The 72,089-nt window shown below is 37.4% G+C and overlaps 4 protein-coding genes across 7 annotated transcripts in view; 3 read left to right on the top strand and 1 right to left on the bottom strand.

Annotated features, from left to right (window-relative positions):
• Positions 1-9,814, top strand: part of zgc:101663 (alpha-1,3-mannosyl-glycoprotein 4-beta-N-acetylglucosaminyltransferase C) — a 12,583-nt gene extending 2,769 nt beyond the window's left edge. For 2 of the 3 annotated variants that reach the window (XM_058764367.1, XM_058764366.1), the window contains exons 3-4: positions 858-972; positions 6,601-9,812. In XM_058764367.1, the coding sequence (XP_058620350.1) occupies positions 858-972; positions 6,601-7,748 (1,263 nt within the window). In that variant the 3' untranslated portion in view covers positions 7,749-9,812. Of the gene's footprint in view, positions 1-857; positions 973-6,600 lie in introns of all 3 variants that reach the window. The other variant, XM_058764368.1, reaches the window with a different exon arrangement.
• A 7,813-nt stretch (positions 9,815-17,627) lies between these two features.
• LOC131532584 (thyrotropin subunit beta) lies at positions 17,628-20,855 on the top strand. The gene is made up of 3 exons (XM_058764369.1): positions 17,628-17,717; positions 18,478-18,964; positions 19,770-20,855. The coding sequence occupies exons 2-3, from the start codon at positions 18,803-18,805 to the stop codon at positions 20,007-20,009; spliced, it is 402 nt and encodes a 133-aa protein (XP_058620352.1). The 5' UTR covers positions 17,628-17,717; positions 18,478-18,802; the 3' UTR covers positions 20,010-20,855.
• A 1,799-nt stretch (positions 20,856-22,654) lies between these two features.
• On the top strand, positions 22,655-27,121 carry slc25a55b (solute carrier family 25 member 55b). Its single transcript, XM_058763766.1, has 9 exons — positions 22,655-22,723; positions 23,039-23,164; positions 23,458-23,513; positions 23,879-23,969; positions 24,058-24,176; positions 24,591-24,783; positions 25,359-25,513; positions 25,602-25,677; positions 25,793-27,121. The coding sequence occupies exons 1-9, from the start codon at positions 22,704-22,706 to the stop codon at positions 25,950-25,952; spliced, it is 996 nt and encodes a 331-aa protein (XP_058619749.1). The 5' UTR covers positions 22,655-22,703; the 3' UTR covers positions 25,953-27,121.
• A 1,101-nt stretch (positions 27,122-28,222) lies between these two features.
• tspan2b (tetraspanin 2b) lies at positions 28,223-56,311 on the bottom strand. Of its 2 annotated transcripts, none has more exons than XM_058764261.1 (8): positions 56,118-56,311; positions 41,205-41,304; positions 33,426-33,523; positions 33,160-33,234; positions 32,987-33,070; positions 32,171-32,221; positions 31,884-31,976; positions 28,223-31,581 (listed from the first exon to the last, which is right to left on the bottom strand). In XM_058764261.1, exons 1-8 carry the CDS (start codon positions 56,184-56,186, stop codon positions 31,516-31,518), a joined length of 636 nt encoding a protein of 211 aa, XP_058620244.1. In that variant the 5' UTR covers positions 56,187-56,311; the 3' UTR covers positions 28,223-31,515. The 2 variants fall into 2 exon arrangements, with proteins under 2 accessions (XP_058620244.1, XP_058620245.1); XM_058764262.1 differs by having other exon boundaries at positions 31,884-31,967.
• Between the last annotated feature and the right edge of the window lie 15,778 nt (positions 56,312-72,089).

Here is a 72,089-nt window from a genome sequence, read left to right as displayed (position 1 = left end):
AGGGATAATTCAGTTATTTACACACCCTTGTGTTTGCTTTAAACCTGATTATCTTTTATCTGCAGAACTGAAAAGCTGCGGGTAACCAATTATGTTTACAGCTGAATTGCATTGTATGGGCTAAAAATATCTTATTTTATGTTCCACAAAAGAAATAATGTCAAACAGGTTTGGAATGAGATTAGGTTGAGTGAATATTAACAGGAATTTCATTTTTGGTTGTATGGCACACCACAAGTTGCCCTTGTTCCGTTCATAGCATGTCAAATTTCTTGTGCATTTGAGTCTTACTGTTAATGATTTTTCTACATCAGCATGGATCACAGCATATCTCATAACAGAATATTTCCTATTACATTAAAAGGCAGTTTAAGAGAATAGTGACATGGAAACACATTTCACAAAAACATATTTGCTTCCTTGTTTGATTTGAAATGATAAGGAATAGATAACAAAATGTATGAAGCATCAAGAAAAAACACATCTTTTTTTTTTACTGTAACTTCCGAAAAGGTTTAATTCGTATACACGGCTATTTTGGAATGGTCGTCGGTGAAGAAAATAGGTCATTTACCCACATGATGGTGTGGTTACAACAGCAGGGACTAACTGCTGAAACTAACCAGCCAAATGTTGAACTTCCTGTCATGTTTGTAGTTGTACACGCTCTGTGTAAAGGGTACAAAAGCTGTCACTGCAGTGACACCTTTGAACCTTTTTACCCCTAAATGATGCATATTAGTACCTAGATGGTACATATTAGTAGCTTTTGAAGGGGAACGCCCCACTGACAGACTCTGGACCTTTATTTTCTTTTAGTTGTGAGCAGAATAATGATTTTTTTTTTTTTTCTTCAGGGGTCACTGACCTGGATCTGGGATAAGGAGACTTGGGTGGAAGATCTTAAGGGCCATTACCTGCATTTCAACATTTCCATTAAAGTCCTGGCAGGAGTCTTCCAGCCGTTCAAGAGTGAGATATCTATTTACATCTACATGCATGTAGATCAGTGGTGTCAAACTCTGCTCTAACACTCATACCTATAGTTTTAAAATAAGCCTGAAGGACTTGACTAGCTGGATCAGCTGCGTTTACTTAAAGCTGCAGTCCGTAACTTTTTTGGGGTAAAAATGATTCGAAATCAGTATTTGAGCAAGTACATAACCAGCCAGTATTCAAAACTATCACCTTTCTTTAGCCCGATTCATAACGGTTAGCTTATAATAATGTTTTCTAGTTTGAGTGGTACGGGTAGGTTTTCGACCTCATTACTAGAGGTCGACCGATTTTACCGATACCGATAGCTAGGTTGGACCACACTGGCCGATACCGATTAATCAACCGATAGTTTTCAAAATGGATACTGAAAGAGAGCTAGTGCTTTACTATTTAAAAAAAAAAAAAAGCAGCAACAGTACTGAACCATACTATATATATATATATATATATATATATATATATATATATATATATATATATATATATATATATATATATATATATATATATATATATATACTATAAATATTAATATTATTTACTATATTAAAGTTATTTCATAATTTGCTAATGTTAAAAGAAGAAACTTTAAAATGTAAAAATATAGCCTATTAGTAGCTAATAATGAATGTTGAAATGAAAACACTCTAACAAGGAACAATACTTCTACAGTTTTCATTAATGCTACGAATGGACTTTTATTGTTAAATGTTACCATTTAATTTCAACAGTCGTGCTTAAAGATGGCCATGTTTAAATATCTACACAAGGCCATAGCATTAAAATTACATAAATATGGATATTGTATGTGTACTCGCACACACTTTATTTGCTTCTATTTTTTAACACTTGATAATTATCTAATCAAAAAAAAAAAAAAAAAGTTAGTCGCGCAGCGCTGCGTCTAGGAGAACTTAGAGGTATCACACACATGCACACACACACCAGACGCTTTGCGTTCAAATCAAGTGGCGGTCTAAAACAATTTATTTAAATCACCAAATGGACATAAGTTTGCTTCAAGAATGAACAATGTGGCATAAATGAGTTTGAAAAAAACAGAGCAAGTGGAAAGAGAACGCGCGATCTATTACAGCTCTCTACATGAAGCATACTGACTTTATTAGAGCCACAGAAAGACAAACGTTTTGCTGAAAAATGCACAATACATAATTTATAGCCTAGGGTGAAGTCATTATATACATTCACAACGATTTGGGACAAATATAATGTAATTTGATAGAAAACTATGTGAATGGCGCTCTGTTCCGCGGCAGGCTTTTCTGTCGGCTGCATTTAAATGCGCGTCTGGAGTTTCCCGCTCTGTGCAGCGTGCAGTGTCACGTGTCAAAATAAACAACACGTGCTGTCAGTGATTTCCGCCTCTAGAGGCGGCTCTCGTACTGTATAATGCCAGTGGACCCTTCTCAGCCATTCCGGCAACGGTTGCAAACCGGAAAACTATCGGCATGGATTTTTGCCGATAACCGATAGTTGTGGCAATCAACTATCGGTAGCCGATTAATCAGCAAAACCGATGAATCGGTCGACCTCTAGTCATTACGTCACGTCTGTAAACATAAAGAAGTTTTCCCGGCTAGTAGGCTTTCTCATGTGAGGATCCTGCAGGTGATGGAACGTTTATAGCCTTTTCTCACAGCAGCTGGAATAATTAAATGTATCATTTTGATGGCGGATTGTAATCCAGAAAGGATTATGTGTTTATATGAAACACATGTGAATGAAATTCCCAGGGACAGCAGATGAAATTTAGCTCTGTAGCTAATTCTGGGGCAGTTTTTTGACTGTCTATTGTCCCTGCCAAATAATGAATTAAAAAAAAAAATACAAAATTAAATTATATTCTAGTTTTAAATGTGCTTCTGATTACAGATAGCCTGGGATTACACAAGATTTATATTTTAAAGACAACCAGTTCGAAGGGAGCATAGTTTGCTTTTTGGGTTAAAAGAATTTCTTAATATGAAATTCGAATGGTATGACAATTAGAGATTAGACTGTACAGAAATTGAAATCTACATGCTAATACACACTATACTCATTGTCTCGCAATACTGATGTTGTTAACATTAATAATTTGCACGGTTAGATGTGATATGAGCTAACCGATCGTTAGATTTAATTACCATTGGTAGCGCAATTTATTGTAATTCTTTTTTCCTCAGTTGGTCAGAACAAACGTGGCAGACTTGTTACTTGTTCAGATGGCAATATATGGTGAAAATTCTTATTTGGGTCACATATTCCAAGACGCAGGCTAGAATCTGTGATTCCTGAGTACAGTATCCAAACCGGTGCAGTGACTGACTGCCACACATTCACCTCAAAACATTAGATTTATCCGCGCTGGAGTCGTGCCGGAACACCGGATCACAAGCCCGCGCACGGAAGATAATTCCGCACAGAGCTGCAATTCCAGGTTTTCAAACAGAGATGGCGACAAAGAGGCAAAACTTACGGACTGTGGCTTTAAGGTTGAAGCTAAACTTTTGCCACTTTTAAACTTATTTATGCACATGTAAACAAAATGGATGTCTTCAGTCATTGCATCAAGTTGTATCAATTTGTTTTTGAGTGTGAGACCGCTTCTTGTTTGAACGCCTCTGTCTGGAAACTGTGAAAATCACACACCTGCAAGTTTTGTTCTCCAGTAAAAGTGCAAACTGTCCTTAAAACAAGAGAAATTTACAACCCGAATTCCGGAAATGTTGGGACGTTTTTTTAAATTTCAATAAAATGAAAACTAAAAGACTTTCAAATCACATGAGACAATATTTTATTCACAATAGAACATAGAGAACATAACAAATGTTTAAACTGAGAAATTTTATGCACAAAATGAGCTCATTTCAAGTTTGATGCCTGCTACAGGTCTCAAAATACTTGGGACGGGGGCATGTTTACCATAGTGTAGCATCTCCTCTTCTTTTCAAAACATCGCCGATGGCTGACAGACATCACGATGTTGAGCTGGCATCGTGGTTCATGATTAACAGGCTACCACTATCAAGCAGCAAACCATGTCCCTTTAGTGGCTCCCTAGAACGCGTTATTTGTTTTCCGTGCCTTTCTGAATACGGATTCACGCTTCGGGCACACCCCTAACCCCGCCCCCCGATGTCATCGTCCATCACGATGTTTCACTGTAGACATCGTCCGATGCCAATTTGGTAGACATCCCTAATTCATAGTGCCTTCCCAAACATGTAAGCTGCCCATACTGTATGCACTTGTGCACCCCCATACCATCAGATATGCTGGCTTTTGAACTGAACACTGATAACATGCTGGAAGGTCTCCCTCAATCTTTAGCCCGGAGGACACGGCGTCTGTGATTTCCAACAAGAATGTCAAATTTGGACTCGTCTGACCATAGAACACTTTGCCACTTTGAAACAGACCATTTCAAATGAGCCTTGGCCCACAGGACACGACGGCGCTTCTGGACCATGTTCACATATGGCTTCCTTTTTGCATGATAGAGCTTTAGTTGGCATCTGCATATGGCATGGCGGATTGTGTTTACCGACAGTGGTTTCTGGAAGTATTTCTGGGCCCATTTAGTAATGTCAATGACAGAATATATATATATTATACCTCTAATTCAAGGTATATTCACAAGTACAACCTGAATTCCAGAAATGTTGGGACGTTTTTTAAATTTGAATAAAATGAAAATTAAAATACTTTCAAATCACATGAGAGAACATAACAAATGTTTAAACAGAGAAATATTACACTTTTATCCACTAAATGTGTATATATACTACCCTTCAACAGTGTGAGGATCTGTAAGTTTTTTTTTTTGTTGTTTTTGAAAGAAGTCTCCTCTGTTCACTAAGGCAGCATTTATTAGATCAACAATACAGTAAAATATGTAATATTGTGAAATATTATTACAATTTTAAATATTTATGTTATATGTTCCCTGTGTTGTCTTGTATTGGACTTTTAATATAAAATAGTAAAATCATTTATTAGCTCTAGGAATCTAATCTCTTTGGCCATGACACAATAGCATTTCTTACTGTGCACAATACTAACAGTACAAGAGCATTTGGCAAGATCTGCTCGTTAAAGGGACTGTTTTGCAAGCAGTGATGACAGAATTAGTGAAGTAAAATGAGTATGATGCAAGTTATGGTAACATACACCATATACATGGACTCATTTATGAGCTTATCACATTAATTTCCTGGACAATTATCTGATTACCTTTTATCGCTCTGGATTCAATGAACCACTTTGGTGGTCATGGAGCTTGTCTTGGCCAATGGACCTGTTTTGGGGCAGATGAGACTGGCATCCAGTGTGATGGATCCACTTCTGTTGTTGGTGTGGGCACCGGCTCCACCCTGGTATCTAGCTTTGCCCTGGTCTCCCATCTCTGCCCTGGCTCCCTGCTCTGCCTTGGTCTCCAGCTCCACCCCAGTTCCCTGGTCTCCAGCTCCACCGGCTCTGTCCTGGTCTTCAGCTCCACACTGATCTCCAGCTCCACCCTGGGACCCTGCTCTGCCCTGGTCTTCAGCTCCACCCTGATCTCCAGCTCTGCCCTTGTCTCCAGCTCCATCAGCTTCTCCCTGGTCTCCAGATCCACCGGCTCCAACCTGGTTCTCTGCTTCGCCTTTGTCTCCAGCTCCACCCTATCTCCCTGCTTTGCCCTGGTCTCCAGCTCCACCCTATTTCCCTGCTCTGCCTTGGTCTCCAGCTCCACTGACCCTGGTTTTCAGCTCCACCCTGATCTCCTGCTCTGCCCTGGTCTCCAGATCCATCTGCTCCACCCTGGTTCCCTGCTTCATTCTGGTCTTCAGCTCCACCCTGGCTCCCTGCTCTGCCCTGGTCTTCAGCTCCACCCTGGCTCCCCTGCTCTGCCCTGGTCTTCAGCTTCACCCTGGCTCCCTGCTCTGCTCTGGTCTTCAGCTCCACCCTGGCTCCCTGCTCTAACCTGGTCTTCAGCTCCACCCTGGCTCCCTTGCTCTGCCCTGGTCTTCAGCTCCACCCTGGCTCCCTGCTCTGCTCTGGTCTTCAGCTCCACCCTGGTTGCCTGCTTCGCCTTTGTTTCCAGCTCCACCGGCTTCTCCCTAGTCTCAAGCTCCACTGGCTCAGCCCTAGTTTTCAGCTCCGTCCTGGTCTCGAGCTCCACCCTGCTCTCCAGCTCCACTGGCTCAGCCCTAGTTTTCAGCTCCTCCCCGGTCTCCAGCTCCACCTTGGTTCCCTGCTTTGCCCTGGTCTCCTTGGCTCCCCATTCTGCCTGTTCCGTCCTGGCCTCCTGCTTTACTTTGATTCCCTGGCCCTTTTATCTCCCCAGGTCTCTCGTTATCTTGTAAAATTTTGAACACCCTGTGTTTATATAGCCCTTGTGTTTTCCTTGTTGTGCAGTCAATTGTTAAATGCAATGGTTGCTGTTGTTCCTGTTTGTTTCTGTTATCTTGTTCCCTGTGTTACCGGTTGTCTGTCTGTCTGTCTGTCTCTATCGCTCTGAAAAATAAGGCAACATCTTGAATAAAAATTTGTGAACTCAATGAAACCCAGAAAACGACTGTATATTCACATCCCTGTTGTTTCATTATTTTTTTTCAGAGTACCTGACGGTGGGCCTCTCGTCTGTGAAGAGGGAAAAGGGCAGTTATCTTCAGGACACTCTTCAGTCAATCTTCTCTGCCTCCTCAGAGGAAGAGCTGGATCAAATTGTTGTCGTCGTCCTTCTTGCAGACTTTGATGTGAGCTGGATCCAGCAAACATTAGAGAAGATTACAGATGAATTCCACACGAGGCTGTCCAAAGGTCAACTTCTGGTCATCCACGCCAACGAAGACAACTATCCTCCCCTCACAGGACTGAAGAGGAACTTCAATGACGCAGCTGACCGTGTGACCTTTCGATCAAAGCAAAATGTGGACTACTCCTATTTGCTCTATTTTAGCAGTAATCTCTCCCAATACTATATCATGCTGGAAGATGACGTGAGCTGTTCGAAGAACTTTCTCACCAGCATGCGGGAGCACATCGGTTCAGTGGGCAACTCGAAGTGGGTTACATTGGAATTCTCCAAGTTAGGCTACATAGGAAAACTCTATCAATCCAGAGATCTGCCCATTCTAGCCCGATTCCTTTATAATTTCTACCAAGAGATGCCCTGCGACTTTCTGCTATCGCATTTTCACAGATTGTTGATGCAGGAAAAAGTCATTCGTTTCCGCCCATCTCTGTTTCAGCACATGGGCACTTACTCGTCATTTAAGGGGACGTTCAATCACCTAAAGGATGAAGACTTTGTTGAAGAAGTTGCCGATAACCCTCCAGCAGACATTAGCACGAATATTGAAACCTATCAGACCAATACTGTTGACAAAGCTTACAGCCAAGGCTTAGAGTATTTCTGGGGTGTATCCCCTATTGGTACAGAAAACTACATTTTAGTAGTCTTTCATGATCCTGTTCTTATCTCCCGTGTCCAAATAGTAACAGGACTGGATGGGAAAGATGAGCTGGTCTATGCTGATGTAGAACTTGGAAAAACATTGGTCAAAAAGGAGTCGGAGGTGGAGTGCTCCGGATTTGACAAGCTAGGTTCTCTTCAGCAAGGCCAGTTTAGTGAACCGGCTGTTCAGAAACTTGTGCCGGCAGCCGTGGCATGTTTACGAATCCGAGTCACTGTAGCCCAAACAACCTGGGTTGTCGTACGCAAGATCCAGGTCTGGACTGTTAAAGCTGACCAAACCAGATGAAATATTTCTGCTGTGCATTTCTCATCATGACTTACTAAAGGCTTGAATCTTTAAAATGGACACATGCTTGGTAATTTGTATGTGAGGGAATGATGTCGTTTCATTGCATCAAATAATTTGATAAATATTTTAATGAATGAATGAATTAACTAAACTGGGGCATTAGGACCCCTGGGGCATTAGGACCCACACAGACCACAGGGTGAGCACCCCCTGCTGGCCTCACTAACACCTCTACCGACAGCTACCTAGTTTTCCCAGCAGGTCTCCCATCCAGGTACTGACCAGGCTTAGCCCTGCTTAGCTTCCATGGGTAACCGGTCTTGGGCTGCAGGGTGATATGGCTGTGAAACAAGATATATTTACTATATATAAGATATTTTAGGAAATTAAATTACATTTAGTTTTCTGTTTCCATTATAAAATATTTTGTTAATAATATACATTAAAAAAAAAAATACATTTTAATAAACTTACTTAACTTAAAATGAAGTTTTAACAATACTTTTATTTAAATTAATAAAAAAACCTCAAAACATTCTTTGGTAATTTTTTGCAAGATTTCCTGAGATGATACATATCAAATTTCATACAAATAGGGTTAGTGTAGTAAGGGTTAAAAAATCATGCACACGGGATTCAGATGAAAGTTTTTGTTAATATTTTTAATTTTTATTATTATATTTTCTGTTTTCATTTTAGGTAAAGGTTTAGTAATTTTGTTGGGTGTTTTTTTTGTCAGTATGTCTGTATAATTTTCTTTTTTTTTTTTTTTTATCACAATTTAGTTTGATATTTTATTTTGGTTTATGTTTATTTTGTTTCAATTAATTATTATTATTTTTTATGGTTTAAGGTTTAGTTAACGATAGTAACCCTAATTTGAACTCCTAAAAAGTATGAGGCTTCAAATTCTTTTTATAAAAGACATGTCCTGGATGTTGTGTAGTTGAGTGGCAAAAGAGGATGCCAAGACTCAAAGAGCATTTTACAGTCAAACATATTTAGATTTACAAGTCTTGTAAAAATAAGGAATGATTTGTAATTTCCGCCCCCTAGGGGTGATGACTTTGAAATACAATTCCCTAGTTCCATCACTCTGAACACTAATGAGGGGAGAAGTACTGATATTAATTTACATTCAGCACACACAGACATGTTGGGTTTCCATGTTTTATGGCGACATTCCATGTGGGTGTAATGGTTTTTATACTGTAGTATCTTAAATAGTAGCTTTCTACTATTTTAAGATTCTCAAAAACATTTATTTTGTATGATTTTTAAGCTGTTTTCCTAATGGGGACCAATGAGGACTGAAAAATGTCCCCACAAGGACAAGGATTTTGGACATTGCCATCATCGTGGGGACATTTTGTCCACATAACATAGGGTATACTGGAAACACACACACACACACACACATTTAAATTAACTTAAGTTTGCTCAGTATTTGAGGAAAAGGATAGATTTTATACCAACGTGTCATGTTGTATTGCTTTTACTGTGTTTCTGACAATCACATCAGCATGTGTGCTTTACTGATCCTCACATGCGTGATATTAACGCTTGTTGAGCGCTATATGTTCTCTCTCCCTCAGGGACAGATAGTGAGAAAGGGCATCAGAGATAACTGAACAGCTCAGCTTCACAAACTGATATCTTCACTCTACGAATATGAGTGTAATCTCTGTCAGTTAATCTTTTTTATTGTTAAATTGTAATGTTTTTCTAATTTTGCTAAACTGTATACACTACTGTTATCGATGACAGTCAATTAAACTAGTTTCATGTTTCTCATGCGCACTATCATCTTTTTTTCTCATCTAGTCAAATACTTTCAACTCAAATCAATTTTTCATGTCCGTTTCTGTGCTTTATTGTTAAGTGGCAGTGTAATAAGCAGACTCATTTGCAGTCTGATGGTCGTTATTGCAAAATAAACCACGTCAGGATGCTACTCCACATTGTATTATGATTGCATCTAATTTGAGATAATGACATGCTAACTGTACTGGGATGTCTTTATTCATATGTATATTACTGTATGCACTGCCATATCTGAAACCACTAGTGAAAATGCCTCCATTTTGCATTTGTATAACTTAATATAAGACCATTTAAGACCAGCACAACAATTTGAATGAAAAGTGAAAATATGAATCTGATATATATATATATATATATATATATATATATTAGACTAAAAGTTTAACATGTGAGTGGATACCTTTTTGCAACCAATTTATTTGCTATGCTCAGTAACGTAAAAGAATGCTTGTTTTTATATTGACTTATGAATGAAATAGCCTAACCTAAAAGAACGACTTGTGGATTGATTGGGGGGTCTTTACAGTGCTTTGTTATGGAGCTGTTTGGTAGATCGCGATCTAATTCGTTTGTCTACACCGTAATTAAAATGCGGCAGACTTTAATGGACAGTAAAAACTAAAAAAAAAAAAAAAGTCAGAACACCGTATAACTCCAGGCCGTAACCGTAACTTCATTTTGACTGTACAAACTGTACAAACAAAGGCAGAACACGTAACTCAATTTGAGCGTTACAAACAGCGAAAGACGTTACTGGTGTTATACGGTTCTGTTACGGTTGAGACGACCCATTATTTTCTCGGAAAAACAACGAAATTGACTCAAGATACTTATCCACATGATAAAGGATGTCTTGAATGTCCCAAAAATATCAATAACTCCTTTTCGACAAAAATCGAAGTTACCTTTTGCCTTTGCACGACAGTACCCTTGTCAAAAAATCCTATAGGATTCCAATAGGACAATTGTATTCCAATAGGAATTTCTATCGTATTTTGGACAAAAAAATATTATTTTCAAATTAAGCAGAAAACAGTAGCTACAAACTTTGCTAAAGTGATTGTTTTGAACAAGTATTAACTTAGACATTATTAAACAAAACATTATTTTAGCTGAAGTATTTGAATCAATACCGTGTGCCTTTTACCCCATGCTGGTGGGCCTTTTGAGCCTGGTGTGTGGGGTAAAAGGCCCCCCTTGCCACCTTATACATTTATAAGATTTTTCAACTAAATAAACAACTTGAATGATTTATTTTCACACAAAATCTGTTGCTCCATTAATGTTCAATACAACGTTTATATTTTTTTCTGCAATTATACATTTTAGGTGCAGTGAATAACACATTTTTTCTTAAGGTGGGCCTTTAGCCCCTTTGTACCCTAAACCTTAAGAGCTGAGAGGGCTGTGAAGGTTTGTTTAGCCGATAAAGAGGTGAGATAAAATCTCCTACGGCAGGTCTCAGAGAGGCTAGAATAGAAAGGCAGAATTATTAAAAGTTTAATTTAAATATTGAAGTATTTTTTGCAAAATTATATGTTAATAAATAACATCTGAGATTAACATGCCCGGGGCACAAATTTTAGGTGTGCGAGTGTTGTAAGAGAAAGAAAATCTGTGTGCAGGCAAAGGCCCAGGCAAGATCTGGTTTCTGTCAGATGAGTTACGGCCTACCGTTCAAACAGATGAAAAACTTTTGAGTGCAGCGAGTTTAAAGTTTAAAAACTAAAACCGCAACAGCAACTGAGATGACACAATAAATGTAGAAAGAAAATAAAATTAAGCAGAGAATTAAAGTAGATATTTAACTTTAATCGGTACAAGACCATTTTAACATCCGGTAATTTTTAATTGAAGCATAGCTATGTGAAATTACAGTATAGCTGAATTAAATTAACAGTAAGTCTGTTAAATAAACGATACAAATTAAAAACAACAATAGAAAGAATCTGGCAAATAAAAGTAATAAAAATAAGAAAGGAGATGAGCAGCCAAGATCGTTGCAGCCCCTCCGCAGCCCGTAAAAATGCCTGTAGAAGAGATTTACAACAGTCGCAATGAGAGAGTTGTAGAAGTTAGAGCTTGAATTACTCTTTATAGCATAAAGAGAGCAAAAAATAGTGAATCGCATAAGTCAGAATTTATGCAGTGTTTAGAAAGACTGTGATTAAATAAAAGTGTATGATAAAGAAAATGAAATAGTTAACACAGGAAAGAAAAAATATATACGTTGTATTGAACATGAACATTAATGGAGCAACAGATTTTGTGTGAAAATAAATCATTCAAGTTGTTTATTTTGTTTAAAAATCTTATGAGGTGGCATTTTCTGCTTATTTTGAAAAATAAAATATTTTTTGTTCAATAAATATACTGTCATTAAAATGTTAATATAAAAATATATTTTAAAATACAGAAACAAAATCATTTTAATATGTAAATATTCTGAAAGTATTGAAGGAGATCCAATAATAGGCCTAACTGAATATATATTTACAGTAGTAACAACAAATGATATTTTATTATATGATATGATTAATATCAAGTTTTAAAATATGATGGTTTCATTCTAAACATGGTAATTATCTCTAATATGGACACCCAACATACTATATGATATTTACCATCTGAATCTAACTGTCATGTCAACAAATGGAAAAGTCAGCGATCTATTAATTATCATGTTAATTACTGTGCGCCTTTAGCCCCAACAGCAAGGCGCTTTTTACCCCAAATACCATACTTTTACATATTCTTTCGTTATTTAAAAACTGTTGCTTTAATTATCTTAAACAAAACTGAAAATCATAAAGAAGATGCATTAATTTTAGTGATTCTCATTTGCTATTTAAATCTACAACATTTTAAAAAACATAAAATATTAGATGAAGTAAGCACAGAATCAACTTCGCGCTGCTGCGCGCGATCGCGTCAAAGATCAGATAAATAAACACGTGCATCTTGAAAAGCGAATGCTTTGGAAAGTGCTAAGCCATGTTTTTGTGCCATCTAGTGGTTTAGTTGAGAATAATATCAAAGGCGCCTTTTACCCCGGGGCACAGCTAAATTTTTGTAGAATTGTATCTTCTGACATGGTACCCAGGGGACTAAAGTTTATGAAAATAGCGCACATTTTAGACAACTATTCGCTGTCTGGCTGCCATAGTTTGACATTAACCCCGCATCACATTCATTCCCTTTAAATAGACTCAAGAGTTAGGTGCTTCCTAATGGTTTGCCAGCCGATGTGCTTTTGTGTATTACAATGGAAAGCTAACAACCATCAGTATAATGACATTTTTATTTTTTGCATAAAAATACCTCAATTAATTGAACACTAATTGAACTAAAGGTGTATTACAACTTTAGAATTGTAATATTTATTTGGTTCTGCACTTTTTCTTGCCACAGAATTACAATCGTATCGACTGAAACGTGAAGAAGCTTTTTGCACAGTGGTGGCCACTAGGCCTTATCGGCCACTACGATAAGGTATAGCTAAGAGTGGTTCAGACTAACCTTACGAACGAAAGACTTACAGGAGGTATACTTAACTGAGAACCTTTCGGGAAACATGTATTAACGTCAAGGTACAACTTAAAGTATAACTTACGAACAACGTAGCGTTAAGAAGGTTTCGGCCCAGGGCTGAGTACAGTAGAGACACTTTCTGCTTTTTTCATCACTACACAAAAACTAGATGCTGAAATGAAGTGATTTTTCACATGATATTTCTTTTGCTTGTGTACTAAAATATCATAAATTGATAATAGCCATAAGTAGTTTATATTTGCCACAATTAGCTGTGGAGCATGAGGTGCATTTTTGTCTCAACTGTACCCGTATGGTGTAGAGTTGAAACAGTAGCATGGTACAGTTGAGACACCCGTTCTTAATGCTCTAAAGCTGGCTAACCATTTATAGCAAATGTAATAAATTACAAAATTACAGTTTTAAATAATTACAGTTTAAAATAAATGTATTTATTTGCTTTGTTTAATTCAGATTCAGTTAAACAAAACAGGAACAAATATTTAACACTAGAAAATACATGGCAAACAGTACAAATGTTAACATAACAGTAAAAATAACAATATACATACCTGTATATTCTATAACCCTATACCCCTAAACCTACACATCACTCAAAACTTTCTGTATTTTTACATTTTCAATCACTCTGTATGATTTATAAGCTTGTTTCATCATGAGGACCTAAAAAATATCCCCATAAGGTGAATTTACTGGTATTACTGTACTTGTGGGGACATATGGTCCAGATAATACCAGTACACAAACAACACAGACTCTGCCACTGTAAAAAGTGATAAGTTGACTTAACTTAAAAAAAAATGAGGAAACATGTTGCCTTAAATTTTTTAAGTAAATGATAATTAAAAAAAATTAACTTTAAACTTTAAAAAAAAAAAAAAAATTATATACTTAATTTTAGGGCAACAGGTTTCCTCAATTTTTTTAAGTTAAGTCAACTTATCACTTTTTACAGTGATGCATTTTATTTTCTATGATTGGACTGTTACTGTATACAGTACATAGCAACTTATAAAGGGTGTCTCAACTGTACCCACTTTACCACCTTGTATATTTCTTAAAATGCTAATCCTTTTAACATTCATGTTAGAAAATATGTCCATTAATAATAGACAGTTGAAATATCACAAATATCCTTTTTTTAACAGAATTTGCGTAGCATACAGTATGTGTAAATGTAACGTTTATCATATTATCATAACTACAACTAAACAGCATGTGAAGCAATAGGAGACCAATCCGGGTACAGTTGATACACTGTGTCTCAACCATACCCCACTGACATGCTCGCACGTTTCTCCAGATTATGAAAAGACCTTGCATGGCTCAATATCATGAAATATGTCTATTTTTAGATTAACGTTTGCAAAGATATATGTTAAATTTAACAATCATAAAAGAATAATAAGCTATTCATTGTGGAAGGGACATGGTGAAATGAAAATCTCACCTTGGAAAAAAAAAACTTTTCAAATTTCCCACGATCAAAGAGAAAACTAAAACATGTGTGGAGCAAAAATCACGGCTCGGGTTTCTTGTGTACGCAAGTTATTTAAGGTGTTTCAACTGTACACATGTCTCAAATGTACAAGAGGAAGTAAAATAACCTCTTTGCTTGAACTTGACAGTGAAACCAGCGGCCCATGGAAAAGTATTTATACTAAGCCATGATTTCTTTGACTGACATCTGTAGAGATTATCTGGTCATTGGAAGGGACGCGTTTCTATGTGATGATACCAAAAAAGCAAATGATTAACATTCAATTATTAAGGAAAACTGATGAAGTATAAATTTGGCAAATGTGTGATGGCAGTAAAGCAGAGTACAAAGAGACTCTAGTGAGATTCTGACTTAAAAAGGAATTAACCAAGTAAGTTAAGAGACAAAAACAGACGACCCTGGATGGAAAATTATGGAAAATTAAATAAATGTGTTCGCGATGAACAAATGTAAATGACAAACTTTGATCAAGTGAAAAATGGTCAAAAACTGAAAGCAAGAATTACAATGATTCAGATTAATTGCATAAGGGGGGTGTTGTGTAATATACATAAGAATACAATTACCCTGCCTCATTGTTTTATATATTTACTTAATATAGTATGTAGTGTATTATTTATTTATTTTTTCCTGGAAAAGCCTCATATGGGCAATTATGTAACTGCTACATGTTATTGTATTCATTGTAATAAGAAAGTGATATTAGAATATTAGAATGATTTCTGAAGGATCGTGTGACACTGAAGACTGGAGCAATGATGCTGAAAATTCAGCTTTGATCACAGGAATAAATTATATATTACAATATATTACAATAGAAAAAATATATTTTAAAGTGTAAAAACATTTCACATTTGTTTTACTGTATTTTCGAGCAAATAAATACAGCCATAGTGAGCAGAACAGACTTCTTTAAACATCTTCATTATTCCAAACCTTTGGCTGCCCGTGTGTTGGTATATGTATTTTAGATATGAAATCTAAAATAAATCTGCACATTCTCCTTTGACCTCTGACCTGGCTCTGCTGGCTGACCGCTCTCAGAAGATATGGCTGAGGAGGAGACATCATAAAAAATAGGGACGGGTCATGTATCCTCGTGACCTAGTTTTTCCCGGAGCGACCAGCGTGTATCACGTTGCCCTCTAGCGTTAACTTCCACGTTTCTAGATCAACGTGACCAGGTCGACTTGTTGGCAGGATACTGTGAATGTAACTGATTGCACAACCATATATTGTCCTCCTGGCATCCTCTGAGCGCCACAGAGAATCTTTCAGTTATAAAGGGCTCAAATGACATCCTAATTATATAAACTGCTAACCCCGACACTGTGATTATTGAGGCTGACAGTGCACTAAACATAGACTGATTCAGTTTCGGTCAGCTCGAGTCAATGCTGTGGTCGAGACAAACACACGCCTGACCCCACGCTGAGGCGCTGTCATATTTCACTGCTCGCTCCATCCGAACAATTCGACTGTAAGGCTTTTGTCTATTTTGAACATGAGTTTGAAGGTTTCTTTGAAGTGAAGTTGAATATGTTTATTAAAACTGATTGAAAGAGAGATGTATGGATGTGAATAGCTAAAATAGTTGTATCAGGGCTTTCATATTCATATTTAAGTTTTAATGCCTGGTTGTTTTCAGTCTGCTATGTGTAAACCGTACATTGTTTTGACAGGTAATATAAAACAAATGTGATCCATGTAGTCATACTGATTTTATTCAAGTCAGAAGTATTATAGTAATATATATTTAACCTAACAGGCTGATTCATATTTAATATGAATCAACCTGAAAACACATACACTTCACGAAGCCATAGAAGAACATTTTTGTCTAAACGGTTCCATAAAGAACCTTTAACATCTGAAGAACCGTTCTGTTTCACAAAAGGTTCTTTGTGGCGAAAGAAGGTTCTTCAGATTATAAAGAGGTAAGAAAGAGACGGTTCTTTAAAGAACCTTTGACTGAATGCTTCTTCTATGGCATCGCTGTGAAGCACCTTTATTTTTAAGAGTGTACACAAATATCTTTAAGGGTAAAAACAGGTAGAAATAGATTCTTAAAGCAATATCAGCAAACTTGCACTTTTTATATCATACGTCACTCTGTTATTTTACCTTAAGAGTTAAAAAAATGATTCAATTCAAACAAGAATTTTTCACCTTTTATTTATTTTTTCATAAATAAGGCTTTTTATCTGATAAAATTAAGTTATTTTTATTTGACTTTCTTTTGTTTTGCTTTTAATATTTATTACAGTAACAGAATTACTTTCCAAAAAATACATTATTTATTATTCTTAAATGTAAGCCACAAAAACCTAAATGTATTTTTGTATGTTTCTTAAGCTTTTAAAATATATATTTGAGAATAATTAAACATCTTGTATGGCACTGTGTATGTTATACACTTTACATGTTAATGAAGTAATGCGAGTCATAAAAATAACAATGTGTACAAGCTGCTCAAAAATAATTACATTCATACAAGTTTATTATTCACCTATACACGGCCCATAGTTTTCAGATATAAATCACAAGCATAAAATGATTGATTCTGGTTTTATCAGTCTGATCTGTTGACCGATTGAGTTTTCGTTCAGGTGTCATGATGAATTATGCAATGAAAACATATACAGATCTAATGACAGGAGAACCAGAGTTCAATAGTTCATTAAGTACTTTCTTCTTGTAATAATATAGTATCTATATAACAACTTTAATTAATAACATTAACAAACATTTTAACATTATATAATACTAGCTTCATACTACATCCAAAAATACAGTAAAAAGGAATAAAGTGCAGTTATTGCCGTAGCTAATGTAGTCAGGTTGAAATATTTTTTAGTTTTAAATAAACCCAGTTTATTAAAATCATGAAGCACATTTTTAGGTTGTATATATATATATATATATACGAACTGTTGATCTCTTTTACTGAGTTACTGAGCTCTTTTGGGTGTTTTATGTCTCTCTGTGTTTGAGCATGAGTGAGGTTTGGAAGCATGCAGTGGTAGCACATGTCCCAGCGGCCGAGAGCCTAGCATTAGCGGGGATTAGACACGCAAAACACTGTCCAGGTGAACCACGAAACACGTGAAACACACACAGCCCCATTTACCCAACAGAACTGGGACATGGGCAGAAATGCAACAAGAACATGACTGTGATGATCAAACAAAACAGTCTGCAAGGGAAGCTAGCAAACACCCAATGTAATATGTGCACAAGTCAAGCAAAAACAAAACAAAAGAAGCTATTTCCTCCTGATTTGAACACTACAAATGCTTGTCAGTGTAGTCAGGCTGATTCAGTCAAATTAAATGAACAGAATAAAATCAGTTTGTTTATCTCATTTGCCACACGAAAAACATTTTTACAGTGCAATGCCCCATAATGTAAACATTATATATATTTTTGTTAACATTGCCTTGTTCATGTTCTTTATGCCTTTAATATTCTAGCATATAGATTTCTGAACATTTGCTGCATGTAATTTAATGATAATAATTATTGCCATAGAAATGCGGCAATAAATTAATATAGAAAATAACACAAGGAAATATAGTAATACGTTGATGCTGAAGCATATACGTATATTCAGCATTTAATAGAATTAATAGAAAATGCAAGGTGTATATATTTTTATATTATATTTTCAGTGATGCATTGAAGTTTATATGTTGATGTTACGCATAATATATAAAGAGAGATTACAAGCCTGTTTTGATTTAGAATTTGCTATAATTATTTGCAATATGTAATCGAATTGTAAAAATACAATTTATTCTTAAATGCAATGTCGCATTTGTAATATAATAAATTGATTTTCATTGGCAGGCATTGTTTCGAAATGATAAATAGCGATGGATAATTACCAGTTCCACTGAACTCTTGCTGTTACATCAAGAGATGTAGTAACGGGGCCGTGCGGAGCCACTCGGCCCGGTGTCACGTTGATTTCCTGTGTGGAGGATCAGTCTGAAGACCCTCCCTCCCTGCACCGCAAGATAAGAGGCACACAGATCATTTGGGATTAGTGCGAGTCCGAAAGCACACGAGGAACTCTGACCAAATCAAAATCTGACTTCTCTCAACAGCTTTGATCAGAACATCAGCCAGACCCACAGAGATCCTACAGAGGAAGATTTTGGAGAGGTGCCTGATGAAGATGAAGATGTTTTTTTGCAGTCTGCTTGTTGTGTTGGGAGGAGATGTCCTCCTGGCCTGCTCTCTGAAGAACTACACGCTGTACGTGGAGAGACACGAGTGCGGTCACTGCATGGCCATCAACACCACCATGTGCAGCGGAATGTGCTACACACAGGTGAGAACCTGACAGTTTTCTTGAAAACCATAGAGAAGCAGGTTTCATGAAGAATATTGCTTTCTGTTTTATCTTGTGCAAGGCATTTTTGACAAAGAAGTGTGGTGATTTTGAATATTTTAATATCGAATATAATACTGCAAGCTATTTAATCATGAAAAATGACCAGTGTATTATTTAAAAAAAAATACTTTGAGTATAATTGTTCTAGCATATTCTTTGTGGGTGTGGGTGTGTGTGTGTGTGTGTGTGTGTGTGTGTGTGAGAAAGAAAATAGAGACAAAGATATATGTGAATCATAAAAATGAGACAATAGTATTCACATATGACTTGTTTTCAGGCATAAAACATGGCATATACATGAAACACCAAAAAGAAGAAGAGTTATCTTTCATTAGCCATTTTATAGCCTATTTTGTCCATGTTGCTTAAAAATCTAAATATCAGAAAATGACATGTGAAATCAGATAATAATATCACATGCAATCTTCATTTATATATACAATCTTCATATTATACATACTGTACACACACACACACACATATATATATATATATATATGTATTTTGAGTTCTTGATTTTATTATCTTGGATTTTTTTCAAGGCACGTTTTGTCATTGATTTCAGAGAAATCAATATAATAAGAAATATACACAGTCAGTATACTTTACTACATAATAAGCAATAATTAGAAAGAAGTATAAAAATACTATTTAGCTTCATATTAGATTAAGTATATTACATATATAAATGTAAATAATATTTTAAATATATACTACAGTGTGTATTTTGTGTATGTGACAGGACACAAACGTGCGAGGATTTGTGGGCAAGCGTTTCCTGATTCAGAAAGGATGCATGCATCATTCTCTGGTCTATCACTCTGCTAAGATGCCCGGCTGTCCCGTCGACATTGACCCGCTCTTCTTTTATCCGGTGGTACGCCAGTGCCGCTGCACAAAATGCAACACTACCAAGAACGAGTGTGTCTACAATCCAAAACACACTCCCAGCAAATGCTCCGAGCACCTGCTTGCCGACTGAATCAATCGACCAGGGGCTGCCCTCCTCACTATAAGATTACCCTTTTTTTTTTTTCCTCCTAATGTTTTGGTAACATTTCTTAATGTTTTATTAGAAAGTGTTTCTGAATTCAATATGTGTGGTTTTGTAACAATGTTGTAATGCATGTATATATGTGTATATATATATATATATATATATATACATACACACACATACAAAACTCAGCTATAATGTCTTGCAGATGAGAGACGGTCTTTGTTGTGGTTCTCCTGTCTGTATCGTTTTCACTATAAATGTCTGCATTAATCACTCAAGTCTCATTTATTGTAACTCATAATATCATTCACTACTTTTTTATTTATTTAGTGATTTTTTACAAGGAAAGGCTTCCTTTTTATTTAGACAGAGAAAAAACACCATTACCAGAGCACCAGAAGTATATATACTAAACAAAAATAACACATATAAATCTCCACAATAACAATAAAATGCTCTTGACTTTGATCTTTAATGTATGAGAGCAATTTTAAAAAACTTGACTTTTTAGGTTACACCAAAGAGGCTTGTAGAATATATTTACATATAAATTGCAAATTTTGTCAAGTATGTATGTTTGCATGTGTGTCAGAAACAAAATAGGACAATTTGGCAAAAAATGTATTTTAAACTGTTACTAATTGATGATGATGATGATGATGATTACACGTTTTATTATGAAATCAGCAAAGTATATAAATAATGTTGTGAAAACTGAAAAATAAACATTAATGATAATATTTGGTCTGACATTGCCATATTATGAAAATTGCATGTAATGGATTTGTGTGACTTGTTTTCTGAAACAAAATGTTTTTACAATATATATTTAATTCAGTAGCCTAAAAAGCAGAACAGATAAAAATCTCTATCTGTTATAAGGTCATAACATAGAATTATAGTTTCTGAGTGAAAACAAAAAGGATTGAAGGAAGGACACTACTGTCAGTTTTGCAACTTTTGACAGCGATAAAATCTAGAGCTGTTAAACATCCTCTTTCAGGACGTATCAAGGTTAGTCTTAAGTAACAGCTTTTTTTGTGCCACATTAAAGGTTCTTTGGTGAATTACTTGAAAGTGTGGAGCAAACAAGACGTATAACAAACAGCAGCCATTTTGTGCAAAATCACATTTAGCGTTTAGCAAATGTCAAGAATTCCTGCCCTCAAACCTGTGCTATTTTTTCAAATGTATTACTGTTCTTTTAAGAAGTTTTCATACATTTTTTATATGTAATTTATTGTACTTTAGTTGTCCAGCTTGCCATGTTGACTTTTATTTCAAACAATATGATTTTTAATTTTGCTTAATCAAATAATAATAATAATATAATTCCTTACATTTATATAGCGCTTTTCTAGGCACTCAAAGCGCTTTACGTTGTGAGGGGGGGTCTCCTCATCCACCACCAGTGTGCAGCATCCACCTGGATGATGAAAAAAGCATATAATAGAATTTAACTAATAATATAATTTGGTTAAAGCTAAATAAATGATATTTCAGTCAACATTTCTAAAAGTTTTGTGCATGCACTATAGCCTAAATTTGATTGAATGTATGTTTTCACTAATATGAATGTTTAGTGTAACAGCCCCATTTTACCCACAATCAGACATTTCACATTTTAGCCTACTTAAAATGGTGCAAGTATACCTTCAGTCTAAGTTTAGAAATAAAAAAATTATGGATCTCTAATATGTACATTAAAGAGAGTGTACCATGGAGTGTCAAAATCTATCATTTAAATCTATAAAGTATTATGTTGACTTTGACTTTCATTGCTTTAATTTCTAGTGGTTTATGGAATATTTATTACCGGCGTATGTATAATTAGATTAAGAATGATTAAATTGGTTAAAGTGTCTCGATGAAGGGCACAATGATATTTGATTATTGGAGAGAATCAATATATAACATTTCAGTGGCCATCCAGGAACAGTAACCTTCTATTTAGATCAGTACTATTTATATTTATATATATTATTATATTAGCCTGTTTCTGGTTCAAATATGTTCACTGTTCCTTTATGGTTTTACAGCAAGTAACAGAAACAGTGCTTCACGATGAGGCCACAACAGTAGAACAAAACCCCAATCACAGTCAAGTAAATCACATAAATGAAAGTTAAAGTTTTAAAAGAAATTCTTGCACAATAAATATCATATGTTAACATTTCTGCACAATAGCTGAAGTATATAAAATACTGTATAAGTGTGACTTCTCACATACTGCTTAATAAAAGTTACACATCTGTACTATGAAAGTTTTTGTAGCGGTGAAGTAGATAGTTTAAAAAAAGTAGTAAAATAATCATTTAGAGTCATTCGTGTAGAACATACAGAAATCCAACATTCTTTAAAAAGATACGATTTTATTTCAAAGACTTACTCTAAAACTTATTAATGCGTTTAAGTGTACGCATCTAAAATCCCTAAACATGCATACAAGTGTGCATGCAGTAGTGTGTCTCATTGCATGCTTACTGTAAGAAGATCCTGCTCCTCTGATTGGCTGTGCAGTCAGTCACAGCAGAGACACACGGCGAGGGAGTGAACGACGGGTATTGCCTGAGGCTTCTGGGAGGGGTTACCGTATATAACCCCTCTCTGCTGCTTTGCACAGTGACTGTGCCTCTGTCTACCTCAGTCCTCAGACCAAACCACAAACCTCTCACCATGGCTCAACAACCAATCAGGTATGAACCAAAACCACTGTTTGTTTTGTGTTGTAGTCAATAAAAACACTTTTGATGCTGCTGTATTGTTCATCAGTTTAACTCTCACACACACTGGGACTGCAGTATGCTGACTAGGAAGTGTTGCAATTAAATGAATGTGTCAGCCTGACATTGCCTTGCTTCTTTTGACCTTTTCTTCTATAACTTCAAAGCAATGCCTTGATTTTGTATCATTGTTAACTGGTTAGGAGTGAATGAATTCATTAGGAATACAATGGCGATAATTTTTTGAGGTACTGATTGATTCATTTGCTTTCTTATGTGTCTCTCAAGCCTCCCTGCCAAACTCATCAATGGTGGAGTTGCTGGACTGGTGGGTGTTACCTGTGTGTTTCCTATAGATCTTGCCAAGACAAGACTCCAGAACCAAAGAGGAAGCCAACGGGTTTACAAAAGCATGTATGTTTGCATTCCACATTTGTAAAATTGAGTTGATTTTATTTTCAATGAAAAGCAAAAAAGACTCGCTTTAAACCTGAATGAACTGAACACTTGCAAGTTCAACCATAAACAAGACAGCATTTTCTTGGAAGGTGAGTTCCTGGGAGTAAGTGAGATAATGATCTGCAATGGAGGCCTGAAACTCGTTTTTCTTTCTCAGAAAACTATGGATTAGTGAAAAGGGTGCAGCTTATTCAGTATTCATTCTATAGATTTAACTCAGTTTAATACTATATTATTATTTTGATTAGGATGGACTGTCTGATAAAGACCGTTCGATCTGAGGGATACTTTGGAATGTACAGAGGTGAGTAGTTTTAGCAATTTGACAGATTTGACCTTGACCTTCCTAAAATGTAAAGCTCCTGAGAACATCTTCGTGATGCAACATAACTTGCATGTTAGCACTTTACAGCATTTACATACTAGCAAGAGACGCTGATCCAAAGCATCTTGACTAAAATGGATGTTGGTTCCTATGACTTACTTTTAGATATTTGATATAGTTTGCAAAGTTCTGCATTTGCAAACAAATCTTAAAAATGTTTTTTTTTTTTATTGTATTGATTCCGTGTCAGGAAGAATGAGATGATCCAAAGCAGGAATTTCCTCCCAAAACTTCGAACATACCAAAAGTTTTCATAGATCAACTGATAAGTTTTTGTCCTACAGGGGCAGCAGTCAACCTGACACTGGTGACTCCTGAGAAGGCCATCAAACTGGCCGCCAATGATTTCTTCCGTCAACAGCTCAGTAGCGGAGAGTATGTTCCCTCCACTTCTATCAAGAAATTGTATAAGACGCAATAATTGTTCAATAAAATAGTTGAAAGATCCTCACCTGTGTTTCAGACTCAAGCTGAGCGTGTTTCAGGAAATGTTGGCTGGCTGTGGGGCAGGGATGTGTCAGGTCATTGTCACAACCCCGATGGAAATGCTCAAGATCCAGCTTCAGGACGCAGGACGACTTGGTGAGGCATACATACTGACCCAGGTTCACCTTCTATCATGATTAATCTACAATTAATCTTCATTATGTAATCAATCATCAAATCAGTGAATATTTCCTCCTGTACTTCATGTCTTTCTTGTATTTAAAACTTGTTAAAAGCTCCCCAACAAACTTTGTATGATTTAAGCCAGTGGTTCTCAACTCCAGTACTGGGGACCAACTGCTCTGCAAATTTTGTATGTCTTCATTATTTAACGCACCTGATTTAGATCATCAGCTCTTTAGGAGAGAGCTCCATGAACTGAACTGAGTTTGCCAGAAACATATGAAATGTGCAAAAAGGATCGGAATTGAGAACACTGATTTAGTAGACTTGTAAAGTTTATTTTATGCAGGAAGTTACTTGACAGGCTGTGCCATCTTTTACATTCAGTGACCCAGCAGAGGAAGTTACCCGTGCTCCACACTGTGAAACTTGGAACAGCCATTCCAGTCCTGAACTGTTCGTACAGTGTGGGTCCTGTGTCTTCAATCAGGAAAGTGTCAGCCATACAGATTGCCCAAGAACTGCTTCGCACAAAGGGCATCCAGGGACTTTACAAAGGACTAGGAGCAACTCTCATGAGGTACGACTCCATCCTGTAATGTAAATGTTAGGGCAATCCATTCAAAATTCAATCCACTTGCTCAATCTGTGCTTCATATAGATACCAAAAGGAAACATTGGTGTAAAGCAGGGGTGTCCAATCCTGCTCCTGGAGGGTCACTTTCCTACAGAGTTTGCTCTAACACATCGGACTGGAAGTTTCTAGTGATCCTGAAGACCTGGTTCAAGTGTGTTTAATTATGGCTGCAGCTAAACTCTTCTGGAAGGTGGCCCTCCAGGAGCAGGATTGGACACCCCTGGTGTAACATGATTGACCCAAGTTGGACTTGCCCCTTGATCGACATCCTCGTTGGTCCTGGAACAACATTGCCATCAACAATCCAATTTTTCAGTCAGATTATGGCAGGGTTAGAGTTTTGAACAACTTTCTTAATAGCCTATCAATGCCTTCAGATTTTAGGGGTAAGTGGGGGGACAGGGCTGTATTTGTTTGCTAGGTACACTCGACAAAGAATGCTGATCCAGGAACGTCCAACTTGGGCAAGTTATCTCTCGAGACGTTAGTAAAACATACCTTGTGTCTTCTTCTTACAGGGACATCCCTTTCTCTGTGGTTTACTTTCCAATGTTTGCTCATATCAACAAGCTGGGAAAGACCTCTGAGGATGACAATGTGCCTTTTTACTGGTCTTTTATTTCTGGCTGTGTGGCTGGATGTACAGCGGCTGTGGCAGTCAGTCCTTGTGACGGTGAGTATTCAAGTTTTGCTGAAGAACACCTATTTGTATAAATGTAAGTGAATTTGCAAAAACTAAAGTTGATCCCATCTCTATCCAGTCGTGAAAACCCGGCTGCAGTCACTCAATAAGAGTGCAAACGAAGACACCTACAATGGTGTGGCAGACTGCATCAGGTAAAGCAACCTGGTTAACAAACAATGGACTGTGGGAAAAAGAATCGGAAACCATTAATGCAATTTTCTCTTTTGGCTGTATTAATGATAATGATCCCGCTCTTTGTTCCTACAGAAAGATAATGCGCAAAGAAGGGCCAACTGCTTTTCTGAAGGGTGCTGGCTGCAGGGCGCTGGTCATTGCTCCACTCTTTGGAATTGCTCAAGTGGTTTACTTCATCGGTGTTGGGGAGTTTCTCTTAGGACAAACCCCATTCAACCTTTACTCTGTCTAAGCTATGAAACCACCTGAATTAAACTTTAAAGACCAACATAGCTATGATGCAACTAATTATCTGAGAACCAACCTGCTCTCATGACAATTTGTAATCATTTGTATGAGATTGCAAAATCGTTCAAATCTGGTTCATACAAAAACATATAACCCAAATTTCCCTTTACAGTGATCTGGAAAACAACTATAAAAGGTTAAATGTTTCTATACGAAACAAGTAACAGGACATCATACACTCTCAGAAAAAAAATGGTGCTAAAGTTGTCACTGGGGTGGTACTCTTTCAAAATTAACATGTACCACTTAAGTACTAATATGTTATTTTAAGGTACTACTATGCACTGTTTAGGGGTAAGCAAGGTATGTAGGTGTATACCACCCCAATTATTATTTTTTTTTTTTTCTGTGAGGGTTCAATTTCACCAACTCATAAACTATTATGTGGTGTATAATTGTTAAGAGTGTGTTGAAACAAATGGTTGTTGGAGAAGACTGTTAATGGTTCATGTCTTTACATGCAACCTATAGCATATTCAACTGGCTTATTCAGGAAGCTACATCATTTCACATGATAACGTTTCTTTTTCTTTTGGAAATGTATGGTCAGAGAAGTCAAGTTTATCCTCAGTGAGGGTTGATTTGAAAGCGTACGGCCATGATTCATGCACTCAAAAGGCCAGAAATTTTTATACATATGTCCACCATTAACAGTTCTGTCCTACCTTTCTTGTGAAGTTCTGTATATGCACAATATAACGGAGGCACTGCTGATTAATGTGGACATCAGCATGGAGACATACCTATGAGGACATTGTTATACAATATACATGACTCTGAAGAGACACACACAGAGACAGGATGTTTGATTCCTGCTGAAGTGAAGTTTTACATTCACAGAATTAAAAGACATTCTGTTCAACTCAACCTTGTTAAATTGTCATACTTAAGAGTCTGTGTAAACGTCTTGAACCATTCCAGAAACTGGGTATTTGAGTGTGGTTCACACTCTGACATGTACTAAACAGAAGAAATATGGAACAAATATATGTGGTTTGACACAAGGAGCATAACCAAAATATACTTTGTGTGCTTTGTTATTATTAATCCCACCAATGTTCCTAATTTTGTTGTTAGTATGTGCAAATACATCTCAAAAGTTTCTTGAAAGTTCTCAGCTGTTTTTTTTTATTTTTTATGTGGAATGACATAAATTCTCTATTAACATGTCTAATAAATTTGGCAGTGATTTACAATAGGAACACAAAGAACACAATACATTTACAAACCATTTTAAGATTAGTGCAAAGTATGTAAAGATGACTGATCTTTAGTAAGGCGGTGTTATGATATGTGAAAAAAATAAAATAATTAAATCTACCTAACTAAACTCAGAACTAAGCTCAGGCAAAATTTGTTCAGTTCTACTCAAGCCTGTAAACAAACTGCATCCTTAGAGCTTATCAGTATTGAAGTATAACATTTGCTATTTTTTTTTTTTAGCTCTAAATAACCAAAAACCAGAAGAATAAAAGTTTTGTACAGTATGTAATACTATGTATTAAATGATGTGTGCTTTAATACAAAATTACAAAGTTAAAGATTCAAATAAAGCATGAGAAAACTCACTAATATACAGCCATCTAAAGTGCTTGGTGAGTGTTAACTAAGAACACATCTGTGTTGGTGAAAAGTGCAAACTGTGCACTGCAGCTGAAACTTTAGCCTGATTCTGCCCTAGTGCTTCCTGCATAGCATGCACTTGCAGCTGACGTGCATGTCAGGCCAGAAACACAAGACAAAATTAAGTCCTGCTATGAAGCAGTGAAGTTACCAGCATGACTGTAATGTATTAAGTTAAATTATTTAAAAATGAGATTCATTGTAGTTACGGTGTAATTTACAATAAAAATTGGTTTATTTTTTTCTGACCTCCGTATTTAAAGGCATACAGTAATTCACACTGTGTGGGTATTTACACACACACACACACACACACACACACACTCTCTCTCGATATAAGACTCAAGCCCATGTAATGTGATACAACATGGTTTCGATTGTGCTACTAACATTTCATTCCAGAGTCTTCCATTGCAATCAGTTAAAAAGTCAAGCAGTATTGATGTCATGTGATGAGGGCGCCAACTAAGGTCCTTTGGTAAAGCCTAGGCAGTCTGCTCGGAAAAGCCGGGGCACCCATAACATTTTTTAATTTAACAGACAACAAATCGGTAACATGAACACGAGAAATTGGCAAAAACACAAGAATCAGAAACTTCAAACAAGTTTATTTGTTCTCGTGCTGCATTGTTCCTGAGAAACTTTAATGCTGTTTTGAACTTGTTCTTCAGAAAATAAATTAAACACAAATTATGAACACTTACATCAAAAGACTGCAGTGTTATGTTTACAGTACAAAAAAAAAAATCTCAACATTGTTTACACAAAGTGTAGGAATAACACACTAAAAATAGTTTACAACAGAGTCTCTACTCGAAAGCCGTACTACATGCTCCATCTAGTTGTTTTACAGTCTGAACAAGGTTGCTTTTGGGTATGAGGACAGATCTACATCAACATTGAATGTGAACGGAACACTTGTTTCATATGTTACTCTCTGTTAGCATCGACTACGACGTATTCTAATCGCTACTCTAATGCCACTTCAACTTGAGGAACTTCAGCAGTGATGCACCAGCAGAAATATATCTGACCAACCAATGGCCGCCCCATTATAAACAACAACAAAAAAAAGAGATTTCATCCCTTTTCAAATCCTTTCATTATACAAACAAGCAAAAAAAACAAAAACAAAAAAAACAACAACCTTCAACCAAATACTATGTTGTCTTTTCGGGAAAAATAAAAAAGGCATCTTCAAATGCATAATATGAAACAAAAGTCACTGTACACTGGCCAAAACTGCTTCTATACACATTAACTGCACAATACAGATGACCATGATCGCTACAACTACAATGACAACATATGAAACAGATATGTACACAGAATTGTAAGACTGAAAATACGCTGACATTTCCTGTTGCTCGGCAAAATTTTACAGGCAAAATCCAGTCCTTTCAATAGAAATCTGCATGTTTGGGTGAAGGCGAATAAGTTCCCCACATAGATTTCGCTTATGATCAAGTTGGTCATGTGAATTTTCCACTTTGACCAACAGAAAGCTTTGGTTTGAAAGTGACTTTTGTGTGAGCTGCACTTGATGCATTACTACACTATTGACAATAGACCATTTTTGCAGGTGAAATTTTGCCGAGATATCGCTAATGTGACTGTGTGTTGAGACTGTAAGTACATCTGGACTAAGTCAGTTTCAATTCAGTTCAGTATGTGGAAAATTTGATTCTTTACAAATTGTAGATAATTCAGTCTTCATTAAGAAGTTAATTTGAAATTGAAGAACAGGTGACAATTTTTTTGTCCAATACCAGAATTTTAGGTTAAAAATGCGGGGTTCAATAGTGCGAGACCTCATTGAAAATCTGAGAAACAAAATCCAATTTAAACCTCAAAACACGACACATGGCACAGGTGTGCTTTGAGTGACCTGAGTTCCTTTCCTGATCCTGTTTCCCTCTCGCATTACTTCCTGTCTCAACTTCACCATCCTATCCAATAAAATCACAAAAAACTACTAACTAAAAAAGAAACTCACCAATTAAATAAGTGGATGTGTGTACAAAGGAATTCACATGGACAGTCTCCCAATTATTTCAAAGTCAACCAATGCATTTATAACTTATTCATGCAATTTATATAAATGCATGTTGAAATAATAACTCTTCAGTAACACTTTATTTTAAGGTGTCCTAAGGTGTTATACGTTACATGTACTTACTATTATAATAACAACAAATTATGCATAATTACATGCAAGTAACCCTAAGCCAAACCCTAATCCTAACCATATAGTAAGTACATGTGGTTAATTAGTATTACTCAGTACTTAAATGTATTATTACACTGTAACAAGTACACCTTGAAGTGTAACCAACTCTTCTTCTAATGACTCCACTTAAAGACACTGCTTGAACCATCCTCAATTGTTAAATAAATCAAGCAAATGATTCAGATGTTGTTCATGTCTGATCCGTTTCGTATTCACAGCGCAGATGGTTGGATGCAACCAATTATAGACGGTAGAAGGCACAAGACAGTGTCAGTGGACTGTACTTTACTTAGCTACATGTGTAAAATAACCAGGCAACTCTACACCATAAGATCCAGCTTGAGAATGAGAAGATTTGGCTCCATCGTGCCAGAGAATACCGGGCTGTACCGTTATCAGTGGGGGCTTCAGATGAGCCCGGCTATTACATAACAGAAACCCGATCATCGGTGTTAGCGTGAGTTCAAACGCGAGAAAAGCAGAGCTGGGAATATGTGTTAGTGTGCCTTTCCTGAAGTGGAAAGGACATGGAGAAATTCAGAGGGGAAGCAAGACTTAAAGGAACAGTTCACCTAAAAATCACCTTCGAGTTGTTCCAAACCTGTATGAGTTTTTTTTCAGCTGTTGAACAAAGAACGAAGATATTTTGAAGAATGTTGGTAACCTTATAGTTCATGGTAGCCATTGACTTCCACAGTATTTTTCTCCATACTGTGGAAGCCAATGGCTACCGTCAACTGTTTGGATACCATCATTCTTCAAAATATATTTTCAAAAGGAACTCATACACATGAAAGCCCGTTTCGAACACTGAATAATAAGATATAAGAGGTATTTGTGCCTTTTTATCTCACAATTATGACTATTTTTTTCTCAGAGTTGCGGGATATAAACTCTCTTTATAATTTTCTTATTCAGTGACAGAAACGGGCTTCATGCATGAATGGAACAACATAAGGGTGAGAATGATGATAGAACTTTACATTTTTGGGTGAACTGTCCCTTTAAGAGGGCTTACTGGATGATATGGATGCAAGCATTCTTCTGAAGATCACCAACATGTGAGTTTTTTGCATGTTGTTCTGATCCTTTGGTAAGCATTTGTAATATATCGGTGACGCAGTAGACTACTTTCTTTGTGTACAAACGTAAAGTGAAAGGCATCTGTGGGTCTTCTTCTCACCCTTCCCAGCAGCCGTGGGTTTGCCACAGAACCCCTGGCATCACATTACACAATATTTTTATCTGACATGCGAAGCCATGCAGCAACAGCCTGAAATAGCATCAATACATAAATCTGCAAACTTTTGCAGAAAGAGCTGATCAGTGTGCACTACAACTGAAGTCAAAATCTAAATTATATTAAAACGAATTTAACAACTTGTGTTTGTCGCATTTGGAAGATCCAGCTCTGCACCCAACCAGCAGGTATTAAATAAAGACAATCCAGCAGTTTGACAGAGTTTAAACAACTAGGCTGGACTAACCATTGGTTGGTTGAGGTGTACAGGATTATGAAAGTGGAGTTTGTTTTTGGCTCCTGAGTGGAGGAAGAACACCTTGAGCTTGGTTGGAATGTTATTGTTGTATATGCAAGTCCAGCAAAGGTTAAGTGTCAAAGGTGAAAGGTCATGTCCAGGTGAGGAAGACTGTGTTAGATCACCTCCCTGCTGTTTCGGATTGCACAGCATAAGACCATACTGAAGATCATGCCAATAATCTGTAAAAAGAGTAGATGTTATGCATGAAATTATAATTGACCCTGTTTGCTTCATTTAATGGTGGATTAAATTACACAGTTATTATTATTACAACCCAAATTCCAGAAATGTTGGGAAACTTTACACTTTTATCCACTAAATGAGCTCATTTCAAATTTTGGCTAGGATGTTTCAGGATGTTGGCTACACAAAGCCTTGCTTTAAAGTTAAAAGTATTTTAAAGTATTCAAATTATGAAGTTTGAAAGCTATACAGGATCAGGATAAAAACTGACTACAGTTAATGACATAACAGCATTTACCATGACTCCTGCGATTCCAATCCCGACATAACCCACGATGAAGAGCTTACTGTTGAAAAACTCTTCAATGGCCGCATGACATGTCTGCATAGACTCAAACAGATTGATTATTGACTGATTGATAATATGCATCTCAGTACCACATCTTCCTAAACAACTCAGTTTCAATGCATGTTGAACAGATGTCACACTAACTCAAGTGTTATACAGTTTTACAAGTGCCAAACATACTAGTGTTCTACTAATTGCATGAATAATGGTCCTATCTGTGCTTCAGTCATTCTCACCTGGTTTGATACGGCATCTGGACACAGACTGGCTGAGCCACAGCAGTTCAGCTGCAGATGGGAAGCGTTACAAACGTAAATCTTTCATAACAAGTTTAGACAAATATATAATTTATATTATATTTATATCAGTGTTGTTACTGATAACTGAAACTGTGTAGTTTTTGGTAATTGATATACTGTAAAACTGAAATAAGATAATCATCAGTAATCACATTAAATATGAAATGAATATGAACCTTGACTTGTTTTTAATTAAATTAAAAATCTGAATTTTTTCTATTTTTGAGGGGGTAATAGACATGTCAAGGTCCTTCATCTACTCTAATATAAAAAAATGAAGAAATCCTCAAAAAAAAAAAAAAAATCTATATATCTATATCTATATCTATATATCTATGTATCTATCTATCTATATCTATATATATATATATATATATATATATATATATATATATATAATAAGAAATATTGCCTTGAAATTAATTGAATTAAGTTTAAAAGTTAAAACTGAAATGAAAAACAAAGCAAAATAGAAATGTTTGAAAATGACAAAATCATATAAAAAATGTATTAAAACTTAAATTACCATTCAAAATGTTAATAAATAGTATAACAAATTATAAATAAAACTAAAATAATACTCTAAAGGACACTAAATAAGCATATGACTTTTCTAAATAAGCATTGTATTTAGTAAATATTATTAATCTCTATAGGGCAATTGATTTTGTTAATATTTTCCACTTTATATTTACTGTTCCTGTTTAAATCAACAGTGAGACGCAAAAAAAAGAGGTAATAGTGCAAACTCACAATGCCATGGTAGGACTGGACGGTTGCATTATTGCCATTGTTTCCTGCTGATTCGTCATAGAATTTTTTTATTTCCTCAATGATCTAAAATAACAAATGAATAAAAAATTATTCTGATTTTATTTCAAATGAACTCTGAATGAACATGACAGGGATCTTTTGCAGTTTAGTACCTCGGCTTTGTTGAGGAACCCAAACACTCCTGCAGCAACTTCTGCTCCAAAGATGACCAGAAGACAGGCGAAAAACTGCCATGAAAGAGAGACACAGTACCTGGGTTACATCTATTTTAGATTTCAAACAGTATTTTATTTAAAGAAATATTCCAGGAGTTTCTTCTTTTTTTTTTCTATTCTCAAATCAGAATGTTTTAAATAAAACAGCAACATCCTCAAGTTTACTGTCAGTGAATAATATTGTTTTGAATAATCACACTCACCAATCCCAGAAGGCACTGAGACTCCCTCACGGCACCACAGCAGCCGAAGAAGCCCACCAGCATCACCAGACCCCCGGCCGCGATGAGGATATAGACCCCTGCGCAGGACACCAGAACACACAGAGACATTTAATGCTTCAACTGCTGGGAAAATCTGAGGAATTTTGCTAAATTAAATATTGTAAAGCATGCAGTATGGCTTATTGCTACTGGCAGCCAAAACATTACTCATTTCAAAACACTTATTTCAAACACTTATCAAATATTTAATACATTCAATAAGGGGTGAGGGATGTGTCGATTTTAAAATTCCAGTTCTGCAGAAATCTGTTGACTGCTGTAATCATCTTTCCACAAAAAAAAAAAAAAAGAAAAAATTTTTTTTTAATGAAAAGCATTTTAAAAGCCTGTTGTCACAGAAACTTAAAGGTCTGCAATTTTCCACCAAAAAAGTTTAAAATTTAATTCATTTTTTTAAAGTTTGAAAGTTGAGTGTTTAATCTTACCATTATACATTACTGACACTCTATCCTCCAATTTGATACTGTTAAGTGCTTTGACACAATCTGTATTGTTAAAAGCGCTATATAAATAAAGGTGACTTGACTTAAAGACGTATTGTTATTTTACTTTACACTACAGTTGTAACATGATATTAACTGCTATTAACTAGTGCTGTCAAACAATTCATTGCGATTAATCACATCCAAACTAAAAGTATACTTTATTATGTATATTTAAATACACACACGCATGTATATATTTCAGAAAAATATGTTAGGTTTATATCAAATATATTTTCATACAATATAAATTATATGAATATAAATATATACCTGTAAATACATGTAAATATTTTCAAAATATATACTGTATGTGTGTGTATTCATATATACACACGATAAATATACACAGTACACACACCTAGATTATGTAAACAAAAACTTATTTTGGATGCGATTAATCACGATTAATCGTTTGACAGCACTACTATTAACATTAATAGTTAAGTTAAAGCTAAAGTTATATTACAATATTAATATATTTATTTCTTAGAGATAACAACAATAATAACAACAAGGACAACAACAACAACAATAATAATTATTAAAATTGTTTGGCTTCCTAAAAACACCAGTGGTAATGCAATGAGATACTAAAAAGAGGTTTGAGTCCACTTTTAAGTCCAGATACAAGTCAATGTTTTTTTTTTTTTTTTTTTACATTTTTATTTTATTACTTGTTTATTCGGTTTAATTTGGTCACAAGGGGGAGAAGCTCTTAATTTTGCTCTCAAAGTGTACTGGTTTTATGCAGTTTATTTTAAAATGTACAAAATATTCTTTCTTAGAGGGTCTGAGGTCACAAAATCCAGTGGGAACACTGATACTGTTTATTATAAAATAGTACCGATAGTTGTAAATAATATAGAGTAAAAACCTAAGCTAAAAATTTAACATAACATCAGTGAAATAAATAATAATAACTTATATATATATATATATATATATATATATAATTTATTTATTTATTTTTGGGGCTTTTGAGTGCATCACAGTATAAATATTAGCAATAATCCTGGAGATCCTGCAGATCATATACTTCCGGTCGGTCCTGCTCCAACCAAGCAACTGCCATTGATGTGAATTGGAACATTTAAGAATAATTTTCTCCTGGCATTAGTCCCTTTTTGGCACTACATTTCTGTGGTTTCAGCAGGATGTAATGTAACCGAGGCACCAGTAGAGGGAAGCACAAGTGTTATGTGAGTCTCTTTGGGAGATGACAGCATGTGTTTGAGCACAGCGTGACCGTGCACAACCCTTCAAGATGATCTCACTGGCTTTCACTCCAGCCTCTTCCATCAACTTATTGTCCTCATTAGAGCAAAATAGAAAGAGAGCGTGGGGTGCATGAATTCCCATCTGCCTCCGCAACAGAGCAAAGCCACGAGTCTAATGCCTGACAGGTTCAGTCAACATCAGGGCATGGAGAGTCTGCTTATCTAGGATCAGCTTCCTCAGACTCCAGCCTCAAAATGTAATCTAGAGACATGAGCTCTTTAGTTCAGCATGGGGAGTTCATCCTGAGCCGGTATAATTATGCCACAGGAGACCTGGGACAGGTGGGAAGTCTGGAAATGAGATCGAAGCTCTCCTGAGAGAGAGAGAGAGAGAGAGAGAGAGAGGCTGTAGGGGATATTGTGACCCTTTATCTTGCTATATCATTAAATAGGATAAAAAGGCAGATGATGAGTAATTATTATGCTTCTTGCAATGTCACCCTGTAGTATATCATATTCATCATTCAGGCCAGGGTATTAAAAGCTACGAAAAGGTATGATTGTTTTGACCTCTTATGCTCATCAAGGCTACATTTATTTGATTACAAATACAGTAAAAACGGTAATATTGTGAAATATTATTGCAATTTAAAAGAACTGTTTTTATTTCAATATATTTTAAAATGTAATTTATTACTGTGATGCAAAGCTGAATTTTCAATATACTGATTTCAGTATACTTCAATATACTTGACACTGAATATCTTACATTTTAGACAGTTTTGCCAGCTTGATCCATCAATGGCAATAGATTGAAATAAAATCAAAACAGAATTAGCCATATAGACAATGTAGTGGTGTGAAAAAAAAAAAAGTCACTAAAAATCCCCATCAGTAGACACAAACAGAGAAAAGTCCCTGCTGTTCGATTAAACATTAGAGACCCTCAAAAGTCCCACCCTCATAAACACGTCACATGATTTGAGGTGCCATTCATATCTTTAAAGTGCCCCTATTATGGATTTTTTAAAATTACATTTCATGCAGTGTGTAACACAGTGAATGAAAAAATCCTGCAAAGTTTTAAATCTGAAAGTGCGCCGTGTATGAAGTTATTGTCTTTCAAAAGAAAGAGTCGACTCTGAATCATTGAAACAAGTCGTTTTTAAAATGAATCCCAAGCCGTTTCATGTTGACGTCAACATGAAATATTAGCACGTTGCCCGCCAACTTGTTGCGGGAAAACTTGATTTTCGCGTTGGTGTGAATGAAAATGCAAATTCATTCTTTGCCACTAGGTGCCGCTTTTGGAGCGTTGAAAGCTCACAAACACTGCTTTAAATGAAATCGAAGAATCACCGCAGACTAGCGTCACGCAAAGGAGTTTGGAAAAATTAATCGTCGAGCGAATCGTTTGGGAGTTGTTGAGCAAATAAGGTAAAAAGAAATGCATATTATAAGAAAATGAAAGTGTTTTTTGACTTTGCATGCATGTCAACCTGTTGTTGGGGACTCCCAAAACCAATATATGATCCTTTCATAACCTATAACAGGGGCACTTTAATACTAATAATGCTTAGGTTTAGGACTTTGTTCAAAATGCTAGCTTTCAGTATGAGCAATGGTGATACTTGTCTTTGCAAACACCACTAAATATAGAAGCAAACAGAGAAGAAAAAAAAAAAAAAAAGAAAAAAATCCTAGAACATATACTTCCTGTTATGTTATGCTACTTCCTGAGCGTTACTTACTCATGCTGAAAAGACTCACCATTATCGGAAACATTTTGGAAACAAAAAGAGTGAAACTGAGATGCACGAAAACAAAGTGTGACAGAGAGTGAACACAACCTTTATCTTCCCTCTTGAGTAAAAACATTCTTGTCACACACTGATAATATTTACACCGTTGCCACAGTAGCTGTGGAGAAGACAATCTTTTGTCATTGCGGACTGTAATCTACAGTAAAAGTCATGTAAAATGTGTGTGTAGATGGAGAGGACTAAGAAGCCTGAACTGGTTAATGTCAGTACTGTCAGATGGTTTATTCCAAATGATTAAGGTTTGGCTGGTTAGCATGGTTCAATTAACCCTATTCTCGCATAGCCAGACCTTCAGACTGATGGCAGAAGGTCTGGGAACCTTGGCTGCTTTGAATGGCCAAGACCCGCCCAAGAAGCCATATGACTGACAGGTAAAGCAACCAATCACATTTCATGGTATCATGGTATCTTTGTTTCCATGCGAAACGTTAAAAAACGCAACACACACGTCTCCCGGAAATATTGTAGAATTCAATCAATCAGATGACAACTTTGAAACTCCTGGAGTGTTTCTAATTTTGTGTGCGATATGCATCAGACGTTCAGCCAGTGACGTCAGAGGCTGAGACTAGGTAACACCTGCTAGACACTATAAATAAATTATTCTGGTAGCAAAAAGACAAACAAACAAAAAACATCTGTCTTCATTCACGCCCATTTAAAATTATTCAAGTATTCTGACATATTATTATTATTATTATTAATAATAATAATAATAATTCTTCAAATATTACGTTATGTTGACAAGGGTAATTGCACATAAACTTTTTAAAATCACTAATATTTAGAAAATGAAATGAAATACAATAAAATAAGTTAAAGGGTTAGTTCACCCAAAAATAAAAATTTGCTGTTAATTTACTCACCCTCAGGCCATCTAAGATGCAGATGACTTTTTTCTTTATTAGAACAGTAGAAGAAAACCGTGGGCCATGGGGATTCGTAAAATGCAATGTTCAGTTTCTAGCACAGACAAATTATTAACTTCATAAGACTGCAATATATCGTCAGGAGCCATGGGTATTAATTATGTGTTGCCTTGCCTGATATGCTTTTTTTTGACTCTCAAAGTGACGGTAGCCATACACTTACATTTTATGAATTACCAAAGACCACGGTTTCAGCTAAAAATCTTCTTTATTGTTCTACTCAAGAAACAAGTCACCTACATCTTGGATGACCTGAGGATGAGTAAATTAACAAAAAAAAATAATAAAAAAAAATAAATAAAAAATATTTTGTGTGAACTATGCCTTTAATGTTATAAAATGTAAAGACAATTTTATATTTTTATTTATGAAAACCTAGTTTATTTCATTTATACTGATACTGATATACAGCAACACAGCTCCACTATGATTTTGTAATATTTTCTGACGTAACTTTTTAAATTAAAAAATATATAATCAACAAAAATTTGAGTGAAACGTTAGTAATAATAAATAAGTTACATAATAGAAAATATAATAAGAGAGAAAAATCACTATAATCTATTTAAGTAACAATTATAATTAGTAAATATAAAATTATTTAAAAGTTTGTCATATTTTATATATATATATATATATATATATATATATATATATATGGGGTGTAACAGTTCACAAAATTCACAGTTTGGTATGTTTTCGATACAGCAAAAAGAAGGAAATGCCAGAGAAATTTCCTTGTTTTTAAACATGTAATGCTTTAACCTGCAGTTACAAATGCATAAATAATGTTTTTATATAAAACGTTGGCAATTGATGTTTGAAATTAATTAAACAATTAAAAATACTTTAAATGTGAAATTAAAACCGCCAGTAGGTGGCAGCAAGTCACTGTTAATAAGGGAGTCATTGCGATTGAACCCAATCATTTAAACAGTTGATTCATTCAGGAACGAAACGCCGTGATGTTGATCAGAGACGCAAAACAGTGCTGTGGTTGTGTTTGAATTTATTTTTGTTGGCGAAATTGACAAAAACAGGCAATATGATGTCTAAAACATAAGTCTATTAATTAACTTCTTGCTTATTGAACTGTTGTAAAAATCATTGTAATCATGCTGATTTTTGGAGAGAAAAAAACGGCACTCTGTGATATTGATTTACTATATGAAATTATGTAAATATATACATTTTCTGCCCCCATATCTTGAATTTTGTGATCATTCTAAATGCATTTTAATAGACTGAATCATGCAGTGAAAGAACGCACTCTCTATGTGCACATCTAACCTAACAGGATAATATGCTGAAATACGATTAGTTTAACGAATCATTCAGTTGGGTGAATTTTTTATTATATAAATATATAGTGGAACTATGTAACTATAAGGGTGAATAAATAATGATAGAAACTAGACTAGTTTCAGTAAGTCTATAAATGTAAATGTATGCGGGTTGTGTTTGAATCTAACCATGGAAAACATGACTGTGTGTGATGCATGTGTGACTTTGCATATGTGGTTTGCAGGCTGAAATGAGGAAGATGACAACTCTACTTGACTTTGTCACTGGGATCTTGCTGAGGCTTTGAGTCATGCTCATTCACACTGGCTTCTCTTCACTGCTTTAAGTGCTAAAACCCACAGATGAGGGTGATGTCAGCGCCTAAACCAAGCATGAAGAGGCTGTTTGAGGACAAGAATATTTCCTGACATCATGAAGTTCTGTTCTCCTCTGCATCCAGATATAGCACTGCATGACCTTCTGTATCTCTCTCTCCTCCCAGGTTGAACTGTTGCTACAGCAAACCTGAAGTCTTGTGGTTTCCTCCATGTATGCACAACTTGAAATGTCACTTCCTGTTTTCAGAAACACCAACCTCTGAAATGTACAAGGACTCAGTGTGTCTCACGAGGGCTGGGCAGAAAGCCGTGGAACTTTTGCCACCCTGAGTGGCCTCAGATGTTTCCATCCAGTACCAATAAACACTATAAGTCTGTCTGACACTGCTTTATTTCTGTTTTCAGGGCTACAGCGGGGTCCAAATCTCTGAAAGCACTAAATTAAATGCGTGTATTCTTTTTTTTTTTTTTTATTCATATTTTGCAGAACCACACAATCTGTAACAAATATCCTATTTATTTTTATATAATTGTATATAATTTTAAAAATTAATTAAATGTATTAAACATAATATAACATATGGTTTTATATTAATTATAAATATTAAAGTACTATAATTTCATTAATTTTTTTAAATGTTTTTGTAATATTTTTAACAATTTTTATTAAAAATATATTATCAACATAACAATTTGAGTGAAAATGTAATAATAAATAAGTTACATAATAGAAAATAATAACATAGAAAATATAATAATAATAATAGAGAAAAATATAATAATAAAAATATAATAATAATAATAATAATAATAATAATAATAATAATAAGAGAAAATCACTATAATCTTAATAATATTCCATGTTTTTCTTGTCTGTCGTCCCTTTATTTGTTTTAAGGGTTACAGCGGGAAACCACTAAATATTTGTTTTAATAAAAAATAAAAAATATATATATATATATATATATATATTTATATATGACATTATAAGCTATACTATTAATTAAAATGATTTTAGATTTACTAATTTGAATTATGAATTAAAATAATTATAACTAGTAAATATAAAAGAACTTTAATTACATTGTGTAACATTATTTAAATAATATTTACATATTACAATTTTATTCATTTTGTGTCATTATGTTTATGTTAACTCTAAAACTTATTTTATTTCTAAACTCTAAAAGTGCTTATTTTTAAAATGTTCCTGTTTTAGGTTTTCAATCACATAATTTCAGTGTAGTCTCAGATACTTCTTTGGCCCCACTGCACATAAATAAGCCAAGAGACAGAAGTAAATCAGTATTTTTGGAGAACTGGAGGCTGCCCTCTGCAACACTGCCAAAATTAGACATACTGTCTGTATTGGCCAACTTTTTGAGCAATGTTGCTGGGCAACTTCAGTTAATGCTGCCGTCAGTGGGCAACCAGGTGAGACACAGGGCCCACGATCGATCTAAAGTATCCAGATAGAAATTTGCCTATTCTCAGTGGAAAAGTGCCCAAGCAACACTGCTCAAAAAAAGTTGCCCGGCAAAATTGCTCAGAAAGTTGCCCCGTGTATCATCAGCCTAAGGCCTAGGAGCAATATTATGAAATATTATCAATTAATTACTTACCGATAAAGAATGTATCAGGTCCGCCTTCTCCTAGAAGAGACACAGTATTTGGATCAAGTCTGAGCCAGAGGCCCACAGCCAGAACCAGCGAGCCCATCAACTGCAAAAACAACAGCAAAAGATCTTTAGAGGAAGACATTTCAGATCCAAAGAACACAAAAGAGGACATTTTTGAAGAATCGTCATGTCGATATGAGCTCAATGACGTCAGCTCAAGTTCAATTCCTCAAGATGAATTCATTTGACAAAAATGAATAAGAAAACACTGTCAGAGATTTATCTAAGGCCTGAAAAACTCTGTACTCTTTGTCTTCATTTTTCCTGCAGTTATGGAGAGGTGGCACAGATATTTTCCACTCTGGCAGGATCCTTTCACTCTTAAATCTGAGAAATGGCAGCTGAAGGCCAAACCATGAAAGGAAAAGCAGGCCGTAGAATTCAGCCAGCATCACCATTAAACGAACTCTAACTACTGCTGACAAGGAAAGCAGACACTCATCTTTTAAAGCTCATTCAAAAGCCCATTCGTTTCAGTATAGTTTGATTCGATTTAAAACTACCTTCCCAGTTTTACCGCTGGGTGCAATTTCTAGGGCCCTATGATAGTAATGATTTACAACAACAACAACTACTACTACTACTAAAATTATTATTAAAACATTATTTTAAAGGAATACCAGATAAAAAAAATTACCAGAATTTATTTAGCAGAAAAATGTTAATACATAACACAGTGTATTGAAATATAAATATAATAAATTTTTTATATAAAATCAATTCATTAGAGATGCTTTTGAACATTAATAATTTAATGAATCCATTCAAATGGAATCGCAAAAATAAATGGAAAACATAATTTGGTCAAAATAAAACTAAATTTGAGAAAATAATAAAAATTTCATAGGGCCTTAAAATTAATTTATTAACATTTAATAAATTGCTGTCTAATATTGTAAGATTCATGATTTCAATTAATTACATTTTAATACAATTTAATCTAACTATTAAAATAGAGTCTAGAATTTTTTCTAATTGAATCCAGAAAAAAAAAAAAAAAAAAAAAAAAAAGAAAAAAAAATTGGAATGCAGAAAAATTAAAACGGAAGTTGGGAAAAAAGTAAAAGATTTTATATGGCCCTAAATGTCTCCAATTTGGAGAGGGTAAAACATGTTAAAATGGGCTTTTGTGTAAAATCAGCACCTCTGGGATTTCACAGGTCTGAAGGGCAAAGATCATCGAAGGCCATGAAAAATCATATTACATGTGTTTAAAAAGAAATCCATGAGGATGATGCAAGACGAGCGGCACTTTCCTCAGCCTCTCCTGTCTGCTGCTACAGCTGTCATATATAACACAACCCCCCCGCGGGACAGCAAACCCCTCAAACACTCGGCAGTGTAACATCATCCCTCCCTCTCTCTCCAGAGATCTCCTCCGGCATCAGGGGTTATCTCTGGGACAAAAGACCAACTGTTTGTCTGTTACACACTGCACTATACAGGACAATGAGCGAGTGTGTCTGCGCGTGCGACTGAAAAAATATATATAAAGAAATATATACCCTCTCCAAATTGGAGAAATACATATAGGCTATAGCCTATATTAGCGCTGGAGATTTAACGTGTTAATTAGACGAATTAATTACGGTGAAAAATAACGCGTTAAAATTATTAACGCATTTAACGCACTTGCCCCGCCCCAGACCTGACATAGGCTACAGTTGATTGATGTGTGATGGAGCCTAGAGAACGTAGTCAGAATGTCCCTAAAATTCAATATATGGGGCAAAAATGCCCGTTTGAGTTTGTCTCATATTTACATCACATAGTTAAGCAATGTGCAATATCACAGGAGTGCAAATACTGATCTTATACAACAGTTCAGTAGGCCTAAGTAAGAATTTAATATTGTGTTATTTTGGACACAATGTTGTCTGTTTTGCTCAATTTTGCCAACGAACATATAAAGACAAAGCAGAACTGTTCGTCTCCGAGCAACACACAGCAGCATTTCATTTCTTAATCCACGTTTTGAACGAATTGGGTGAACCATTTGGCGCGTTTAACAATTGGCCATAGGCGCGTTGGATTTGAAGCGGCGCTGCACAGACCGATCGGTGTATGACATCAAAGTACCGCGAGAGCGATTCAAAAGCACGCAGAGCCGTCTGCTCTCTATAGCTCTCGCGCTACTTTGATGTCACACACCGATCGGTAATGATCTGCTTCAAGTCAAACGAATTCAATTGACCAATAGGCTTGTTTGAGATTAGCAAAATCTGCGCAGAACCGATCACCGGTGATCACCGCGAGATGCATGCCGGTTAGAAAAGTGTCCGAGTTAGTCCGCCTTATTCTGATGTCATGCTGACGTGTGCCAAAAAACTCTCGCAACTGCGAGGCGGCTGTGTCGATTGAGCAGTCGCGCCCTGTTGCTCTCCACCGACTGTGCTGATCAAAAGCATGATGGGAAACCACTGACTGAGAGAATAACGCGATATCTGCCTTTGATCTCGTAGGTATCTGTTCCACTTCGAGAGGGCAGAACTGTCTGTCTTGACTGTGCTTATTTCACTCCTCCCCTCACTGCAGCCGCCTACTCTCGCCTACATTTCAGGGAGGTGAGGCGCATCTCAAACAAGCCTATTCATAAAGAACCATTTACTTCACTCCTGAATGAATCAGCCATTTGAAAGAATCAAATGAATGAATAAATGGCTGGATGACATATATATATATATATATATATATATACACACACACACACACACACAAATAAATAAATATATATATATATATTTTTTGGAGTAGTGAATCAGCATATTAGAATGATTTCTGAAGGATCATGTGACACTGAAGACTGGAGTAATGATGCTGAAAATTCAGAATTGATCACAGGAATAAATTACATTTTACAATATATTCACACAGAAAACAGCTAATTGTAATAATATTCCACAATATTACGGGTTTTACTGTATTTTTTATCAAGTAAATGCAGGATAAAAATGTCAATTGATTTAAAAAAATATAAATGAATCCCTAGTGAAAAATAAATATACTAAAACGTATTTGAAATACATTTATTTCATGCTAAGTATACTACAAATACATTTACATATTAATGCATTTAACTTACTTGGTATACTAAGCTGGTATACTTAAAGTCTGCTAAATTGGAACAATTTTGTACTTAATGCACCTTAATTATGTGGAAGTAGTGCTGAAGTCCAACTAAAGATATACTGAAGCATATTTGATTGTGCTAAAGTGAAACGAGTGCAAGAATGCTAATAGATTTGAACTATACTTAGTATAGTATGAAATGTATTTTAAATATATTACTTTTTTTTATTAAAGTAATTATGAATAATTATAAATAAATTCTCAAATAAGTTTAAATACCATAACAATGCATGGAAAATAGTGAGAATAACAAATAAAAGTATAAGAAAGACAATTAAAAACTGGAAAAACATTTTAAATGAGCAAATGCCAGAATGCTAATACGAGTCAGCTTCAGGCCTGTTTCCACTCTTATAAATTGCCTGTTGGGTCGCTCTTGGCTTTCTATTGTTATTGTACATAGCCTACAGTATATGGAAAACATATTGGCTTTTTCAAGTTTATTGGGAGTTTTATGGTGTCCTTTTCTGAGCACATTTTTATGTAATTTCCATAATTTCAGCAACAAATAAGAGTTTTCATTTGTAGCAAAAAAACAAAAAACAGACATGATTAAACCAGCAGACTTTGCTTTGATGTTTCATGTTCCAAGTGACCATCTGAACACAATATAAACTCGAGATCATGAGATCATATGTCTACATTCCCTAATGAAGAACTTACAGCAAACACCAAAACAACAATTCTAATGCTGGAAAAGAAGGAGTACGTTTCAAACAGAGTCGTTATGGAACAAGAAAAACAGAAAGACAGGAAAAAAGAATGAAAGAATTGGTCAACCCAAACCCAGGAAAAGCTGATTAGATCTCCTGGTGGAAAACAGAATCCAGTCCGCTCAGGGAAGTTTCCATTTTAACAGCGCTCATGTAGTGCACTAAACCACACACTATACTGGTCAGAGCGTTAGCTGAGAACCCTATGAAGGGTCTTTACTGGCACTGATGGTTCATTGAAGAACCTTTAACATCCATGGAACCGTTCCATTCCACAAAAGATTCATTATAGTGAAAATAATTTTCTTCACACTAAGGTTAGAAAAATGCAGGTAGAAATATCTACCCTAGTGAAAAAAAATAAAGAAATCTGTATACTAAAATATATTTGAAATACATTTATTTTGTGCCTATATACTGCAAATACATTTGCATATTTATGTGCTTAATAAAAATACCCTGCTGCACTTGTACTTTTAGTGAACTAAACTGGTAACAACTAAATCAGAACAACTAATTTTGTGCTTAATGCACTTTAAATGTGTGGAAGTAGTGCTGACGTCCAACTAAAGATATACTGAACTTAATATATTTGATTGTGCTAAAGTCGAACTATTGCAAGTACTTCATGTACACTTTAAATATCTTGCTTTTGAAGACCGATATTATTCAAAGATCATACAATCCTCATCAACAGTTAAAACACATCAAAACACATGTTAGGCTTAATATTAAGAAATGTGCATTGTGCCTAGTATTCCAAATACATTTTAATTATAATTTTATATCAGTAAGTCTCCAGTGATATGCCAATAAATATGTTAATAGATTTTAAGTATACTTAGCATTAAATAAATGCATTTTAAATAAATTATGGCATTTCTATTTTTTTTTTTACTAGGATGTGATAATTTTAAAATTCTGTGAATTATCTATGAATACACACAGTACCCTTGTTATGACATACGCTATAATGATTACAGTATTGAGAGGATGTGGGAGGAAAGGGAGTGTTCTATTATCTGATGATCAGGGGTGTGGCGGAACACACTCTACACACACACACACACACACACACACACACACACACACACACACACACTTCACTCTTCCCAACCACCTGCTGTTCCCTCTTTGTGTATTTGTTGTCTTACATTAATTTCTGATTCAGCAAAACCTCCCAATGTCCAGTTTGCCACTCAATTTCCTTCACTTAGTATTTGCCACCCTGAGGCACACACACACACACACACACACACACACACACACACACACACGCATGCACACGCACACACACACACACACACACACACACACACGCACACACGGGTATTTCCCCGGTTACTGTATGGGAACTTCTGACTCTGTGGACTTTTAAAAAGTAAACTCCCTTAAAACACACTTGTCAAACTCACAATATTTAATTTGTCCACTATCAAAGTTTAGCTGTGGAAACACATACATCACAGGAGAAGTCTGTCATTTTCACCTCATCTCAAATCAACATTCATTCTCTGGCAGAAATTCCAAAATTTTAAAAATTATATGAAATGACAGACCTCTTTGCCTTGCTAAGGTTCATTTAAGCTAAAATTTTATCATAAATGCACACATTTTATAGTATTTCTATACTGTTAGCATAATTGAACAGAATTATACCATGATTGAAATAACAATAAAAATATTAGGAAATTAAGCTACAACTGAAGATCAGTTCTAATTTGTGTAAAAAACGATTATTAATTTTTCACTTAAAAAAAAAAAAATCATTGTTGGTTACCTTGTGTAAAGAAGTACACTTTAGCATGACTTTAAAAAGAATACTTATTCTATAAGAATAATATACTATAAAAGATACTTAAGTGCAAACTGAAAGTAATGTGTCCGGGCACTTAATTGTATGCTAACTGCAATTAAATGAAAATTTAATATAGTTTATATTAAATGCAATTACTTAGAGTGATTTTTGATACACTTAAGTAAGGCTCTTTATATGTACTTTTAAATAAAGCATTTATGGTAAACTAAAATATTAAGTTAAGTTAAGTTAAAAATTGCATTCAAATATATTTAATTACACCTTTGTAAAAACGAAGTTGCAATTTAGTACATTTAAAATATTTGTTGTATATGTTAATATGTAATATACTACAAATATATTACATGTGCTTTAGTATGTTAGTCAACACAAGAAAATATAACAATACTATTAAAACATGATTTAAGATATATTTGAACACTTACAATTTGACATTACTACAAAGTGCACTTTAGGGGCCAGTTTTACTAACAGCTTGAGCCAGTCCATACCGTCTTGGCGTTAAAATAGTACTGTCCGGTTTTACTAAAGAAGCGCAGTGAAGAATTAGCGCTGAAAAGGAGTGGACACAGTTGTTTTTGTGCCTGACTTTATTGAATATGCATTTATAGGAGTATCCCTTTCAGACGTAAAATTTATGGGAGGAGAGTAGCCTATTCAAATGAATCACGCAAGCGTTTTACTAACGTTTGCGCTCGTCAAATTACCGGTATTTGCGCCATTATTTAATGCCCCCAAAAAGCGTATCTTAAACTATTTTGCGCTTGAAATGGCTGCAATTTGTTGATAGGATGAGGCACTGCAGAAAACAGAGAGCGCGTGGTAGAAGGGAGAGGATTTTTTCCACACGTAATTTATTTGGAATGCAAGAAGAACACGAAAATATAGTTTGCCAAGCCATGTTATTTTTAATTTGCTTCAGGAAATAAAAGATGACTTGGAACCCTCAACTAGGAGTCACGCAATACCAGCTCTATCAAAACTTTTTGCAACTTCTAGCATTTTTCAGGTTCTTTTCAGTCTATGGGTTTTTTTTATTTATTTAGTCTTTATTTGCGACTGCTCTAATTTGCTCTGCACTTGGTATATTGCGTTGGTCGATATGTAAATGAGATGTTGGGTCTGTGTTCTTTAATTTGCGCGTTGTTAGTAAATCATCGCAGAAAATTCCACGACCATTGGCACTTTTTTGGAATTGCACTCTCACGCTAATTTGCCCGGTTTAGTAAAACTGGCCCTAAGTGTTAAAAATGTTAAGAAAGAGTTTATATTATACATTTTTAAAAAATGCAATATTTTGTCAAGTTTAAAATTTTAAATCTGGGCCCAAAAAACACAAACTATAAAGGCCATTTCAAAACCAGCAAAAAAACATAATTAAGGGATGTTAAAAAGTTACCAAGACAGTTCGTTGGACTTTAAGCGGCGCTGCGCGGAATGATCAGTGTATGACATCAAAGTACCGCGAGAGCCATTGGAAAGCATAAGGATCCGGCTGCTCTCTTCTCGCTCTCGCGGTACTTTGATGTCATACACTGATCACTCTGCGCAGCGCCGCTTAAAGTCGAACGCGCCTGTAGTCTCAGCCTACCGTTGGCTGAACGTCTGATGCATATGGCACACAAAAGTGGAAACACTTCAGGAGTGTCGAGGTAATGTTCTGCCTGGAAACAAAGATGCCGTGACGCTAAAGCCCCTCACGAAAGAATAAAGCCGTCGTGTTTACAACTGTGACAACGAGCGCTTATCAGGATCAACTAAACGCTGAATTTTCAAAAGTATGTGAAATATTTAAAGTTCGCGGCATAGAATTTTTAAAATGCGTCTGAGAGTTTTACACACCGGTCTGTTATTGTGGCGACATTTCCACGCCCCGAAATGTGACGCTGAACGAAACGAACTGTGATTGGTTGATTGACATGTCGGTCAAACGGCCTCATAGGCGGGCCTTGGCCAATGAAAGCTACCATAGATTCCAGTGCCCGGTTGCATAAAGCACCTTAAGTTTTTCCCTTAAGTATGACACTTAAGGCGTGATTTCCCCTTATCTAAGGGAATGACTTGAGGGTGTTGCATACAATCCCTTAAACCATTCCCTTAGTTAAGGGAAACCGTTAAGTATTTCACAACAGCGACCCAGGTTTTGCCGTTAAAAAAATCTACTGTTGCCATGGACACGTTATTTGTTAATGCAGATAGCGGTGTAAGTTTTCACAGAAACATAACATTTTCATGGACTAATGTGAATAAATCTATATTTAAATGTAAAGGGACAAGATAGTCATTTTATTCGTATCCAAAACGAGGTGATGTGACCATTATGAAGCGCTAAACACTCCTATGCAGTGTATGGTTCATTCATACTAGAAGCCGGAGGGCGCTGTCGAGCTGAAAGTCCATTCCGGACACAGAAGTATCTTATGAGGAATACAGCAGCGATCGCTGATTCGCTGCAGCTAAGCTAAAAGCAGAAATGTAAACACAAACACACGATTGCGAAAATATATTTTGTATGTGTGTTTTTCCAAGTCATCTCAAGTAATATGTAGGAAAATACAGGAATAAAATATAGAATATATGTGTTCTCGTATGACGCACTCACGTTTGAGCTATTAGTTGTATGTAATTTGATTAATGTGAATAAATGCCTAAATCTGTTATAAAGCGCCGATTGTGTCTTGTAGAAGACTTTAGGATTGAATCTGCTCGCTGTGTAACACTTAAGGTGACATTTTCCATACCTTACGTTATACTTAGGAAAATGACAGTTAAGGGGCTTTATGCAACACTTAATGGGCTTTAAGGGACACTTAAGATAAATTCTAAGGGTTTATGACGTTTCACCTAAAGAAACCCTTAAGTGTAATTTAAGGTATATTTTATGCAACGCCCTTAATTGTAAGGGAAACTTAAGGGCGATCCTAAGGGAAAATTACACTTAAGGTGCTTTATGCAACCGGGCACAGACCTTCAGCCATCAGTCTAAAGGTCTGGCTACGCGAGACTAGTTGTAATGAGGCCTTCAAATAACAAAAAAGAAAATAATAAATAAAATCTAGTACATCGAGTGCCTGCACTTGAAGAAATACCCATCTGCACACAGACCGCCCATGACAGCAACACACACACACACACACACACATATATACACAAATATCCCTACAGACATGAAGTCATTCAAACGCCTAATGGTGTTTACCACAAAGCCACTCCTGTCCTGTTAGCATCAATTACAGGAGAATCATCATAACTCATGTGCCTCTTTCTCTGCTAATGTGCCTCTCTTCTTTGGATCAAGTCTGTATGGTCAATAGACCAGATGGTGATTAAGATATATAAACCAGTCCAGTTTAATTTACAAAGCACATACTAAAACTGCAGAAGTGGCCCATAGTGTTGTACAACTGTAGCAGCACTTTTAATTTTTTTGATGTTAAAATACTTTTTTCCACCCAGCTTTGATATACCGTGTGTGTTTAGGTCCAGTAAACAAGTGGCTTTGTTTAAACATCTAGACACACCAACTCTGGCAGCATTTCAACATTATTTTGCAAATTAGTTATAATGGAGCTAACTGGTTACCCAAAATAGCATGGAAGCAGTAGACCAAAAAACAATTCATTCTGTTTCCTTTTTACCTGAGGTTCAGTAACATTATTCCTGTCACAGTAAGGGGGGTCATATAGTTTGCTTGTCACTTCATTTGTCTTTCAAGACAGTTTGCAACTCTGACCTCACTCTTTTATGCCTTCATGTCTGCTGTGCCCCTGACAGTCTGACAGCATTATTAATAATTAATGAGGCTCTCTGATTTAACACACATCATGGGAGTATGATTCACTCTCAGCAGAATAAATTATCCAAGATAAGACATATCTATTTGGATTTATGGGTAAAGCATACACAGAATGAATGAATCTTCTTCCATTTTAAAATATGGAAGGTTCAAAACAAGTTATACCATTTATAATTAACAACACTGTATTTTAGCATTCACGACTGAGGGATTTTCTGTTGAAACTGACAGCATGTCACAGATGTTGTCCATATTAAATTATTCCTTTAATAATGACGATAATCACAAACAGCCCCTGCATACTAAACGCCATCAGTCAGGCAACATGAATGATAATATCTGCGAGATTAATCTTAAAAGTTGGCTCTAAAGAGGTCAGAGATCATTATCCTGTATAATTTCCTCTTTCTGTCCTAACTTAGTCCTAACTGTGCCCATTTTCCATGGCTGAGCTGCCAGGTTATGAGGGAGAGGTTTATGCTGGAAAAAAAAAAAAAAAAAAATGTTCCTGTGACTGTTCTGAGACTATTTAGGTTTTTGTGTCAAACTGAAAGCAGAACTCCCATGCAGAGATGCCTCTGGTTAAACACTCACATTTTTTTAAAATTATTATTTATTATCAAATTCATCCTTTAATTTATTGGTATGAACATTCCAGCTACATTTTGAGGAGAAGCAGAGATTGTTAATCCAAAATTGATAATCAAAGATCTTCTTAAAACAAAATTTAAAGGGGATTCAAGTTTGATAAAATACAGGTGCTGATCAAATAACTGTTGTATCACTAAAACTAAGATGTTTTCGCCCAAGAAGTTGTGTGTTTTATGTCATTTTACTAACGACACACTGGCATTCACACTGGTTAACTAGGTCAGGATCATACCAACTGTCTCTCTTTAGCTCTCTCTCACAATCTCTAACCCTTTTCTATCCTATTTCCCCGTTGGCCTGTTAATCAGGCTTGACACTCATACTTCTATTCTTCAATTCTATTTAACTACATTTTCCTGTATTACATTAAAAGACAAAGTCCTGGTCTGTCCACTGGTGTTTCGATTCAGTACTGTATTCTATTCTATTCAAAACATCTCCAACACTGATGCACATTGCAGGTGTGGAAGTGGAAAAAGTTACACTGAGTAACACAGGAGTTTCCTTTGACTATGGTATGCACGTTTGGGATAAGTGTTTGGATAAGCTCAGATAATGAATGTTTGGAATGAAATACTTAAAAAATTGGTGTAGGATTTACTTCAAAGCAATTTTTAATCAGAAATTGCTAAATTACACAAATAATTAGGCAAGTAACACATGGAATTAAATGTGTAAACAATGAATTAGACTGAATTCCAATACTTTTATTCACTTTGAAAAATATTTTTTTTACAGGGTGTATACTGCTTACTGTTTTTATGTGAAAAGTAATACAGTATGCATTGTGCGAACTGCACTATTAATGTATGCTTATACAGTCATGGCCAAAAACATCGGCACCCTTGTAATTCTGTCAGAAAATGCAACCCTTCTCTCAGAAAATTGTTGCAGTTGCAAATGTTTTGGTACTCACATGTTTATTTTTTATTATTTTGCATTGGAACAACTAAAAAAAAAAAAAACAGAAGAAAAGTCAAATCTGATACAATTCCACACAGAACCCAAAAACATGCACTGGACAAAATTATTGGCACCCTTAACTTAATATTTGGTAGCACCCCCTTTGGAAAAAATAACTGAAATCAAGCGCTTCCTGTAACCATAAATGAGTTTCTTACCGCTCTCTACTGGAATTTTGGACCACTCTTCTTTTGCAAACTGCTCCAGATCATTCAGATTTGAATGATGCCTTCTCCCAGCTGCTGTTTTGAGATCTCTCCATGGTATTCAGATCTGGACTCATTGCTGGCCATTTCAGAACTCTCCAGCGCTTTGTTTGTAACCATTTCTGAGTGCTTTTTGAAGTGTGTTTCGGGTCATTGTCCTGCTGGAAGACCCAAGACCTCTGGTGGAGACGCAGCTTTCTGACACTGGACACTAGGTTGCGCCCCAAAATTCTTTGGTAATCATCAGATTTCATGATACCGTTCACACAGTCAAGGCATCCAGTGCCAGAAGCAGCAAAGCAACCCCAAAACATCTTTGAACCTCCGCCATGTTTGACTGCAGGGACTGTGTTCTTCTTTTTCTGTAAACAGTGCCATGATGTCCTTTATCAAAAAGCTCTACTTTTGTCTCATCTGTCCACAGTACGTTCTCCCAGAAGGATTGTGGTTTTGTCACATAAGTTTTGGCAAACTCCAGTCTTGCTTTTTTTATGCCTTTGTGTCAGCAGTGGTGTCCTCCTGGGTCTCCTACCATAGCGTCCCTTTTCATTCAGATGGCGACGGATAGTGCGAGCTGACACGGTTTCACCCAGTGTCTGCAGATCAGCTTGAATTTGTTTGGAAGTTAATCTGGGTTCTTTATCCACCATTCGAACAATCCTTTGTTGTAATTTTTCATTAATTTTGCTCGTCCGTCCACGTCCAGGGAGGTTAGCTACAGTGCCATGGGCTGTAAACCTCTTGATGATATTGCGCACAGTGGACACAGGAACATTAAGATCTCTGGAGATGGACTTGTAGCCTTGAGATTGTCCATGTTTTTCCACAATTTTTTCTCTCAAATCCACAGACAACTCTTTACACTTCTTTCTTTTCTCCATGCTCAGTATGACACACAACAAAAAGGCTGAGTCAACTTTTCTCCATTTTAACTGGTTGCAAGTGTGATTACTACATTGCCCACACCTGTGTCTAATGCTACCTTCACGTGCTATCGGAATTATCGTAAATTCGATTTTCCTAATCGGAAATTGGACGTGAACTCAAGTCGTATTTACTACTGGGAAATTCTGAAATAATTTTGATACCCAAGTTTCTGAGTTGGGCGGGTCATAAACTTTAAACATGGTGGAGGAGACAACCATTGCTGCTGTCAATGCTGTTCTCACAACAACTATCCCTTTGTCTTGTCGCTAAAGTAGTGTATTTATAGGCTAGATATGAACGATCATGCGAAGCATATTGTATGTTTTATAAGCAGTGAAATAAGCATGTATTTGCCCGAAATTTCTGAATTGTCAGCGAACTGCACGTATAGCGTGGTGAATGTTTATATGGTTGTCAACCAATGGGATGCTACATTTTATTCTTTCCGACATTAAAGCACTTGAATACGACAAGCTTGCATCACATGCTTGAAAAGCAATTATTTCTTATAATTTTGACAAGGTGCCAATAATTTTGTCCAGTCCATTTTTGAGTTCTGTGTGAAATTTGATCAAGTTTGACTTTTCTTCTCTGCTTTTTGTGTTGTTGCAGTGCAAACAAAAACAATAAGCACGTGAATACCAAAACATTTGCAATTGGAACAATGTTCTGAGAGAATTGCAAGGGTGCCGATATTTTTGGCCATGACTGTATGTTGCATGAGTAGTAAAGTGAGTGAATGCAATTTTTAATGCAATTTTTTTTGTCTAAATGTCTTAATTTTTGGTAAGCTTAAAATTAAATATGCTCTACTCGCTGTACACTTCAGATTTTAGTGAATGTAGAAGATAATCTATGCATTAAAGTATATTTTTGACATATATTTTTATATGTCCTCATTTAGACAGCTAAGCATGAATGTGTGTGTGACAAACTGAAGATCCAGCTAAAGGAAAATGTCACTTGTTTGGAACTTTGGCAAATCCTGATGCTAAAATGGCTGAAAATGTGGAAACAAAAAGGCATGGTAATGTAATATAAAATACTAATAAATCTTTACGAGAGTTTTGTTATTGTGGAAACAGAAAATGTTCCTTAAGTTTAGACTCATTTAATAGGAATTTAGGCGTTCAATCCTTAAATGCAGAAACCACATTCACATTAATTATTGTTAAGAGCTCCAAAAAAATTACTCCAAACTTAATGACAAGTCAGGATGATACACCCAAAGACAGACCTCTCAAAACCTTTTTTACCAATGAATTTTCATGACTTTGCAAGTTGTTTGTGATTACTGGATAAAGTTTTATATGTATTATCATTTATTTACATATTTAATAGAGAGCTGAGTTTATACAAATTTATGTTTATAATATAAATACTCTGATGACTTTTTAAGATTTGGTTACTTTCAATGATTTTTTCCTGCCTGGAAATTACCATTTTAAAGTTCCTTGGTATGTCCAGGTTTATCACAACTGCAGGAACCATAGGAAAGGCTGGAAGAAAAATACCAATAATTCAAATGCTCCCATAACTGATTCCTCTTTTTTATGAACATCCTTTTCTAATATTTTATTTTAAGAGTAATTATAATAATCACTCAGATTAAGAATCTTGATGCATGATTAAATTTAGAAGTTAATTCACTCTAGAAAACTCCAGGAAAGTTTGACCATGAATTGTGATGTTCCTCTGAGAAAGATCAGGATAGACTGCTTGCTGTTCCACAAGCTTATGGTAAATCAGATAAAAGTGTCAGCTCAATGAAAAATAACCAGCCCTTCATTAAATTGTGGTTCCTGCACCAGTTAGTGCCCATATAGGGAGTTTCATTCATGAATGAATTCGCGTTTTAACAAATCTTTTAATGAACAAATCATTCTTATGAATTTACCCAGTTCACTAAAGTCTCTCCTGGTTCTCCCTGTCCTGACTGTCTGCTTTCACAAAATATAATTTCAAGTTAAGCCTATAAAGGAGAATTTTATTTGTTGTTCTTAATGAACAAATCCACAATTTACTGAACGAGTCGGTTCATCTGAGCGAGATATTTGATTTGCGAACGAAATGAGAATATTGAACTTGTCAATTAACTCTTAAAAGTAAATTTCATGCATAATTCATTAATCACAGATGAACTGAATGAATCAGGCATAAAAAAAATGGACAATAAGAATCGTTTCTACCAATGAGTGAATCATTCAATGCTTCATTCATAATAAACAAAGCTCACAGCTCCACCTACTGGCGTAACGACATAATCTGCAGACAGGCTTACTGAACTAATCAATGAATGAATTTGAACAAAACATCTCAGTGAACCGATTCAAAAGATTCAGTCAGTGGGGTGAATCAAAAACACACAGTGCTACAGCGCGCCGGTGTCCGGCGGCTGCCCTCCAAACAAACACACGCTGAAGGGAAAAAGGGGCGGATTTTCCCCAGTGGAAAATCTGATTTGAGTCGTACAGCAGTGAGATCTCAGCCTGCCCCCGAAGCTTTAAATTCCTGCATAAAGTGCGTAAACACACTAACACACACAACGAATAAATGACTGGCAAAATGCTCGCAAAAATGACTCCACATTGCACAATACACTAAAATACCACACATGATAGCATGCAAATACAACACTAAAGCATTACTTACCCAGAATATAAAGTTGAACACGAAGAGGAGATATTTCACACATTTCATCCCGCCTTCAACTTTCCCCATGGTGAAAGTATAATTTGATGGACTCTTCTTTCAAAATCAGTCCGGCTTATGGTGTAAAACGCGGAGATGCTGTTGCACTGCACGAGCTCTGTCAACATCTGCCCTAGTAGCAGCAGCGGCTGATCGCTTCAGTCCCGCCCCACTGAATAATGTGTGAGGGGTAACTCGAGGGGGGTTCGGGATGGGCAATGGTCCATCCGCGCTCCGCACAGTGGCTTCTTTCATGGGACCGTGCGACCCCAGCCAAAACAGAGAAAACTTTTAAAGGCTTTTTTGTTTAATGGAGAACTACTGAGCACAAGCAAATAAACATTTAGAAACATTTCACAATAAACATTTTTACTCTTAAAATAATTTCTAAATTAAAGTAAATATGAAAAATCATATCATGAAACATTATTTTCCTTCAAAAAATATTTATTTGTCATATGATTACTTTATTATTATTATTATTTTATTTTTTAAAGTTAAAAATGATTACATTTCAAAATGGTGGCTACATGTTGCTACAGTGCCAAATCAGAAAGCTCTAGCTTTCTCAGAATCAGAATCAGAACGAGCTTTCTTGCCAAGTATGCTTGCACATACAAGTCATTTGTTTTAGTGACATAATGCTTCCAGTACACAGAGACAACACAGAGACAATAAAAATAAGATGGTAATAAAAAATACACATATGTAAATATAAATAGACAAAAATTGAAAAATAAATAAATTGTATGTACAGTTGTGATATAGATGATATAATGGAATAGAATAGAATGAGATGCAGGGATGTGCAAGGATGGAGGTAGTAACAAATAAATGTAAGGTTATTGCACATTTTTATTGCATAATGTAGGGAACATTTTAACTGTTCATAAGGTAGATTGCCTGGGAGAAGACACTGTTGTTGTGCCTGGCTGTACTGGTATTTGGGGCTCTGTAGCACCGGCCAGATGGCAAAAGTTCAAAAAGGGGATAACTTGGATGTGAGGAATCCAGAGTGATTTTCTGAGCCCTTTTCCTCACTCTGGATGTATATAGTTCTTGGAGGGTGGGCAGGGGAGCACCAATAATCCTTTCAGCAGTCCGAACCGTTCTCTGTAGTCTTAAAACTTCTGATGTCTGATTTTGTATCTGAACCAAACCAGATAGTTATTGATGTGCACAGATGCAATGATGGCGGAGTAGAACTGTTTCAGCAGCTCCTGTGGCAGGTTAAATTCCTCAGCTGGCGAAGGTAGTACAACCTTTGTTGGGTCATTTTTACAATGGAGTCGATGTGAGTGTCCCACTTCAGGTCCTGAGAGATGATGGATCCCAGGAACTTGAATGTCTCCACTGCAGCCACAGTGCTCTCTATGATGGGGAGAGTTTCTCACTCTAAATTTCTGCCTGTAATTTAGTCTAATTTAATATAATTTTCTCCCAGTTTTCTGCAGCTTTAAAAGTGTAAATTGTAAGGCTTTTCAAATTGATATTCCTACATTCTATGTTTGTTCATATGTTTTCCTTTTTCCCCTTTCACCTTCTTTCTTGTCTTATCCCATTGCCTCAATAACAACAACAATAACGCATTTCAAAAAAGTTATAAATTGATTTGCATTTTAATGAGTGGAGTAAGTATTTGACTCCTTCGCAAAACATGACTTAGTACTTGGTGGAAAAACCCTTGTTGGCAATCACAGAGGTCAGAACTTTCTTGTAGTTGGCCACCAGGTTTGCACACATCTCAGGAAGGATTTTGTCCCACTCCTCTTTGCAGATCCTCTCTAAGTCATTAAAGGGTTACTCCACCCCAAAATGAAAATTTTGTCATTAATCACTTACCCCCATGTTGTTCCAAATCCATAAAAGCTTTGTTTGTCTTCGGAACACAATTTAAGCTTGTGACTGTTCCATTGGCTGCCAAACAATTAACACTGTCAAGGCACAGAAAAGTATAAAAAACATTGTCAGAATAGTCCATTTGCCATCAGTGGTTCAACTGTAATGTTATGAAGCTATGAGAATACTTTTTGTATGAACCACTGATGGAAGATGGACTATTCTGACAATGTTTTTTTTTAATACTTTTCTGTGCCTTGACAATGTTAATTGTTTCGCAGTCAACAGTCACAAGCCTCCCGGTTTTCATCTAAAATATCTTAAATTGTGTTCCGAAGACGAAAAAAGCTTTTTCGGGTTTGGAACGACATGGGGGTGAGTGATTAATGACAAAATTTTCATTTTGGGGTGGAGTAACCCTTTAAGGTTTTGAGGCTGACGTTTGGCAACTCGAACCTTCAGCTCCCTCTACAGATTTTCTATGGGATTAAGGTCTGGAGACTGGCTAGATCACTCCAGGACCTTAATGTGCTTCTTCTTGAGCCACTCCTTTGTTGCCTTGGCCGTGTATTTTGGGTCATTGTCATGCTGGAATACCCATCAACGACCCATTTTCAATGCCCTGGCCCTGACGGTACATGGCCCCATCCATCATCCCTTTGATGCGGTGCAGTTGTCCTGTCCCCTTAGCAGAAAAACACCCCCAAAGCATAATGTTTCAACCTCCATGTTTGTCCTCCAAACAGCGTGTTGAGTTGATACCAAAGAGCTCGATTTTGGTCTCATCTGACCACAACACTTTCACCCAGTTCTCCTCTGAATCATTCAGATGTTCATTTACAAATTTCAGACAGGCTGTACATGTGCTTTCTCGAGCAGGGGACTTTGCAGGATTTCAGTCCTTCATGGCGTAGTGTGTTAGCCTTGAGATCATTGACAAGATCCTCCCGTGTAGTTCTGGGCTGATTCCTCACCGTTCTCATGATCATTGAAACTCCACGAGGTGAGATCTTGCATGGAGCCCCAGACCGAAGGACATTGACAATTATTTTGTGTTTCTTCCATTTGCGAATAATTGCACCAACTGTTGTCACCTTCTCACCAAGCTGCTTGGCGATGGTCTTGTAGCCCATTCCAGCCTTGTGTAGGTCTACAATCTTGTCCCTGACATCCTTGGACAGCTCTTTGGTCTTGGCCATGGTGGACAGTTTGGAATCTGATTGATTGATTGCTTCTGTGGACAGGTTGTCTTTTATACAGGTAACAAGCTGAGACTCCCTTTAAGAGAGTGCTCCTAATCTCAGCTCATTACCTGTATAAAAGACACCTGGGAGCCAGAAATCTTGCTGATTGATAGGGGATCAAATACTTATTTCACTCATTAAAATGCAAATCAATTTATAACTTTTTTGAAATTTTTCTGGATTTTTTGTTGTTGTTATTCTGTCTCTCACTGTTAAAATAAACCTACCATTAAAACTGATCATTTCTTTGTCAGTGGACAAACGTACAAAATCAGCAGGGGATCAAAATAATTTTTTTCCCTCACTGTATGTATATATATATATATATTAAACTGTCTGGACTCAAAACAAGGTTCACAACCTGTCTAAACCATCTGTCTGTCTAAACTATCTAATCCCTTCTTTGTAAGATATAGTTCAATATTTGAACCATTTTGAAGTGTTTATTGTTTAACATTTGTATTGTTAGATATTCAAATAAACTGAAGCCCGATACTTACATTTAGAAGTGTAATTCAGCATTTTTTCTCAATAAATAAATAAATAAATAAATAAATAAATAAATAAATAAATAAATAAATAAATCCTGTTTTCACCGTGCAGGCAATGAATATTGGGATAGTCTGGGCTGTGAAGGATCCATGTGTTGTATATTTTGTGGCCCAGGAAACGAGGGACACATTCTGAGGCTGCATTTTTGAGGAGCCTTCAAATCTCAACAGCCTTTGTCGTGCTACTGTGATGCATTCCGTCTTGAAGGATGCAGCCTCTGGATTGGGACACAGATTTAGTCTGCATGTTGCATAATCTTGTCAGAAAATCTGCCTCAGATAGGGCCCGATGAATTGTGCTTAATTTGATTGTACATCACTTTACAGGTTCCTCACTATAGCCTTGACTTTTGCTATTAAACGGAAATGAGGGAGAAATAAATCATTTTTGATACTCAACATTACAGTATGCCATAAATGCTGTAAACTGAGTTTATAATTTACACTGAACCCCAAATATTCCCTTAATCAGCATACATATTGCATTGCATATACAGTATGCCTTTTCTACAATTAATTTAATTCAGTTTTTTTTTATTCATTAACTGCCTTAGTAATCTGTAACAAATAAAACAGCATGGACATCCGTATTACTGTACAGTATGCACACAAGAAGAGTTCAGAGCTATTGTGCAAAGCATTTCTTAAATTTCAGTCATATCCTGTCAGCTCTAGCAGTTGTAGTGTTTTTAGGAAGTGTTACATCTCATTGGGTACACTTACAGTAATTAAGGCTGATGTCATACCCTGCTTTAAAACTGTTTGGCAAAACAGCATAATATTATCTATCTGTCACAAAATTAGATTAGATCATGATTTATCCAGCAGTTGTTCTGGAAATCTGACCTGCTTGAGATGATCAATAGTTTAAACGGTCAAGTTTAAAATTGCAACATGACTAGCACTTTTAGTCAAGCAGAAGAAAAGCCTGTTGGGGTGTGCAGTATTACCACTGCCACCATTACAAAACCTGTCATTGCACAAAAATTATCAGCATTGCTTTGGTCTTACTTACTTTTGACTGCACAAAAAGAAAATGATTTGGAATGGAAAATAAATGCATAAGGCAGTGTATTTACACACGAAGTCCTTGAACCGGTAACTTATTAAACATTGAGTGAATCTCACTGGTAAGCTAAAGGGTGTCAGGAACAGGTTCAATTATTTGTCATATAATCATGTAGTAGGCTACAGAATGAAATTAATATCTGGATTGTTTTCTTTTTTTTTTTTTTTTTTTTTTTTCATATTACACATCTGTATTTTTCTGCCTTGACAGAGAAGGTGGGTGAAATTGTGTTTACTGTTTCCAGTTACAGATTAATGGCGGATACTTCAGAGTTCATTCGATTATATCTCTCATTAGATTACTGTTTGTATGTGACCCTTCTGAGACACATGTCCATGCTATTTTTGATCAAAGCAGCCAGGGGCCTGCACAGTGTCTTGGTTAATTTACCTTCATTACCAAACGAGCCGGGCAGTCCCTAATCCAATCACAGAGCAACTGTAATTTGTCTTTCAAAGCTCATATGTCTCAGTTTAAAACATTTAAAACAGCATAGATTTGTTAATATAGACCTAGTCAGGTAGACTGCATGTACAAGATCACATTTTCAGAATTTTCAAAAGTTTTTGTGGCATGTTGTTAAATAACAGTATAAATGTTGGAATTTTTACAACAGTTACTGTAGGTTTTGTGAATGAATTTGATTTGTCGAGCATCGTTGCAAGACAGGCTTGGGAATTCTGTGAGAATCTTACAAGAAGACTGTCCCAGGTATGAAAAATGACAAAAAAAAAAAAAAAAAAAAGGGCCATTAACACACACTAAATCCACACTTAAAGACAGTATTTGAAGCAGCCATCATGTTCAGAAACTCAAAGTCATTTATTTTATGTTATTATTTATTTATTTTAAAGTGCAAAGTTTTGAAAATCAAAATGTGTATGTAAATGAAGCTCTGTAAAACTTTACCTGCTGGGTAATAAAAGTTCTACCCACACTTGTGGTCTTCTCACACACTTAAACACTCGGGCCAAATACTGGAAATACGTCATAAAAGTAGACAGAACAAAGTGGTTAAGAACGAAGATCTCATACTGACCTAAACTCTCGTATATTTGAATTTGCCCGTAAGACACGTAAGACCTTCATTCATCTTCAGAACACAAATTAAGATTTTTTGGATGAAATATAAAAAGAATGACTTTATTCAACAATACTTCTCCGCTGCATCACCCTGGCACTGTTTTGGAGAACATCATGATGCATGCGCGGCATTGTGATACTCTCCAAAATGGCACCAGGGTGATGCAGGAGAAGTATTGTTGAATAAAGTCTTTATTTTGTTTTCTTTGCACACAAAGTATTCTCATAGCTTCATGAAATTAAGGTTGAACCATTGATGTCACATGGACTATTTTAGTGATGTTCTTACTACCTTTCTGAGCCTTGAATGTGTCAGTTGTGTTGCTGTCTTTGGAAGGTCAGAAAGCTCTCGGATTTCATCCAAAATATCTTAATTTGTCTTCTGAAGATGAGCAAAGTTCTTATAGGTTTGGAACGACATGAGGGTGAGTAATTAATGACTGACTTTTCATTTTTGGGTGAAGTAACCCTTTATTGTTGCAACACTCTTAATAATAAAGCCTCTCTATCATCATCAATGGTTCCATGAAGAACCTTCAACATCCATGAAACCTTTTCAATGTACAAAAGTTTCTTTATAATGGAAAACATGTTCTTTAGATTATTAAAAATTTATTTACACTAAGAAAATGATGGTTCCCTTTCAGTCGGTCACTCCGAGTCACGTCAGTGACCGACGAATTGGGATCTCGCCAGAGAGACTTCGAGTGTAACTAAACGAGCCAATGGACATTGGGATGCGGTATTTCGCAGCTGGCTGCCACACCCCGCAGCATGGGTATAAGAGGCAGCAGGTGCACTGCATGATGGACAGAGTGCACCACGCATTTCCTTTGGTGCCCCCTCTGATGACCAGATGTTGATCGCTGCATTGGAGGGCGAGCCCTCTCTCTCCGGGGATGACAACCTGGCTGCTTTGCCCCCTTCGGGTGTGGTAGCGTTTTCCGAGCCAGACCCAGAGATGGCGGCCATGCTTTCCTGGGCCGCCGAGAATGTGGGGCTCGTGTAGAATCCTCCACTGCATCCCGATCCTTCAAGGCTGGATGAATGGTTTCTCGGTGGGGGTCGTGCTGGTTCTCAGCGCCCCTCTCCGGTGTCATTCTTCCCAGAAGTGCATGAGGAGCTCACAAGATCGTGGAAGGCACCTTTTACTGCCTGAACCCTCACCGCCCTCGATGTTGGGGCAGCTTTGGGGTACACGGGCATCCCCTCGGTGGAGCGGTCACAAGGAGCACCATCTCTGGCTGTGTCTAGCTGACCTGAAGGAGCATGAGAAGGTACAGCTCCTGAATGCTCCGTGTCGCAGACCGGCTTCTTCTGCAACGCTGTTGAGAGCTTTGCTCAGAAGCCAGCGGTACCCAAAACTTCAATAAAAGAGCGGTTTCCTCAGTCTCTGGGTCTCAAGAGGAGGAGAGTTGTGAGCTGTGCATCACAGGTTCGCTTCCCTCCTCCTCTCTCGCCAGCGGGCAGCAGTGGGTTGCCCAAGAGCACCCCTCCTGCCCATTCGTGGAACCAGGTAAGGGCTGTAACACTCGAGTCCCCGCTTCATGTCGTCACACACCGTGCTGTCACAAGCCTCAAGCTGGGTTCCTGTGTTTCCTCCCCCATGAGGAGGAATCATGTGAGTGTTACACTTCACACCCAGACACCGCCCCCTGCCATCACAGGCCGGGCCGGGTCCCTGTGTTCCACCACGTTGTCCCACCACGGGTACGTCGGTGGCCCTGTTGGTTCCACTGGCATTGTCTCTCAGACTTGGCTACGCGATTCAGTTCGCCCGGCGTCCCCCCAAGTTCATCCGGTTTACTTCAGTCAAGGCTGTTGATACCCTTGTCTTGCATGGAATAGAGCCGGTCCCTTCAGCCGATATCAGGTCAGGGTTTTACAGCCCTTACTTCATTGTGCCCAAGAAAAGCGGTGGGTTACGACCGATCTTGGATCTGAGAGTTTTGAACCATGCGCTTCAAAAGCTGCCGTTCAAGATATTGATGCAGAAACGCATTTTCGGGTGCATCCGTTCTCAAGACTGGTTTGCAGCAATCGACCTGAAGGACGCGTCATTTCATGTCTTGATTCTCCCGCGACACAGGCCATTCCTGCATTTCGCGTTCAAGGGTCAGGCATACCAGTACCATAGACTGTATAAAAAGATGGACGACGCGTCTCCACTTCCTTCCACTATAGAAAAGTAAAGCGAATGCATCTCAGTATGGCTGCTGCCAAGCCGCGGAATTAAACTCCTGCCCAAACTCCCGCAGACCCAGTCAACCATAATGACACGCCCCATTTTTAAAACATCAAATTACTAGCTAAAATGAAACTTATTACAATAACGAACAATTGAACATATATCAGCGTGATAACAACTACCTTAAATGACCAAAACCATATTTTGGAAAATTGTATTGGAAGTGTAATTAATTTTTTTATTTTGACTGAAGTCCCATTCGTTTACACGGAGAGGGCTGGGTTTATGACCTGTACTGCAGCCAGCCACCAGGGTGCGATCAAAGAGCCCGCAGCTTCACTTTTCAGGACGTGTGAGACACACCCGATCAGTACAGGTCCTGACCTTCGGGCTGTCCCAGTAGCCTCATGTCTTCACCAAAGTAGTAGAGGCAGCCCTTGTTCCCTTGAGAGAATGGGGGTGCACATCCTCAAGTATCTTGACGACTAGCTCATACTCACAGAGTCTCGCGATCAGTTGTGCGCACACAGGGACCTGGTGCTCAGACACCTCAGCCAGTTGGGTCTTCGGGTCAACTGGGAAAAGAGCAAACTCATGCCAACGCAGAGGATCTATTTTCTCGGCATGGAGTTGGATTCGGTCAGCCAGACAGCACGCCTCACCCAGGAACGTGCTCAGTCGGTGCTGAATTGCCCCAAGACTTTATCAGGCAGGACGGCGATCTCACTGAAATTTTTTCAGAGGCTCCTGGGCATATGGCGGCAGCTACGGTGGCAGTTATATATGAGCTCCATATGAGACCGCTTCAGCACTGGCTCCATGGCTGAGTCCCGAGGTGGGCGTGGCGACACAGTACTCACCGGGTTCAGATGCCTGCTGCAAAACCTTCAGCCCGTGGACAGATCCCTCGTTCCTTCGGGCAGGAGTGCCCCTGGAGCAGGTATCCAGGCATGCTGTGGTATTCACGGATGCCTCGACCATCGGCTGGGGAGCCACGTACAATGGCCAGGCAGTGTCAGGGGTATGGACGGGTCCCCAACTGCATTGGCATATAAATTGCCTCGAGTTGCTGGCAGTACGCCTTGCCCTGAGCCGCCTCAGAAGGTGCCTTCGGGGCAGGGATGTTCTGGTCCGCACGGACAACACTGCGACTGTGGCGTATATCAACCGGCAAGGCGGTTTACGCTCCTGTCGCATGTTGCAACTTGCCCACCACCTCTTCCTCTGGAGTCAGAAGCATCTGAGGTCCCTTCGTGCCATCCACATCCCAGGAGTGTTCAATCGGGCAGCCGATGAGCTGTCTCGAGCAGCACCTCCAGGGGAGTGGAGACTTCATCCCCAGGCGGTTCAGCTGAATTGGAGGCGGCTCGGAGTTGCTCAGGTTTTCATCTCCAGAAACCACCCACTGCCAGTGGTTCTACTCCCAGCCGAGGCAACTCTCGGCACGGATGCACTAGCACACAGCTGGCCCTGGGGGGGGCTCCATATTGGCCCAACAGGACCTGGTTCCCGGAACTCATGCTCCTCGCGACAACCCCTCCCTGGCCGATTCCTCTGAGGAAGGATCTGCTTTCTCAGAGGCGGGGCACCCTCTGGCACCCGCGTCCAGACCTGTGGAAACTCCACATGTGGTCCCTGGATGGGACGCAGAGGTTCTAGGTGATCTGCCCCAGGAGGTAGCGCTCACTATCGCTTCAGCACAAGCACTGTCCTCTAGACGGGCCTATGCTCTGAAGTGGAACCCGTTCGTCGAATGGTGTTCCTCTCACCATGAGGACCGCTGGAGATGTTCGATCAGAGCCGTGCTTTTCTTCTTGCAGCAGGGACGTTGCTGCTATTTCTGCCCACCATGTCCCCATAGAGGGGAGGTCGGTGGGGAAGCACGATCTGGTCATCAGGTTCCTTGGGGGGGGCAGGAGGTTAAATCCTCCTAGGCCTCCTTCCTCACCCTCTTGGGATTTGGCATGGGTGCTAAAAGCCCTTCAAACTGTCCCCTTCGAGCCTTTGTAGTCAGTCAAGTTGAAGTTTCTTTCTATGAAAACCCTACTCCTGACGGCATTGGCCTCGATCAAGAGGGTGGGGGACCTGCAGGCATTTTCAGTCGATGAATCGTGCCTTGAGTTCGGACCGGCTGACGTCAGTGCAACACTGAGGCCCCAGCCCGGCTACGTATGCAAGGTTCCTACCACTCCCTTCAGGGACCAGGTGGTGAACCTGCAAGCGCTGCCCCTGGAGGAGGCAGACCCATCCCTAGCTTTGCTCTGTCCTATACGCGAGACAGTACGTGGATAGAACTGAGAGCTTTAGGACCTCAGAACAGCTCTTTGTCTGTTACGGAGGACATGAGAAGGGGAAGGCTGTCTCCAAGCAGAGGATGGCCCACTGGATAGTGGATGCCATCACCTTGGCCTATGAAGCACGAGGTGTGCCCTGCCTGTTCAGGCTGCTTGCTCACTCCACTAGGGGTGTTGCATCATCCTGGGCACTAGCTTGTGGTGCCTCGCTAGCAGACATCTGTAGAGCTGCGGACTGGGCAACTCCTAACACTTTCGCTAGGTTCTATAGCCTGTGTGTCGAACTGGTTTCCTCCTGTGTTCTCACCGCGAACGGGTAGTGGCACTGAGAAGCCCGATTCAGAGACGCCTTGCGGCATCCTTAATGCCTAAAATCTCCAGAGAGTTCCCTGACCTGAGCAAACGTTGACGAGTCCTCCAGCACTCCGGCGGCCAGACGTGGCGGAGCGTCCGGTGCCAGGCCTTCAGCCAATGAATTCTTGAAATCTGGTGTGAGGTTAGTGCCCATATGAGTGACCCTGTTGGGATCCCATTTCCACGGTACACTTACTAGGGCCATGTTTCCCTGGCAGACCACGTTCTGCCGTCTCTAAATGATGCAGTCTGAGCCATCTCAGAGACTTCCATGTGCAATAGGGCCCTACAGAGTTACTTTACATGAGTAATGTCACTTAACCCCCTCTGGGAGGAGGTGACTCCGCAGTGTGCCTCTTCCAGGTTTCCCAGTGTTATCCAAGTCCTACTGTCTGGGTTGCTTGAGGAACAGCAGTAGTCTACCTTCTCTTTAGAGCCCGGTCCTATCGTCTGCCTTATAGGAAGGACCAAAATAGGGGGGCCTGCACAGGGCACTGGAGGGAGCAGCTCCTGTGGCGCTTTGGTAAGGATCCCAATTCGTCGGTCACCGACATGACTCGGAGTGACCGACTGAAAGGGAACGTCTCTGTTACGTATGTAACCCTCGTTCCCTGAAGGAGGCCGGTTGGATGTACTACCAAATTCTCTGAAACGCCTTTGGAGACGGCTTATGGTAGAGAAATGAACATTCAATTCACGGGCAACAGCTCTGGTGGACATGGTGGACGTCACGTCCCGTCACCACAGCCACTGTACCACAGCTAAGCTGCCAGGTCACTGGCTCGACTCCTCAGCGAAAACATGAATTAATACAGTGCACCTGCTACCTCTTATACCCGCTGCGGGGTGTGGCAGCCAGATGCGAAATACCGCATGCCAATGTCCATTGGCTCGTTTAGTTACACTCAAAGTGGATTGTTCATTCTGGAGAGAACCCAAATCGTCGGTCACCGACATGACGTCTCCGTTCCCTCTTTACTTACACTCAACAAAATTATAAATGCAACACTTTTGTTTTTGCTCCCATTTTTCATGAGATGAACTCAAAGATCTAAGACTTTTTCAATGTATTTCTCTCAAATATTGTTCACAAATCTGTCTAAATCTGCGTTAGTGAGCACTTCTCCTTTGCCGAGATAATCCATCCACCTCACAGGTGTGGCATATCAAGATGCTGATTAGACAACATGATTATTGCACAGGTGTGCCTTAGGCTGGCCACAATAAAAGGCCACTCTAAAATGTGCAGTTTTATCACACAGCACAATGCCACAGATGTCGCAAGTTTTGAGGGAGCGTGCAGTTAGCATGCTGACTGCAGGAATGTCCACCAGAGCTGTTGCCCGTGAATTGAATGTTCATTTCTCTACCATAAGCCGTCTCCAAAGGCGTTTCAGAGAATTTGGTAGTACATCCAACCGGCCTCACAACCGCAGACCACGTGTAACCACACCAGCCCAGGACCTCCACATCCAGCATCTTCACCTCCAAGATCGTCTGAGACCAGCCACCCGGACAACTGCTGCAACAATTGGTTTACATAACCAAAGAATTTCTGCAGAAACCGTCTCAGGGAAGCTCATCTGCATGCTCGTCGTCCTCATCGGGTCTCGACCTGACTGCAGTTCTTCGTCGTAACCGACTTGAGTGGGCAAATGCTCACATTTGATGGCGTCTGGCACTTTGGAGAGGTGTTCTCTTCACGGATGAATCCTGGTTTTCACTGTTCAGGCAGATGGCAGACAGCGTGTATGGCGTCATGTGGGTGAGCAGTTTGCTAATGCCAACGTTGTGGATTGAGTGGCCCATGGTGGCGGTGGGGTTATGGTATGGGCAGGCGTATGTTATGGACAACGAACACAGGTGCATTTTATTGATGGCATTTTGAATGCACAGAGATACCGTGACGAGATCTTGAGGCCCATTGTTGTGCCATTCATCCACGACCATCACCTCATGTTGCAGCATGATAATGCACGGCCCCATGTTGCAAGGATCTGTACACAATTCCTGGAAGCTGAAAACATCCCAGTTCTTGCACGGCCAGCATACTCACCAGACATGTCACCCATTGAGCATGTTTAGGATGCTCTGGATCAGCGCATACGACAGCGTGTTTCAGTTCCTGCCAATATCCAGCAACTTCGCACAGCCATTGAAGAGGAGTGGGCCAACATTACACAGGCCACAATCAACAACCTGATCAACTCTATGCGAAGGAGATGTGTTGCACTGCGTGAGGCAAATGGTGGTCACACCAGATACCCCCGGACCCCCCCAATACAGTAAAACTGCACATTTTAGAGTGGCCTTTTATTGTGGCCAGCCTAAGGCACACCTGTGCAATAATCATGCTGTCTAATCAGCATCTTGATATGCCACACCTGTGAGGTGGATGGAGTATCTCGGCAAAGGAGAAGTGCTCACTAACACAGATTTAGACAGATTTGTGAACAATTTTTGAGAGAAAAAGGCCTTTTGTGTACATAGAAAAAGTCTTAGTTCAGCTCATGAAAAATGGGGGCAAAAACAAAAGTGTTGCGTTTATAATTTTGTTCAGTGTATTTTCATACTAGTTTACAGCCCTGCTAATAGGTGTGCGTTAGCCTATATTGCTTTATTAACATGTCATTTTATTTAGAGGACAAATATGTGACCCTGGACCACAAAACCAGTCATAAGTAGCACAGGTATATTTGTAGCAATAGCCAACAATACATTGTATGGGTCAAAATGATAAATTTTTCTTTTATGCCAAAAATCATTAGGATATTAAGTAAAGATCATGTTCCATAAAGATATTTGGTAAATTTCCTATTGTAAATATATAAAAACTTAACTTTCGATTAGTAATATGTATTGCTAAGAACTTCATTTGGACAGCTTTAAGGGCGATTTTGTCAATATTTAGATTTTTTTGCACTCTCAGATTTTCAAATAGTTGTATCTCAGCCAAATATTGTCCTATCCTAACAAACCATACATCAATGGAAAGTTTATTTATTCAGTTTCCGATGATGTATAAATCTCAATTTTGAAAAATTTACCTTTATGACTGGTTTTGTGGTCCAGGGTCACATATATCATTCATTGTCACACACATCTCAGCCCCCATTCCAGCAATCCAGAGGTCAATGTGGCATCTGTCTGTCATCCTAAAGAATAAAAACATGAAGCACAGTTAAAAACACAAGATATCTCATAAAAACAGTGACCACTCAAGGTTGTTCTGTAGGTCCCACAGAAGTCTACTTACTTCCTTTGAGAACACTCATCCCAGAGTATGATGGGGCTGTATCCTGGCAACAGAAAAGCCATATCCTGGCAACCACAGTGAGAGGGTGAGTGAAAGAGAGAGGGAAGACAGAGGGCAACGGTTGAGCTCGTCCTTTGAGATTCACGGAAGAACAGACAATTAGCCATTTAGAGCCCTGCCTTTATTTTTGTAACAGAAGAGCCTAGGATACATTACAATGAGTGTAAATGGGGGTCATGGGAAGAAATGGGAGGCCGTGAGGTGCCGTTGACCGCTTACATAATCTCTGTACACTAATTTGTGCAAGATTAAGTGATTTTGAAGCCAGAATACTAATATATATTTTCAATGTTGCCTCTCACGCTGAAGAAGAATGTTTGCATGTTTCTATAAGGAGGCTCTTCTCTCTTCTGGAACAACAGAACGGTATGAGCAGATGTGCTGTTAACCCCTAGAGACTGGAAATAAGATAATCACATAATGATGTGCCACAGTGTGTGTGTGTGTGTGTGTGTTTGTGTTATTTTGTACCATCCTTTTTGTAGAGGACATTTCTCATGGGTGGGACTCAGGGGTCCAATGACTGTCTGCTACTGCTCTTACTTTCAAACCAAATTTATCACAGCAGCAGATTTTAATTCCTAACATTTTGGTAATGGAAGCTAAACTTAATTAAACATTTCAGTAACAAATCAGTAATGCTATCTGTCTTGCATTACCAATAAACTCTCATCTGAAAGCTGGCGTGCTTGAAAATGAAGACCTTTATATTTCGGGTCAGAACAACAAATACAGTATTTCAAGAAAATTCTGACTGGACTGTTTTTATCTAACATACACTTCTCCCCTTTACAAGAAGGGTGCAAACACGAATGCTGAAAATATTTACACATGAAAGTTAGACTGGAAGACTATAAATCTTCTGTGTGTAAAATACATGAAGTGTTTGAGAACTTTATTAACAAAATTTACCAAAAAAACTGAGATGCGTTATAGACAAGTACTCTCAATAAAGTAAAATTAATTTGACAGTAGATATACCCAAAATACACTTGAATTATGTTTAATTAGAATTTACAGCATCATTTTGTGGATTGTGTTGCCAGCTGGCAGAGAAAGTGCTACAAAGAGAGATGAATTGGTTGTATCAGAGATATGTTGCTTTGCACAACCAGCTAAAATGATTTTCTGGTCTATTTTTAAGTGGTATGCTGCCTGATTATAAAATAATTAAATGTTTTATTTGTTTTGATTTTGTTTTTATGGTTTTGCTTTACATTTACTGGAATTGGGGGAAATGTTCTTAATTGTCATAAAAAATTATGAGCAAAAAAAAAAAAAAAAAAGAAAAAGAAAAAGAAAAAAGGCTTGATTTTCTTTTTGTAAAATTTTGTAAAAATCTTTTGAATTATTGGGACAGGTTGTGAGATTGATCTGTCATTTGACATTTAGAGACTGCATAGGTATGTTTGACCACAAGATGGCATACTTACTCTATTTACAGGGAAATCATAGACTTCAAACTCTGATCAACAACTGAGCAGCGAAAACGCAGTTTGCTTTACTTATGATAATATTACTTTTAAACATTTTAAATCTAAACTCTTTCTGCTGACATTCAAGAGAATGGCAATTTAGCATGATGAAATTTTAATGATGATAAGTCAATCAGAGTTATGAACTAAGCACAGTTTGAAATAATACAAATGCTTTGGTCATATATATAGCCTATAATAGCTACATATTTGCAGAAATTTATCAAACTGATATTATTATGTAACCAATTGCTTACCCGAGTGTAACAAACTTGTTAAAGTTACTCACACTTGAGGCATCTCAAGGAATGTCTGTCAGATAATTTTCTCATATCAAATACAAGTCTTGGCATGACATAATTCTAGTTTCAGAATATTCACGGGAAAAGAAAGTGAGAGTGGCACATGTGTTTTTGGCAGTCTTTATGTTATCTAATACCTGCTATTGTTGCGTGTGACACTGAAACGCTGACAGGGCCTGCAGATGCAACAGTCTTTCCAGTTCAACCACCCACTACAA

Source organism: Onychostoma macrolepis, chromosome 23 (assembly GCF_012432095.1).
Source record: "Onychostoma macrolepis isolate SWU-2019 chromosome 23, ASM1243209v1, whole genome shotgun sequence".
Lineage (NCBI taxonomy): Eukaryota > Metazoa > Chordata > Actinopteri > Cypriniformes > Cyprinidae > Onychostoma > Onychostoma macrolepis.
Note: the sequence above shows the minus strand (reverse complement) of the source record. Positions and strands in the feature narration are given on the sequence as shown.

What these genes read in the sequence shown, in the direction of transcription:
- tspan2b (XM_058764261.1), bottom strand. Translation starts at nt 56,186, where the DNA reads ATGGGGAAAGTTGAAGGCGGGATGAAATGTGTGAAATATCTCCTCTTC. An exon ending in GGTTCCTCAACAAAGCCGAG is followed by an intron (nt 33,071 to 33,159) that starts GTACTAAACTGC and finishes TTGTTATTTTAG; the next exon opens with ATCATTGAGGAAATAAAAAA. An exon ending in TCCAGTCCTACCATGGCATT is followed by an intron (nt 32,222 to 32,986) that starts GTGAGTTTGCAC and finishes TCCCATCTGCAG; the next exon opens with CTGAACTGCTGTGGCTCAGC.
- LOC131532584 (XM_058764369.1), top strand. Translation starts at nt 18,803, where the DNA reads ATGAAGATGAAGATGTTTTTTTGCAGTCTGCTTGTTGTGTTGGGAGGA. An exon ending in GCGGAATGTGCTACACACAG is followed by an intron (nt 18,965 to 19,769) that starts GTGAGAACCTGA and finishes TGTATGTGACAG; the next exon opens with GACACAAACGTGCGAGGATT.
- slc25a55b (XM_058763766.1), top strand. Translation starts at nt 22,704, where the DNA reads ATGGCTCAACAACCAATCAG. An exon ending in ATGGCTCAACAACCAATCAG is followed by an intron (nt 22,724 to 23,038) that starts GTATGAACCAAA and finishes GTGTCTCTCAAG; the next exon opens with CCTCCCTGCCAAACTCATCA. An exon ending in GGTGTGGCAGACTGCATCAG is followed by an intron (nt 25,678 to 25,792) that starts GTAAAGCAACCT and finishes TTGTTCCTACAG; the next exon opens with AAAGATAATGCGCAAAGAAG.